The sequence below is a fragment of the Phyllobates terribilis genome, unplaced genomic scaffold, assembly GCF_046119375.1.
Source record: "Phyllobates terribilis strain yellow unplaced genomic scaffold, ASM4611937v1 Scaffold_68__1_contigs__length_7421828, whole genome shotgun sequence".
Classification (NCBI taxonomy): domain Eukaryota; kingdom Metazoa; phylum Chordata; class Amphibia; order Anura; family Dendrobatidae; genus Phyllobates; species Phyllobates terribilis.
The window spans coordinates 1,534,292-1,606,380 of NW_027362828.1; positions in this window are offsets into that span (position 1 = coordinate 1,534,292).

The window sequence follows — 72,089 nt, forward strand, 5'->3', positions numbered from 1 at the left end:
AGGGGCATTTAAACCGTCTTGTTAAGCTACTGCGACCTGCATGTCTCTACCAAGGGGCATTTAAACCAACTTGTTAAGCTACTGCGACCTGCATGTCTCTACCAAGCGGCATTTAAACCATCTTGTTAAGCTACTACGACCTACACCGCTCTTCCAAGGGGCATTTAAACCGTCTTGTTAAGCTACTGCAAACTGCACGTCTCTTCCAAGGGGCATTTAAACTGTCTTGTTAAGCTACTGCGACCTACACCGCTCTTCCAAGGGGCATTTAAACCGTCTTGTTAAGCTACTGCGACCTGCATGTCTCTTCCAAAGGGCATTTAAATTGTCTTGTTAAGCTACGGCGACCTGCACTTCTCTTCCAAGGGGCATTTAAACCGTCTTTTTAAGCTGCTGCAACCCGCACGTCTCTTCCAAGGGGCATTTAAACTGTATTGTTAAGCTACTGCGACCTGCACGTCTCTTCCAAGGGACATTTAAACCATCTTATTAAGCTCCTGTGACCTGCACGTCTCTTCCAAGGGGCATTTAAACTGTCTTGTTAAGCTTTTGAGACCTCCAACGCTATTCCAAGGGACATTTAAACCATCTTGTTAAGCTACTGCGACCTGCATGTCTCTTCCAAGGGGCATTTAAACCGTCTTGTTAAGCTACTGCGACCTGCACGTCTATTCCAAGGGGCATTTAAAACGTTTTGTTAACCTACTGCGACCTCCACCGCTCTTCCAAGGGGCATTTAAACCGTCTTGTTAAGCTACTGCGACCTGAACGTCTCTTCCAACGGGCATTTAAACAGTCTTGGTAAGCTGCTGCGACCTGCACGTCTCTTCCAAGGGGCATTTAATCCGTTTTGTTAAGCTACTACGACCTCCACCGCTCTTCCAAGGAGCATTTAAACCATCTTGTTAAGCTACTGTGACCTGTACGTCTCTTCCAAGGGGCATTTAAACAGTCTTGTTAAGCTACTGCCACCTGGACGTTTCTTCCAAGGGGCATTTAAATTGTCTTGTTAAGCTACTGCGACCTGCACGTCTCTTCCAAGCTGCATTTAAACTGTCTTATTAAGCTACTGTGACCTGCATTTCTCTACCAAGGGGCAATTAAACCGTCTTGTTAATCTACTGCGACATGCACGTCTCTTCCAAGGGGCATTTAAACCGTATTGTTAAGCTACTGCGACCAGCACGTCTCTTCCAAGCGGCATTAAAACCGTCTTGTTAAGCTACTGCGACCTCCACCGCTCTTCCAAAGGGCATTTTAACCGACTTGTTAAGCTACTGTGACCTGCACTTCTCTACCAAGGGGCATTTAAACCGTCTTGTTAAGCTAATGCGACCTCCACTGCTCTTCCAAGGGACATTTAATCCGTATTGTTAAGCTACTGCGAACTGCACGTCTCTTCCAAGGGGCATTAAAACCATCTTGTTAAGCTTCTGTGACATGCACGTCTCTTCCAAGGGGCATTTAAACTGTCTTGTTAAGCTACTGTGACCTGCACGTCTCTTCCAAGGGGCATTTAAACTGACTTGCTAATCTACTGAGACCTCCACCGCTCTTCCAAGGGGCATTTAAACCGTATATTTAAGCTACTGCGACCTGCATGTCTCTTCCAAGGGGCATTTAAACCGTCTTGTTAAGCTACTGCGACCTGCACGTCTCTTCCAAGGGGCATTTAAACCGTCTTATTAAGCTATTTAGACCTCCACCACTTTTCCAAGGGGCATTTAAACCGTATTGTTAAGCTACTGCGACCTGCACGTCTCTTCAACGGGACATTTAAACCGTCTTGTTAAGCTACTGCGACCTGCATGTCTCTACCAAGGTGCATTTAAACCGTCTTGTTAAGCTACTGCGACCTGCACGTCTCTTCCAAAGGGCATTTAAACTGTCTTTTTAAGCTAATGCGACCTCCACCGCTCTTGCAAGGGGCATTTAAACCATCTTGTTAAGCTACTGCGACCTGCACGTCTCTTCCAAATGGCATTTAAACCGTCTTGTTGAGCTAATGCGACTTCCACCGCTCTTGCAAGGGGCATTTAGACCATCTTGTTAAGATACTGCGACCTGCACGTCTCTTCAATGGGGCATTTAAACCGTCTTGTTAAACTACTGCGACCTGCATGTCTCTACCAAGGTGCATTTAAACCGTCTTGTTAAGCTACTGCGACCTGCATGTCTCTTCCAAGGGGCATTTAAACAGTCTTGTTAAGCTGCTGCGACCTGCATGTCTCTTCCAAAGGGCAGTTAAACCGTCTTTTTAAGCTACTGCGACCTGCATGTCTCTTCCAAGGGGCATTTAAACCGTCTTATTAAGCTACTGCGACCTGCACCTCTCTTCCAATGGGCATTTAAAACGTCCTGTTAAGCTAATGCGACCTCCACCGCTCTTCCAAGGGGCATTTAAACCATCTTGTTAAGCTACTGCGACCTGCACGTCTCTTCCAAGTGGCATTTAAACCGTCTTGTTAAGCTACTGTGACCTGCACGTCTCTTCCAAGGGGCATTTAAACCGTCTTATTAAGCTACTGCGACCTGCACCTCTCTTCCAATGGGCATTTAAACCATCCTATTAAGCTAATGCAACCTCCACCGCTCTTCCAAGGGGCATTTAAACCATCTTGTTAAGCTACTTTGACCTGCACGTCTCTTCCAAGGGGCATTTAAACTGCCTTGTTAAGCTACTGTGACCTGCACGTCTCTTCCAAGTTGCATTTAAACCGTCTTGTTAAGCTACTGTAGCCTCCACCACATTTCCAAGGGGCATTTAAACCGTCTTGTCAAGCTACTGCGACCTGCACGTCTCTTCCAAGGGGCATTTAAACTGTCTTGTTAAGCTACTGTGACCTGCACGTCTCTTCCAAGGGGCATTTAAACCGTCTTGTCAAGCTACTGCGACCTGCACGTCTCTTCCAAGGGGCATTTAAACCTTCTTGTTAAGCTACTGCGACCTGCATGTCTCTTCCAAGGGGCATTTAAACCGTCTTGTTAAGCTACTGTAGCCTCCACCACATTTCCAAGGGGCATTTAAACCGTCTTGTCAAGCTACTGCGACCTGCACGTCTCTTCCAAGGGGCATTTAAACCGTCTTCTTAAGCTACTGCGACATGCACGTCTCTTCCAAGGGGCATTTAAACAGTCTTGTTAAGCTGCTGCTACCTGAATGTGTCTTCCAAGGGGCATTTAAACTGTCTTGTTAAGCTACTGAGACCTTCACCGCTTTTCCAAGGGGCATTTAAACTGTCTTGTTAAGCTACTGTGACCTGCATGTCTCTTCCAAGGGGCATTTAAACCATCTTGTTAAGCTACTGAGACCTGCTCGTCTCTTCCAAGGGGCATTTAAATCGTCTTGTTAAGCTACTGCGACCTGCACGTCTCTTACAAGGCGCATTTAAACCGACTTTTTAAGCTACTGCGACTTGCACGTCTCTTCCAAGGGACATTTAAACCGTCTTGTTAAGCTACTGCGACCTGCACGTCTCCTCCGTGGGGCATTTAAACCGTCTTGTTAAGCTACTGTGACCTGCATGTCTCTACCAAGGGACATTTAAACCGTCTTGTTAAGCTACTGCGACCTGCACGTCTCTTCCAAGGGGCATTTAAACTGTCTTGTTAAGCTACTGCGACATCCACCGCTCTTTCAAGGGGCATTTAAACTATCTTGATAAGCTACTGTGACCTGCACGTCTCCTCCAAGGGGCATTTAAACCGTCTTGTTAAGCTACTGTGACCTGCATGTCTATTCCAAGGGGCATTTAAACCGTCTTGTTAAGCTACTGCGACCTCCACTGCTCTTCCAAGGGGCATTTAAACCGTCTTGTTAAGCTACTGCGACCTGCACGTCTCTTCCAAGGGCCATTTAAACCGTCTTGGTAAGCTACTGCGAACTGCACGTCTCTTCCAAGGGCCATTTAAATCGTCTTTTTAAGCTGCTGCAACCTGCATGTCTCTTCCAAGGGGCATTTAAACCATCGTGTTAAGCTTCTGCGACCTCCACTGCTCTTCCAAGGGGCATTTAAACCATCTTGTCAAGCTACTGCGACCTGCACATCTCTTCCAAGGGGCATTTAATCCGTCTTGTTAAGCTACTGTAACTTGCAAGTCTCTGCCAAGGTGCATTTAAACCATCTTGTTAAGCTACTGTAACCTCCACCACTTTTCCACGGGGCATTTAAACCGTCTTGTTAAGCTACTGCGACCTGCATGTCTCTTCCAATGGGCATTTAAACCGTCTTGTTAAGCTACTGCGACCTGCATGTCTCTTCCAAGGGGCATTTAAACCGTCTTGTTAAGCCTCTGCGACCTGCACGTCTTTTCCTAGGGACATTTAAACAGTCTTATTAAGCTGCTTCGACCTGCATGTTTCTTCCAAGTGGCATTTAAACTGTCTTGATAAGCTACTGCGACCTTCACCGCTCTTCAAAGGAGCATTTAAACTGTCTTGTTAAGCTACTGCGGCCTGCACGTCTCTTCCAAGGGGCATTTATAACCTCTTGTTAAGTTCCTGCGACCTGCACGTCTCTTGAAAGGGGCATTTAAACCCTCTTGTTAAGCTACTGCGACCTGCACGTCTCTTCCAAGGGGCTTTTAAACCGTCTTGTTAAGCTACTGCGACCTCCAAGTCTCTTCCAAGGGTCATTTAAACCCTCTTGTTAAACTCCTGCGACATGCACGTCTCTTGAAAGGGGCATTTATACCTTCTTGTTGAGCTACTGTGACCTGCACGTCTCTTCCAAGGGGCATTTAAACTGTCTCATCAAGCTACTGCGACCTCCACCTCTCTTCCAAGGGGCATTTAAACCGTCTTATTAAGCTACTGCGACCTGCACATCTCTTCCAAGGCGCATTTAAATCGTCTTTTTAAGCTACTGCGACCTGCACGTCTCTTCCAAGGGGCATCTCAACAGTCTTGTTAAGCTACTGCTACCTGCACGTCTCTTCCAAGGGGCATTTAAACAGTCTTGTTAAGCTACTGCGACCTGCATGTCTCTTCCAAGGGGCATTTAAACCGTCTTGTTAAGCTACTGCGACCTCCACCGCTCTTCCAAGGGGCATTTAAACCATCTTGTTATGCTACTGCGACCTGCAGTTCTCTTCCATGGCGCATTTAAACCTTCTTTTTAAGCTCCTGCGACTTGATCGTCTCTTCCAAGGGGCATTTAAACCATCTTGTTAAGCTACTGTAACCTCCACCACTTTTCCAAGGGGCATTTAAACCGTCTTGTTAAGCCTCGGCGACCTGCACGTCTCTTCCAAGTTGCATTTAAACCGTCTTTTTAAGCTGCTGCAACCTGCATGTCTCTTCCAAGGGGCATTTAAACCATCATGTTAAGCTTCTGCGACCTCCACCGCTCTTCCAATGGGCATTTAAACCATCTTGTTAAGCTACTGCGACCTGCACATCTCTTCCAAGGGGCATTTAATCCGACTTGTTAAGCTACTGTAACTTGCAAGTCTCTGCCAAGGGGCATTTAAACCATCTTGTTAAGCTACTGTAACCTCCACCACTTTTCCACGGGGCATTTAAACCGTCTTGTTAAGCTACTGCGACCTGCACGTCTCTTCCAAGGGGCATTTAAACCGTCTTGTTAAGCTACTGCGACCTGCATGTCTCTTCCAAGGGGCATTTAAACCATCTTGTTAAGCCTCTGCGACCTGCACGTCTTTTCCTAGGGGAATTTAAACAGTCTTATTAAGCTGCTTCGACCTGCATGTTTCTTCCAAGTGGCATTTAAACTGTCTTGTTAAGCTACTGCGACCTTCACCGCTCTTCCAAGGAGCATTTAAACTGTCTTGTTAAGCTACTGCGACCTGCACGTCTCTTCCAAGGTGCATTTATAACCTCTTGTTAAGTTCCTGCGACCTGCACGTCTCTTGAAAGGGGCATTTAAGCCCTCTTGTTAAGCTACTGCGACCTGCACGTCTCTTCCAAGGGGCTTTTAAACCGTCTTGTTAAGCTACTGCGACCTGTATGTCTCTTTCAAGGGGCATTTAAACCGTCTTGTTAAGCCTCGGCGACCTGCACGTCTCTTCCAAGTGTCATTTAAACCGTCTTTTTAAGCTGCTGCAAAATGCATGTCTCTTCCAAGGGGCATTTAAACCATCGTGTTAAGCTTCTGCGACCTCCACCGCTCTTCCAAGGGGCATTTAAACCATCTTGTTAAACTTCTGCGACCTGCACGTCTCTTCCAAGGGGTATTTAAACCATCTTATTAAGCTCCTGCGACCTGCTCTTCTCTTTAAAGGGGCATTTAAACCCTCTTGTTAAGCTACTGCGACCTGCACGTCTCTTCCAAGGGGCATTTAAACTGTCTTGTTAAGCTACTGCGACCTCCACCTCTCTTCCAAGGGGCATTTAAACTGTCTTATTAAGCTACTGCGACCTGCACATTTCTTCCAAGGCGCATTTAAACCGTCTTTTTAAGCTACTGTGACTTGAACGTCTCTTCCAAGGGGCATTTAAACCGTCTTGTTAAGTTAATGTAACCTCCACCACTTTTCCAAGGGGCATCTCAACAGTCTTGTTAAGCTACTGCGACCTGCACGTCTCTTCAGAGGGGCATTTAAACAGTCTTGATAAGCTACTGCGACCTGCATGTCTCTTCCAAGGGGCATTTAAACAGTCTTGTTAAGCTACTGCGACCTCCACCGCTCTTCCAAGGGGCATTTAAACCATCTTGTTAAGCTAATGCGACCTGCACGTCTCTTCCAAGGGGCATTTAAACCCTCTTGTTAAGCTTCTGCGACCTGCACGTCTTTTGAAAGGGGCATTTAAACCCTCTTGTTAAGCTACTGCGACCTGCACGTCTCTTCCAAGGGGCATTTAAACTGTCTTGTGAAGCTACTGCGACCTCCGTCTCTCTTCCAAGGGGCATTTAAACCATCTTATTAAGCTACTGCGACCTGCACATCTCTTTGAAGGGGCATTTAAACCGTCTTATTAAGCTACTGCGACCTGCACGTCTCTTCCAAAGGGCATTTAAACTGTCTTGTTAAGCTACTGCGAACTGCACGTCTCTTCCAAGGGGCATTTAAACTGTCTTGTTAAGCCACTGCGACCTCCACCGCTCTTCCTAGGGGCATTTAAACCATCTTGTAAAGCTACTGCGACCTGCAAGCCTATTCCAAGGGGCATTTAAACACTCTTGTTAAGCTACTGGGACCTGCACGTCTCTTCCAAGGGGGATTTAAACCATCTTGTTAAGCTACTACGACCTGCATGTCTCTTCCAAGGTGCATTTAAACCATCTTGTTAAGCTACTGTGACATACTCGTCTCTTCCAAGGGGCATCTAAACCGTCTTGTTAAGCTACTGTAACCTCCACCACTTTTCCAAGGGGCATTTAAACCGTCTTGTTAAGCTACTGCGACCTGCACGTCTCTTCCAAGGGGCATTTAAACCGTCTTGGTAAGCTACTGCGACCAGCAAACCTATTCCAAGGGGCATTTAAACCCTCTTGTTAAGCTACTGCGACCTGCACGTCTCTTCCAAGGTGCATTTAAACCGTCTTTTTAAGCTACTGCGACCTGCACGTCTCTTCCAAGGTGCATTTAACCGTCTTTTTAATCTACTGTAACCTCCACCACCTTTCCATGGGGCATTTAAACCGTCTTGTTAAGCTACTGCGACCTGCACGTCTCTTCCAAGGGGCATTTAGCCGTCTTGTTAAGCTACTGCGACCTGCATGTCTCTTCCAACAGGCATTTAAACCGGCTTGTTAAGCTACTGCGACCTGCTCGTCTCTTCCAAGGGGCATTTAAACCGTCTTGTTATGCTACTGCGACCTGCACTTCTCTTCCAAGGCGCATTTAAGCCTTCTTATTAAGCTCCTGATACTTGGTCGTCTCTTCCAAGGGGCATTTGAACCATCTTGTTAAGCTACTGTAACCTCCACCACTTTTCCAAGGGGCATTTAAAACGTCTTAGTAAGCTACTGCGACCTGCACGTCTCTTCCAAGGGGCATTTAAACCGTCTTGTTAAGCTGCTGCGACCTGCATGTCTCTTCCAAGGGGCAATTAAACCATCTTGTTAAGCTACTGCGACCTCCACCGCACTTCCAAGGGGCATTTAAACCATCTTGTTAAGCTACTGCGACCTCCACCGCTCTTCCAAGGGGCATTTAAACGGTCTTATTAATCTACTGCGACCTGCACGTCTCTTCCACGGGGCATTTAAACTGTATTGTTAAGCTACTGCGACCTGCAAGCCTATTCTAAGGGGCATTTAAACCCTCTTGTTAAGACACTGCGACTTGCATGTCTCTTCCAAGGGGGATGTAAACCGTCTTGTCAAGCTACTGCTACCTGCACGTCTCTTCCAAGGGGCATTTAAACCGTCTTGTTAAGCTACTGCGACTTGCACGTCTCTTCCATGGGGCATTTAAACCGTCTTCTTAAGCTACTGTAACCTCCAACACTTTTCCAAGGGGCATTTAAACCGTCTTGTTAAGCTACTGCGACCTCCACAGCACTTCCAAGGGGCATTTAAAATGCTTTGTTAAGCTACTGCGACCTGCATGTCTCTTCCAAGGGGCATTTAAACCGTCTTGTTAAGCTACTGCGACCTCCACGTCTCTTCCAAGGGGCATTTAAACCGTCTTTTTAAGGTGCTGTGACCTGCATGTCTCTTCCAAGGGGCATTTAAACCGTCTTGTTAATCTACTGCGATCTCCACCGCACTTCCAAGGGGCATTTAAACCGTCTTGTTAAGCTACTGCGACCTGCACGTCTCTTTCAAGGGGCATTTAAACTGTCTTGTTAAGCTACTGCGACCTGCACGTCTCTTCCAAGGTGCATTTAAACCGTCTTTTTAAGCTACTGCGACCTGCACGTCTCTTCCAAGGTGCATTTAAACCGTCTTGTTAATCTACTGCGACCTGCACGTCTCTTCCAAGGGGCATTTAAACCCTCATGTTAAGCCACTGCGACCTGCACGTCTCTTCCAAGGGGCATTTAAACCGTCTTGTTAAGCTGCTGCGACCTGCATGTCTCTTCCAAGGGGCAATTAAACCATCTTGTTAAGCTACTGCGACCTCCACCGCACTTCCAAGGGGCATTTAAACATCTTGTTAAGCTACTGCGACCTCCACAGCACTTCCAAGGGGCATTTAAAACGCTTTGTTAAGCTACTGCGACCTGCATGTCTCTTCCAAAGGGCATTTAAACCGTCTTGTTAAGCTACTGCGACCTCCACGTCTCTTCCAAGGGGCATTTAAACCGTCTTGTTAAGGTGCTGTGACCTGCATGTCTCTTCCAAGGGGCATTTAAACCGTCTTGTTAAGCTACTGCGATCTCCACCGCACTTCCAAGGGGTATTTAAACCGTCTTGTTTAGCTACTGCGACCTGCTCGTCTCTTCAAAGGGGCATTTAAACCTTCTTTTTAAGCTACTTCGACCTGCACGTCTCTTCCAAGGGGCATTTAAACCATCTTGTTAAGCTACTGTAACCTCCACCACTTTTCCAAGGGGCATTTAAACCGTTTTTTAAGCTACTGCGACTTGCACTTCTCTTCCAAGGGGCTTTTAAACCGTCTTGTTAAGCTACTGCGACCTGCATGCCTCTTCCAAGGGGCATTTAAACCGTCTTGTTAAGCCTCTGCGACCTGCACGTCTCTTCCAAGGGGCATTTAAACCGGCTTGTTAAGCTACTGCGACCTGCTCGTCTCTTCCAAGGGGCATTTAAACCGTCTTGTTATGCTACTGCGACCTGCACTTCTCTTCCAAGGCGCATTTAAGCCTTCTTTTTAAGCTCCTGATACTTGGTCGTCTCTTCCAAGGGGCATTTGAACCATCTTGTTAAGCTACTGTAACCTCCACCACTTTTCCAAGGGGCATTTAAAACGTCTTAGTAAGCTACTGCGACCTGCACGTCTCTTCCAAGGGGCATTTAAACCGTCTTGTTAAGCTGCTGCGACCTGCATGTCTCTTCCAAGGGGCAATTAAACCATCTTGTTAAGCTACTGCGACCTCCACCGCACTTCCAAGGGGCATTTAAACCATCTTGTTAAGCTACTGCGACCTCCACCGCTCTTCCAAGGGGCATTTAAACGGTCTTATTAATCTACTGCGACCTGCACGTCTCTTCCACGGGGCATTTAAACTGTATTGTTAAGCTACTGCGACCTGCAAGCCTATTCTAAGGGGCATTTAAACCCTCTTGTTAAGACACTGCGACTTGCATGTCTCTTCCAAGGGGGATGTAAACCGTCTTGTCAAGCTACTGCTACCTGCACGTCTCTTCCAAGGGGCATTTAAACCGTCTTGTTAAGCTACTGCGACTTGCACGTCTCTTCCATGGGGCATTTAAACCGTCTTCTTAAGCTACTGTAACCTCCAACACTTTTCCAAGGGGCATTTAAACCGTCTTGTTAAGCTACTGCGACCTCCACAGCACTTCCAAGGGGCATTTAAAATGCTTTGTTAAGCTACTGCGACCTGCATGTCTCTTCCAAGGGGCATTTAAACCGTCTTGTTAAGCTACTGCGACCTCCACGTCTCTTCCAAGGGGCATTTAAACCGTCTTTTTAAGGTGCTGTGACCTGCATGTCTCTTCCAAGGGGCATTTAAACCGTCTTGTTAATCTACTGCGATCTCCACCGCACTTCCAAGGGGCATTTAAACCGTCTTGTTAAGCTACTGCGACCTGCACGTCTCTTTCAAGGGGCATTTAAACTGTCTTGTTAAGCTACTGCGACCTGCACGTCTCTTCCAAGGTGCATTTAAACCGTCTTTTTAAGCTACTGCGACCTGCACGTCTCTTCCAAGGTGCATTTAAACCGTCTTGTTAATCTACTGCGACCTGCACGTCTCTTCCAAGGGGCATTTAAACCCTCATGTTAAGCCACTGCGACCTGCACGTCTCTTCCAAGGGGCATTTAAACCGTCTTGTTAAGCTGCTGCGACCTGCATGTCTCTTCCAAGGGGCAATTAAACCATCTTGTTAAGCTACTGCGACCTCCACCGCACTTCCAAGGGGCATTTAAACATCTTGTTAAGCTACTGCGACCTCCACAGCACTTCCAAGGGGCATTTAAAACGCTTTGTTAAGCTACTGCGACCTGCATGTCTCTTCCAAAGGGCATTTAAACCGTCTTGTTAAGCTACTGCGACCTCCACGTCTCTTCCAAGGGGCATTTAAACCGTCTTGTTAAGGTGCTGTGACCTGCATGTCTCTTCCAAGGGGCATTTAAACCGTCTTGTTAAGCTACTGCGATCTCCACCGCACTTCCAAGGGGTATTTAAACCGTCTTGTTTAGCTACTGCGACCTGCTCGTCTCTTCAAAGGGGCATTTAAACCTTCTTTTTAAGCTACTTCGACCTGCACGTCTCTTCCAAGGGGCATTTAAACCATCTTGTTAAGCTACTGTAACCTCCACCACTTTTCCAAGGGGCATTTAAACCGTTTTTTAAGCTACTGCGACTTGCACTTCTCTTCCAAGGGGCTTTTAAACCGTCTTGTTAAGCTACTGCGACCTGCATGCCTCTTCCAAGGGGCATTTAAACCGTCTTGTTAAGCCTCTGCGACCTGCACGTCTCTTCCAAGGGGCATTTAAACCGTCTTTTTAAGCTGCTGCGACCTGCATGTCTCTTCCACGGGACATTTAAACCATCGTGATAAGCTACTGCGACCTCCACCGCTCTTCCAAGGGGCATTTAAACCGTCTTGTTAAGCTACTGTGACCTGCACGTCTCTTCCAAGGACCATTTAAAGCCTCTTGTTAAGCTACTGCGACCTGCTCGTCTCTTCCAAGTGGCATTTAAACAGTCTTGTTAAGCTACTGCGACCTGCACGTCTCTTCCAAGGCGCATTTAAACCATCTTTTTAAGCTACTGCGACTTGCACGTCTCTTCCAAGGGGCATTTAAACCGTCTTGTTAAGCTACTGCTACCTGCACGTCTCTTCCGAGGGGAATTTAAACCGTCTTGTTAAGCTACTGCGACCTGCATGTCTCTTCCAAGGGGGATTTAAACCGCCTTGTTAAGCTACTGCTACCTGCACGTCTCTTCCAAGGGGCATTTAAACCGTCTTGTTAAGCTAATGCGACCTGCACGTCTCTTCCAAGGGGCATTTAAACCCTCTTGTTAAGCTTCTGCGACCTGCACATCTCTTCCAAGAGGGATTTAAACTGTCTTGTTAAGCTACTGCGACCTGCACGTCTCTTCCAAGGGGCATTTCAACCCTCTTGTTAAGCTACTGCGACCTGCACATCTCTTCCAAGAGGGATTTAAACCGTCTTGTTATGCTACTGCGACCTGCACTTCTCTTCGAAGGCGCATTTAAACCTTCTTTTTAAGCTCCTGATACTTGATCGTCTCTTCCAAGGGGCATTTAAACCATCATGTTAAGCTACTGTAACCTCCACCACTTTTCCAAGGGGCATTTAAAACGTCTTGTTAAGCTACTGCGACCTGAATGTCTCTTACAAGGGGCATTTAAACCGTCTTGTTAAACTACTGCGACCTGCACGTCTCTTCCAAGGGGCATTTAAACCATCTTGTTAAGTTACTGTAACCTCCACCACTTTTCCAAGGGGCATTTAAACCGTCTTTTAAGCTACTGCGACTTGCACTTCTCTTCCAAGGGGCTTTTAAACCTTCTTGTTAAGCTACTGCGACCTGCATGCCTCTTCCAAGGGGCATTTAAATCGTTTTGTTAAGCCTCTGCGACCTGCACGTCTCTTCCAAGGGGCATTTAAACCGTCTTTTTAAGCTGCTGCAACCTGCCTGTCTCTTCCAAGGGGCATTTAAACCATCGTGTTAAGCTACTGCGACCTTCACCGCTCTTCCAAGGGGCATTTAAACCATCTTGTTAAGCTACTGCGACCTGCACGTCTCTTCCAAGGGGGATTTAAACTGTCTTGTTAAGCTACTGTGATCAGCACGTCTCTTCCAAGGTCCATTTAAACCGTCTTGTTAAGCTACTGCGACCTGCACGTCTCTTCCAAGGCGCATTTAAACCGTCTTTTTAAGCTACTGCGACTTGCACGTCTCTTCCAAGGGGCATTAAAACTGTCTTGTTAAGCTACTGCGAACTGCAAGCCTATTCTAAGGGGCATTTAAACTCTCTTGTTAAGATCCTGCGACATGGATGTCTCTTCCAAGGGGCATTTAAACCGTCTTGTTAAGCTACTGCTACCTGCACGTCTCTTCCAAGGGGAATTTAAACCCTCTTGGTAAGCTACTGCGACCTGCACGTCTCTTCCAAGCGGCATTTAAACCGTCTTATTAAGCTACTGCGACCTGCACGTCTCTTCCACGGGGCATTTAAACTGTATTGTTAAGCTACTGCGACCTGCAAGCCTATTCTAAGGGGCATTTAAACCCTCTTTTTAAGCTCCTGCGACTTGATCGTCTCTTCCAAGGGGCATTTAAACTGTCTTGTTAAGCTACTGTAACCTCCACCACTTTTCCAAGGGTCATTTAAACCGTCTTGTTAAGCTACTGCGACTTGCACGTCTCTTCCAAGGGGCTTTTAAACCGTCTTGTTAAGCTACTGCGACCTGCATGTCTCTTCCAAGGGGCATTTAAACCGTCTTGTTAAGCCTCTGCGACCTGCACGTCTCTTCCAAGGGTCATTTAAACCGTCTTTTTAAGCTGCTGCGACCTGCATGTCTCTTCCAAGGGGCATTTAAACCATCGTGATAAGCTACTGCGACCTCCACCGCTCTTCCAAGGGGCATTTAAACCATCTTGCTAAGCTACTGCGACCTGCACATCTCTTCCAAGGGGCATTTAAACCGTCTTGTTAAGCTACTGTAACTTGCACTTCTCTTCCAAGTGGCATTTAAACCGTCTTGTTAAGCTACTGTAACCTCCACCACTTATCCACGGGGCATTTAAACCGTCTTGATAAGCTACTGCGACCTACATGTCTCTTCCAAGGGGCATTTAAACTGTCTTGTTAAGCTACTGTGACCTGCAAGCCTATTCTAAGGGGCATTTAAACCCTCTTGTTAAGATCCTCTGACCTGCATGTCTCTTCCAAGGGGGATTTAAACCGTCTTGTTAAGCTACTGCTACCTGCACGTCTCTTCCAAGGGGCATTTAAACCGTCTTGTTAAGCTACTGCGACCTGCATGTCTCTTCCAAGGGGCATTTAAACAAGTCTTGTTAAGCTACTGCGACCTGCACGTCTCTTCCAAGGGGCATTTAAACCATCGTGTTAAGCTACTGTAACCTCCACCACTTTTCCAAGGGGCATTTAAACCGTCTTTTAAGCTACTGCGACTTGCACTTCTCTTCCAAGGGGCTTTTAAACCGTCTTGTTAAGCTAATGCGACCTGCATGCCTCTTCCAAGGGGCATTTAAAACGTTTTGTTAAGCCTCTACGACCTGCATGTCTCTTCCAAGGGGCATTTAAACAGTCTTTTTAAGCTGCTGCGACCTGCATGTCTCTTCCAAGGGGCATTTAAACCATCGTGTTAAGCTACTGCGACCTCCACCGCTCTTCCAAGGGGCATTTAAACCATCTTGTTAAGCTACTGCGACCTGCACGTCTCTTCCAAGGGGGATTTAAACCGTCTTGTTAAGCTACTGTGATCTGCACGTCTCTTCCAACGGCCATTTAAACTGTCTTGTTAAGCTACTGCGACCTGCTCGTCTCTTCCAAGGTGCATTTAAACCGTCTTGTTAAGCTACTGCGACCTGCATGTCTCTTCCAAGGCGCATTTAAACCGTCTTTTTAAGCTACTGCGACTTGCACGTCTCTTCCAAGGGGCATTAAAACTGTCTTGTTAAGCTACTGCGACCTGCAAGCCTATTCTAAGGGGCATTTAAACTCTCTTGTTAAGATCCTGCGACCTGCATGTCTCTTCCAAGGGGCATTTCAACCGTCTTGTTAAGCTACTGCTACCTGCACGTCTCTTCCAAGGGGAATTTAAACCGTCTTGTTAAGCTACTGCGACCTGCATGTTTCTTCCAAGGGGAATTTAAACCGCCTTGTTAAGCTACTGCTACCTGCACGTCTCTTCCAAGGGGCATTTAAACCGTCTTGTTAAGCTACTGCGACCTGCACGTCTCTTCCAAGGGGCATTTAAACCATCTTGTTAAGCTGCTGCGACCAGCAAGCCTATTCCAAGGGGCATTTAAACACTCTTGTTAAGCTACTGCGACCTGCACATCTCTTCCAAGAGGGATTTAAACCGTCTTGTTAAGCTACTGCGACCTGAACGTCTCTTCCAAGGGGCATTTAAACCATCTTGTTAAGCTACTGCGACCTGCACGTCTCTTCCAAGGTGCATTAAAACTGTCTTTTTAAGCTACTGCGACCTGCACGTCTCTTCCAAGGTGCATTTAAACCGTCTTGGTAATCTACTGAAACCTCCACCACTTTTGCAAGGGGCATTTAAACAGTCTTGTTAAGCTACTGCGACCTGCACGTCTCTTCCAAGGGGCATATAGCCGTCTTGTTAAGCTACTGCGACCTGCATGTCTCTTCCAAGGGGCATTTAAACCGTCTTGTTAAGCCACTGCGACCTGCACGTCTCTTCCAAGGGGCATTTAAACCGTCTTGTTAAGCTGCTGCGACCAGCATGTCTCTTCCAAGCGGCATTTAAACCATCTTGTTAAGATAATGCGACCTCCACCGCACTTCCAAGGGGCATTTAAACCGTGTTGTTAAGCTACTGCGACCTGCACATCTCTGTCAAGGGGCATTTAACCTGTCTTGTTAAGCTACTGCGACCTCCACCGCTCTTCCAAGGGGCATTTAAACCGTCTTGTTAACCTACTGCGACCTGCACGTCTCTTCCAAGTGGCATTTAAACTGTCTTGTTAAGCTACTGCGTCCTGCACGTCTCTTCCAAGGGGCATTTAAACTGTCTTGTTAAGCTACTGCGACCTCCACCTCTCTTCCATGGGGCATTTAAACTGTATTGTTAAGCTACTGCGACCTGCAAGCCTATTCTAAGGGGCATTTAAACCCTCTTGTTAAGATCCTGCGACCTGCATGTCTCTTCCAAGGGGGATTTAAACCGTCTTGTTAAGCTACTGCTACCTGCACGTCTCTTCCAAGGGGCTTTTAAACCGTCTTGTTAAGCTACTGCGACCGGCATGTCTCTTCCAAGGTGCATTTAAACCTTCTTGTTAAGATCCTGCGACCTGCATGTCTCTTCCAAGGGGGATTTAAACCGTCTTGTTAAGCTACTGCTACCTGCACGTCACTTCCAAGGGGCATTTAAACCGTCTTGTTAAGCTACTGCGACTTGCTCGTCTCTTCCAAGGGGCATTTAAACTGTCTTATTAAGCTACTGAGACCTGCACGTCTCTTCCACGGGGCATTTAAACTGTATTGTTAAGCTACTGCGACCTGCAAGCCTATTCTAAGGTGCATTTAAACCCTCTTTTTAAGCTCCTGCGACTTGATCGTCTCTTCCAAGGGGCATTTAAACCATCTTTTTAAGCTACTGTAACCTCCACCACTTTTCCAAGGGGCATTTAAACCGTTTTGTTAAGCTACTGCGACCTGCATGTCTCTTCCAAGGGGCATTTAAACCGTCTTGTTAAGCCTCTGCAACCTGCATGTCTCTTCCAAGCGGCATTTAAACCCTCTTGTTAAGCTACTGCGACCTGCACGTCTCTTCCAAGTGGCATTTAAACCGTCTTTTTAAGCTGCTGCAACCTGCATGTCTCTTCCAAGGGGCATTTAAACCATCGTGTTAAGCTTCTGCGAAATCCACCGCTCTTCCAAGGGGCATTTAAACCATCTTGTTAAGCTACTGCGACCTGCACATCTCTTCCAAGGGGCATTTAATCCGTCTTGTTAAGCTACTGTAACTTGCAAGTCTCTGCCAAGGGGCATTTAAACCATCTTGTTAAGCTACTGTAACCTTCACCACTTTTCCACGGGGCATTTAATCCGTCTTGTTAAGCTACTGCGACCTGCACGTCTCTTCCAAGGGGCATTTAAACCGTCTTGTTAAGCTACTGCGACCTGCATGTCTCTTCCAAGGGGCATTTAAACCGTCTTGTTAAGTCTCTGCGACCTGCATGTCTTTTCCTAGGGGCATTTAAACAGTCTTGTTAAGCTGCTTCGACCTACATGTTTCTTCCAAGGGGCATTTAAACTGTCTTGTTAAGCTACTGCGACCTCCACCGCTCTTCCAAGGAGCATTTAAACTGTCTTGTTAAGCTACTGCGACCTGCACGTCTCTTCCAAGGGGCATTTAAAACCTCTTGTTAAGCTCCTGCGACCTGCACGTCTCTTGAAAGGGGCATTTAAACCCTCTTGTTAAGCTACTGTGACCTGCACGTCTCTTCCAAGGGGCATTTAAATTGTCTTGTTAAGCTACTGCGACCTCCACCTCTCTTCCAAGGGGCATTTAAAGCGTCTTGTTAAGCTTCTGCGACCTACACGTCTCTTCCAAGGCGCATTAAAACAGTCTTTTTACGCTACTGTGACTTGAACGTCTCTTCCAAGGGGCATTTAAACCATCTTGTTAAGCTACTGCGACCTGCACGTCTCTTCCAAGGGGCATTTAAACCGTCTTATTAAGCTACTGCGACCTCCACCGCTCTTCCAAGGGGCATTTAAACCATCTTGTTAAGCTACTGCGAGCTCCACCGCTCTTCCAAGGGGCATTTAAACCATCTTGTTAAGCTACTGCGACCTGCACGTCTCTTCCAAGCGGCATTTAAACCGTCTTATTAAGCTACTGCGACCTGCAGGTCTCTTCCACGGGGCATTTAAACTGTATTGTTAAGCTACTGCGACCTGCAAGCCTATTCTAAGGGGCATTTAAACCCTCTTTTTATGCTCCTGCGACTTGATCGTCTCTTCCAAGGGGCATTTAAACTGTCTTGTTAAGCTACTGTAACCTCCACCACTTTTCCAAGGGGCATTTAAACTGTCTTGTTAAGCTACTGCGACTTGCACGTCTCTTCCAAGGGGCTTTTAAACCGTCTTGTTAAGCTACTGCGACCTGCATGTCTCTTCCAAGGGGCATTTAAACCGTCTTGTTAAGCCTCTGCGACCTGCACGTCTCTTCCAAGGGTCATTTAAACCGTCTTTTTAAGCTGCTGCGACCTGCATGTCTCTTCCAAGGGGCATTTAAACCATCGTGATAAACTACTGCGACCTCCACCGCTCTTCCAAGGGGCATTTAAACCATCTTGCTAAGCTACTGCGACCTGCACATCTCTTCCAAGGGGCATTTAAACCGTCTTGTTAAGCTACTGTAACTTGCACTTCTCTTCCAAGTGGCATTTAAACCGTCTTGTTAAGCTACTGTAACCTCCACCACTTATCCACGGGGCATTTAAACCGTCTTGATAAGCTACTGCGGCCTACACGTCTCTTCCAAGGGGCATTTAAACTGTCTTGTTAAGCTACTGCGACCTGCAAGCCTATTCTAAGGGGCATTTAAACCCTCTTGTTAAGATCCTGTGACCTGCATGTCTCTTCCAAGGGGGATTTAAACCGTCTTGTTAAGCTACTGCTACCTGCACGTCTCTTCCAAGGGGCATTTAAACCGTCTTGTTAAGCTACTGCGACCTGCTCGTCTCTTCCAAGGGGCATTTAAACCGTCTTGTTATGCTACTGCGACCTGCACTTCTCTTCCAAGGCGCATTTAAACCTTCTTTTTAAGCTCCTGATACTTGATCGTCTCTTCCAAGGGGCATTTAAAACATCGTGTTAAGCTACTGTAACCTCCACCACTTTTCCAAGGGGCATTTAAACCGTCTTTTAAGCTACTGCGACTTGCACTTCTCTTCCAAGGGGCTTTTAAACCGTCTTGTTAAGCTAATGCGACCTGCATGCCTCTTCCAAGGGGCATTTAAAATGTTTTGTTAAGCCTCTACGACCTGCACGTCTCTTCCAAGGGGCATTTAAACCGTCTTTTTAAGCTGCTGCGACCTGCATGTCTCTTCCAAGGGGCATTTAAACCCTCGTGTTAAGCTACTGCGACCTCCACCGCTCTTCCAAGGGGCATTTAAACCATCTTGTTAAGCTACTGCGACCTGCACGTCTCTTCCAAGGGGGATTTAAACCGTCTTGTTAAGCTACTGTGATCTGCACGTCTCTTCTAAGGGGCATTTAAACTCTCTTGTTAAGATCCTGCGACCTGCATGTCTCTTCCAAGGGGCATTTCAACCGTCTTGTTAAGCTACTGCTACCTGCACGTCTCTTCCAAGGGGAATTTAAACCGTCTTGTTAAGCTACTGCGACCTGCATGTTTCTTCCAAGGGGAATTTAAACCGCCTTGTTAAGCTACTGCTACCTGCACGTCTCTTCCAAGGGGCATTTAAACCGTCTTGATAAGCTACTGCGACCTGCACGTCTCTTCCAAGGGGCATTTAAACCATCTTGTTAAGCTGCTGCGACCAGCAAGCCTATTCCAAGGGGCATTTAAACCCTCTTGTTAAGCTACTGCGACCTGCACATCTCTTCCAAGAGGGATTTAAACCGTCTTGTTAAGCTACTGCGACCTGCACGTCTCTTCCAAGGGGCATTTAAACCATCTTGTTAAGCTACTGCGACCTGCACGTCTCTTCCAAGGTGCATTAAAACTGTCTTTTTAAGCTACTGCGACCTGCACGTCTCTTCCAAGGTGCATTTAAACCGTCTTGGTAATCTACTGAAACCTCCACCACTTTTGCAAGGGGCATTTAAACAGTCTTGTTAAGCTACTGCGACCTGCACGTCTCTTCCAAGGGGCATATAGCCGTCTTGTTAAGCTACTGCGACCTGCATGTCTCTTCCAAGGGGCATTTAAACCGTCTTGTTAAGCCACTGCGACCTGCACGTCTCTTCCAAGGGGCATTTAAACCGTCTTGTTAAGCTGCTGCGACCAGCATGTCTCTTCCAAGCGGCATTTAAACCATCTTGTTAAGCTAATGCGACCTCCACCGCACTTCCAAGGGGCATTTAAACCGTGTTGTTAAGCTACTGCGACCTGCACATCTCTGTCAAGGGGCATTTAACCTGTCTTGTTAAGCTACTGCGACCTCCACCGCTCTACCAAGGGGCATTTAAACCGTCTTGTTAACCTACTGCGACCTGCACGTCTCTTCCAAGTGGCATTTAAACTGTCTTGTTAAGCTACTGCGTCCTGCACGTCTCTTCCAAGGGGCATTTAAACTGTCTTGTTAAGCTACTGCGACCTCCACCTCTCTTCCATGGGGCATTTAAACTGTATTGTTAAGCTACTGCGACCTGCAAGCCTATTCTAAGGGGCATTTAAACCCTCTTGTTAAGATCCTGCGACCTGCATGTCTCTTCCAAGGGGGATTTAAACCGTCTTGTTAAGCTACTGCTACCTGCACGTCACTTCCAAGGGGCATTTAAACCGTCTTATTAAGCTACTGCGACCTGCACGTCTCTTCCACGGGGCATTTAAACTGTACTGTTAAGCTACTGCGACCTGCAAGCCTATTCTAAGGGGCATTTAAACCCTCTTGTTAAGATCCTGCGACCTGCATGTCTCTTCCAAGGGGGATTTAAACCGTCTTGTTAAGCTACTGCTACCTGCACGTCTCTTCCAAGGGGCTTTTAAACCGTCTTGTTAAGCTACTGCGACCGGCATGTCTCTTCCAAGGTGCATTTAAACCTTCTTGTTAAGATCCTGCGACCTGCATGTCTCTTCCAAGGGGGATTTAAACCGTCTTGTTAAGCTACTGCTACCTGCACGTCACTTCCAAGGGGCATTTAAACCGTCTTGTTAAGCTACTGCGACTTGCTCGTCTCTTCCAAGGGGCATTTAAACCGTCTTATTAAGCTACTGAGACCTGCACGTCTCTTCCACGGGGCATTTAAACTGTATTGTTAAGCTACTGCGACCTGCAAGCCTATTCTAAGGTGCATTTAAACCCTCTTTTTAAGCTCCTGCGACTTGATCGTCTCTTCCAAGGGGCATTTAAACCATCTTTTTAAGCTACTGTAACCTCCACCACTTTTCCAAGGGGCATTTAAACCGTTTTGTTAAGCTACTGCGACCTGCATGTCTCTTCCAAGGGGCATTTAAACCGTCTTGTTAAGCCTCTGCAACCTGCATGTCTCTTCCAAGCGGCATTTAAACCCTCTTGTTAAGCTACTGCGAACTGCACGTCTCTTCCAAGTGGCATTTAAACCGTCTTTTTAAGCTGCTGCAACCTGCATGTCTCTTCCAAGGGGCATTTAAACCATCGTGTTAAGCTTCTGCGAAATCCACCGCTCTTCCAAGGGGCATTTAAACCATCTTGTTAAGCTACTGCGACCTGCACATCTCTTCCAAGGGGCATTTAATCCGTCTTGTTAAGCTACTGTAACTTGCAAGTCTCTGCCAAGGGGCATTTAAACCATCTTGTTAAGCTACTGTAACCTTCACCACTTTTCCACGGGGCATTTAATCCGTCTTGTTAAGCTACTGCGACCTGCACGTCTCTTCCAAGGGGCATTTAAACCGTCTTGTTAAGCTACTGCGACCTGCATGTCTCTTCCAAGGGGCATTTAAACCGTCTTGTTAAGTCTCTGCGACCTGCATGTCTTTTCCTAGGGGCATTTAAACAGTCTTGTTAAGCTGCTTCGACCTACATGTTTCTTCCAAGGGGCATTTAAACTGTCTTGTTAAGCTACTGCGACCTCCACCGCTCTTCCAAGGAGCATTTAAACTGTCTTGTTAAGCTACTGCGACCTGCACGTCTCTTCCAAGGGGCATTTAAAACCTCTTGTTAAGCTCCTGCGACCTGCACGTCTCTTGAAAGGGGCATTTAAACCCTCTTGTTAAGCTACTGTGACCTGCACGTCTCTTCCAAGGGGCATTTAAATTGTCTTGTTAAGCTACTGCGACCTCCACCTCTCTTCCAAGGGGCATTTAAAGCGTCTTGTTAAGCTTCTGCGACCTACACGTCTCTTCCAAGGCGCATTAAAACAGTCTTTTTACGCTACTGTGACTTGAACGTCTCTTCCAAGGGGCATTTAAACCATCTTGTTAAGCTACTGCGACCTGCACGTCTCTTCCAAGGGGCATTTAAACCGTCTTATTAAGCTACTGCGACCTCCACCGCTCTTCCAAGGGGCATTTAAACCATCTTGTTAAGCTACTGCGAGCTCCACCGCTCTTCCAAGGGGCATTTAAACCATCTTGTTAAGCTACTGCGACCTGCACGTCTCTTCCAAGCGGCATTTAAACCGTCTTATTAAGCTACTGCGACCTGCAGGTCTCTTCCACGGGGCATTTAAACTGTATTGTTAAGCTACTGCGACCTGCAAGCCTATTCTAAGGGGCATTTAAACCCTCTTTTTATGCTCCTGCGACTTGATCGTCTCTTCCAAGGGGCATTTAAACTGTCTTGTTAAGCTACTGTAACCTCCACCACTTTTCCAAGGGGCATTTAAACTGTCTTGTTAAGCTACTGCGACTTGCACGTCTCTTCCAAGGGGCTTTTAAACCGTCTTGTTAAGCTACTGCGACCTGCATGTCTCTTCCAAGGGGCATTTAAACCGTCTTGTTAAGCCTCTGCGACCTGCACGTCTCTTCCAAGGGTCATTTAAACCGTCTTTTTAAGCTGCTGCGACCTGCATGTCTCTTCCAAGGGGCATTTAAACCATCGTGATAAACTACTGCGACCTCCACCGCTCTTCCAAGGGGCATTTAAACCATCTTGCTAAGCTACTGCGACCTGCACATCTCTTCCAAGGGGCATTTAAACCGTCTTGTTAAGCTACTGTAACTTGCACTTCTCTTCCAAGTGGCATTTAAACCGTCTTGTTAAGCTACTGTAACCTCCACCACTTATCCACGGGGCATTTAAACCGTCTTGATAAGCTACTGCGGCCTACACGTCTCTTCCAAGGGGCATTTAAACTGTCTTGTTAAGCTACTGCGACCTGCAAGCCTATTCTAAGGGGCATTTAAACCCTCTTGTTAAGATCCTGTGACCTGCATGTCTCTTCCAAGGGGGATTTAAACCGTCTTGTTAAGCTACTGCTACCTGCACGTCTCTTCCAAGGGGCATTTAAACCGTCTTGTTAAGCTACTGCGACCTGCTCGTCTCTTCCAAGGGGCATTTAAACCGTCTTGTTATGCTACTGCGACCTGCACTTCTCTTCCAAGGCGCATTTAAACCTTCTTTTGAAGCTCCTGATACTTGATCGTCTCTTCCAAGGGGCATTTAAAACATCGTGTTAAGCTACTGTAACCTCCACCACTTTTCCAAGGGGCATTTAAACCGTCTTTTAAGCTACTGCGACTTGCACTTCTCTTCCAAGGGGCTTTTAAACCGTCTTGTTAAGCTAATGCGACCTGCATGCCTCTTCCAAGGGGCATTTAAAATGTTTTGTTAAGCCTCTACGACCTGCACGTCTCTTCCAAGGGGCATTTAAACCGTCTTTTTAAGCTGCTGCGACCTGCATGTCTCTTCCAAGGGGCATTTAAACCCTCGTGTTAAGCTACTGCGACCTCCACCGCTCTTCCAAGGGGCATTTAAACCATCTTGTTAAGCTACTGCGACCTGCACGTCTCTTCCAAGGGGGATTTAAACCGTCTTGTTAAGCTACTGTGATCTGCACGTCTCTTCCAAGGGCCATTTAAACTGTCTTGTTAAGCTACTGCGACCTGCTCGTCTCTTCCAAGGGGCATTTAAACCGTCTTGTTAAGCTACTGCGACCTGCACGTCTCTTCCAGGGCGCATTTAAACCGTCTTTTTAAGCTACTGCGACTTGCACGTGTCTTCCAAGGGGCATTTAAACTGTCTTGTTAAGCTACTGCGACCTGCAAGCCTATTCTAAGGGGCATTTAAACCCTCTTGTTAAGATCCTGTGACCTGCACTTCTCTTCCAAGGGGGATTTAAACCGTCTTGTTAAGCAACTGCGACCTGCTCTTCTCTTCCAAGGGGCATTTAAACCGTCTTGTTAAGCAACGGTGACCTGCATGTCTCTTCCAAGGCCAATTTAAACCGTCTTGTTAAGCTACTGCGACCTGCTCGTCTCTTCCAAGGGGCATTTAAACCTTCTTTTTAAGCTACTGCGACCTGCATGTTTCTTCCAAGGGGGATTTAAACCGTCTTGTTAAGCTACTGCTACCTGCACGTCTCTTCCAAGGGGCATTTATACCATCTTGTTAAGCTACTGTTACCTGCAGGTCTCTTCCAAGGGGCATTTAATCCGTCTTGTTAAGCTACTGCTACCTGCACGTCTCTTCCAAGGGGCATTTAAACCGTCTTGTTAAGCTACTGCGACCTGCATGTCTCTTCCAAGGGGAATTTAAACCGTCTTGTTATGCTACTGCGACCTGCAGTTCTCTTCCATGGCGCATTTAAACCTTCTTTTTAAGCTCCTGCGACTTGATCGTCTCTTCCAAGGGGCATTTAAACCATCTTGTTAAGCTACTGTAACCTCCACCACTTTTCCAAGGGGCATTTAAACCGTCTTGTTAAGCAACTGCGACCTGCACATCTCTTCCAAGGGGCATTTAAACCGTCTTGTTAAGCTACTGTAACTTGCACTTCTCTTCCAAGTGGCATTTAAACCGTCTTGTTAAGCTACTGTAACCTCCACCACTTTTCCACGGGGCATTTAAACCGTCTTGATAAGCTACTGCGACCTACACGTCTCTTCCAAGGGGCATTTAAACTGTCTTGTTAAGCTACTGCGACCTGCTAGCCTATTCTAAGGGGCATTTAAACCCTCTTGTTAAGATCCTGTGACCTGCATGTCTCTTCCAAGGGGGATTTAAACCGTCTTCTTAAGCTACTGCTACCTGCACGTCTCTTCCAAGGGGCATTTAAACCGTCTTGTTAAGCTACTTCGACCTGCTCGTCTCTTCCAAGGGGCATTTAAACCGTCTTGTTATGCTACTGCGACCTGCACTTCTCTTCCAAGGCGCATTTAAACCTTCTTTTTAAGCTCCTGATACTTGATCGTCTCTTCCAAGGGGCATTTAAACCATCTTGTTAAGCTACTGCGACCTGCATGTCTCTTCCAAGTGGCATTTAAACCATCGTGTTAAGCTACTGTAACCTCCACCACTTTTCCAAGGGGCATTTAAACTGTCTTTTAAGCTACTGCGACTTGCACTTCTCTTCCAAGGGGCTTTTAAACCGTCTTGTTAAGCTACTGCGACCTGTATGCCTCTTCCAAGGGGCATTTAAATCTTTTTGTTAAGCCTCTACGACCTGCACGTCTCTTCCAAGGGGCATTTAAACCGTCTTTTTAAGCTGCGGCGACCTGCATGTCTCTTCCAAGGGGCATTTAAACCATCGTGTTAAGCTACTGCGACCTCCACCGCTCTTCCAAGGGGCATTTAAACCATCTTGTTAAGCTACTGCGACCTGCACGTCTCTTCCAAGGGGGATTTAAACCGTCTTGTTAAGCTACTGCGACCTGCAAGCCTATTCTAAGGGGCATTTAAACCCTCTTGTTAAGATCCTGCGACCTGCACTTCTCTTCCAAGGGGCATTTAAACCGTCTTGTTAAGCTACTGTGATCTGCACGTCTCTTCCAAGGGGCATTTAAACTGTCTTGTTAAGCTACTGCGACCTGCAAGCCTATTCTAAGGGGCATTTAAACCCTCTTGTTAAGATCCTGCGACCTGCACTTCTCTTCCAAGGGGCATTTGAACCGTCTTGTTAAGCAACTGTGACCTGCATGTCTCTTCCAAGGCCAATTTAAACCGTCTTGTTAAGCTACTGCGAACTGCTTGTCTCTTCCAAGGGGCATTTAAACCTTCTTTTTAAGCTACTGCTACCTGCACGTCTCTTCCAAGGGGCATTTAAACCGTCTTGTTAAGCTACTGCTACCTGCAGGTCTATTCCAAGGGGCATTTAAACCGTCTTGTTAAGCTACTGCTACCTGCACATCTCTTCCAAGGGGCATTTAAACCGTCTTGTTAAGCTACTGCGACCTGCATGTCTCTTCCAAGGGGAATTTAAACCGTCTTGTTATGCTACTGCGACCTGAAGTTCTCTTCCATGGCGCATTTAAACCTTCTTTTTAAGCTCCTGCGACTTGATCGTCTCTTCCAAGGGGCATTTAAACCATCTTGTTAAGCTACTGTAACCTCCACCACTTTTCCAAGGGGCATTTAAACCACCTTGTTAAGCTATTGCGACTTGCACGTCTCTTCCAAGGGGCATTTAATCCGTCTTGTTAAGCTACTGTAATTTGCAAGTCTCTGCCAAGGGGCATTTAAACCATCTTGTTAAGCTACTGTAACCTCCACCACTTTTCCACGGGGCATTTAAACCGTCTTGTTAAGCTACTGCGACCTGCACGTCTCTTCCAAGTGGCATTTAAACCGTCTTTTTAAGCTGCTGCAACCTGCATGTCTCTTCCAAGGGGTATTTAAACCATCGTGTTAAGCTTCTGCGACCTCCACCGCTCTTCCAAGGAGCACTTAAACCATCTTGTTAAGCTACTGCGACCTGCACATCTCTTCCAAGGGGCATTTAATCCGTCTTGTTAAGCTACTGTAACCTCCACCACTTTTCCATGGGGCATTTAATCTGTCTTGTTAAGCTACTGCGACCTGCACGTCTCTTCCAAGGGGCATTTAAACCATCTTGTTAAGCTACTGCGACCTGCATGTCTCTTCCAAAGGGCATTTAAACCGTCTTGTTAAGCCTCTGCGACCTGCACGTCTTTTCCTAGGGGCATTTAAACTGTCTTGTTAAGCTACTGCGACCTCCACCGCTCTTCCAAGGAGCATTTAAACTGTCTTGTTAAGCTACTGCGACCTGCACGTCTCTTCCAAGGGGCATTTAAAACCTCTTGTTAAGCTCCTGCGACCTGCACGTCTCTTGAAAGGGGCATTTAAACCCTCTTGTTAAGCTACTGTGACCTGCACGTCTCTTCCAAGGGGCATTTAAATTGTCTTGTTAAGCTACTGCGACCTCCACCTCTCTTCCAAGGGGCATTTAAAGCGTCTTGTTAAGCTTCTGCGACCTGCACGTCTCTTCCAAGGCGCATTAAAACAGTCTTTTTACGCTACTGTGACTTGAACGTCTCTTCCAAGGGGCATTTAAACCATCTTGTTAAGCTACTGCGACCTGCACGTCTCTTCCAAGGGGCATTTAAACCGTCTTATTAAGCTACTGCGACCTCCACCGCTCTTCCAAGGGGCATTTAAACCATCTTGTTAAGCTACTGCGAGCTCCACCGCTCTTCCAAGGGGCATTTAAACCATCTTGTTAAGCTACTGCGACCTGCACGTCTCTTCCAAGCGGCATTTAAACCGTCTTATTAAGCTACTGCGACCTGCACGTCTCTTCCACGGGGCATTTAAACTGTATTGTTAAGCTACTGCGACCTGCAAGCCTATTCTAAGGGGCATTTAAACCCTCTTTTTATGCTCCTGCGACTTGATCGTCTCTTCCAAGGGGCATTTAAACTGTCTTGTTAAGCTACTGTAACCTCCACCACTTTTCCAAGGGGCATTTAAACTGTCTTGTTAAGCTACTGCGACTTGCACGTCTCTTCCAAGGGGCTTTTAAACCGTCTTGTTAAGCTACTGCGACCTGCATGTCTCTTCCAAGGGGCATTTAAACCGTCTTGTTAAGCCTCTGCGACCTGCACGTCTCTTCCAAGGGTCATTTAAACCGTCTTTTTAAGCTGCTGCGACCTGCATGTCTCTTCCAAGGGGCATTTAAACCATCGTGATAAACTACTGCGACCTCCACCGCTCTTCCAAGGGGCATTTAAACCATCTTGCTAAGCTACTGCGACCTGCACATCTCTTCCAAGGGGCATTTAAACCGTCTTGTTAAGCTACTGTAACTTGCACTTCTCTTCCAAGTGGCATTTAAACCGTCTTGTTAAGCTACTGTAACCTCCACCACTTTTCCACGGGGCATTTAAACCGTCTTGATAAGCTACTGCGGCCTACACGTCTCTTCCAAGGGGCATTTAAACTGTCTTGTTAAGCTACTGCGACCTGCAAGCCTATTCTAAGGGGCATTTAAACCCTCTTGTTAAGATCCTGTGACCTGCATGTCTCTTCCAAGGGGGATTTAAACCGTCTTGTTAAGCTACTGCTACCTGCACGTCTCTTCCAAGGGGCATTTAAACCGTCTTGTTAAGCTACTGTAACCTCCACCACTTTTTCAAGGGGCATTTAAACCATCTTGTTAAGCTATTGCGACTTGCACGTCTCTTCCAAGGGGCATTTAATCCGTCTTGTTAAGCTACTGTAATTTGCAAGTCTCTGCCAAGGGGCATTTAAACCATCTTGTTAAGCTACTGTAACCTCCACCACTTTTCCACGGGGCATTTAAACCGTCTTGTTAAGCTACTGCGACCTGCACGTCTCTTCCAAGTGGCATTTAAACCGTCTTTTTAAGCTGCTGCAACCTGCATGTCTCTTCCAAGGGGTATTTAAACCATCGTGTTAAGCTTCTGCGACCTCCACCGCTCTTCCAAGGAGCACTTAAACCATCTTGTTAAGCTACTGCGACCTGCACATCTCTTCCAAGGGGCATTTAATCCGTCTTGTTAAGCTACTGTAACCTCCACCACTTTTCCATGGGGCATTTAATCTGTCTTGTTAAGCTACTGCGACCTGCACGTCTCTTCCAAGGGGCATTTAAACCATCTTGTTAAGCTACTGCGACCTGCATGTCTCTTCCAAAGGGCATTTAAACCGTCTTGTTAAGCCTCTGCGACCTGCACGTCTTTTCCTAGGGGCATTTAAACTGTCTTGTTAAGCTACTGCGACCTCCACCGCTCTTCCAAGGAGCATTTAAACTGTCTTGTTAAGCTACTGCGACCTGCACGTCTCTTCCAAGGGGCATTTAAAACCTCTTGTTAAGCTCCTGCGACCTGCACGTCTCTTGAAAGGGGCATTTAAACCCTCTTGTTAAGCTACTGTGACCTGCACGTCTCTTCCAAGGGGCATTTAAATTGTCTTGTTAAGCTACTGCGACCTCCACCTCTCTTCCAAGGGGCATTTAAAGCGTCTTGTTAAGCTTCTGCGACCTGCACGTCTCTTCCAAGGCGCATTAAAACAGTCTTTTTACGCTACTGTGACTTGAACGTCTCTTCCAAGGGGCATTTAAACCATCTTGTTAAGCTACTGCGACCTGCACGTCTCTTCCAAGGGGCATTTAAACCGTCTTATTAAGCTACTGCGACCTCCACCGCTCTTCCAAGGGGCATTTAAACCATCTTGTTAAGCTACTGCGAGCTCCACCGCTCTTCCAAGGGGCATTTAAACCATCTTGTTAAGCTACTGCGACCTGCACGTCTCTTCCAAGCGGCATTTAAACCGTCTTATTAAGCTACTGCGACCTGCACGTCTCTTCCACGGGGCATTTAAACTGTATTGTTAAGCTACTGCGACCTGCAAGCCTATTCTAAGGGGCATTTAAACCCTCTTTTTATGCTCCTGCGACTTGATCGTCTCTTCCAAGGGGCATTTAAACTGTCTTGTTAAGCTACTGTAACCTCCACCACTTTTCCAAGGGGCATTTAAACTGTCTTGTTAAGCTACTGCGACTTGCACGTCTCTTCCAAGGGGCTTTTAAACCGTCTTGTTAAGCTACTGCGACCTGCATGTCTCTTCCAAGGGGCATTTAAACCGTCTTGTTAAGCCTCTGCGACCTGCACGTCTCTTCCAAGGGTCATTTAAACCGTCTTTTTAAGCTGCTGCGACCTGCATGTCTCTTCCAAGGGGCATTTAAACCATCGTGATAAACTACTGCGACCTCCACCGCTCTTCCAAGGGGCATTTAAACCATCTTGCTAAGCTACTGCGACCTGCACATCTCTTCCAAGGGGCATTTAAACCGTCTTGTTAAGCTACTGTAACTTGCACTTCTCTTCCAAGTGGCATTTAAACCGTCTTGTTAAGCTACTGTAACCTCCACCACTTATCCACGGGGCATTTAAACCGTCTTGATAAGCTACTGCGGCCTACACGTCTCTTCCAAGGGGCATTTAAACTGTCTTGTTAAGCTACTGCGACCTGCAAGCCTATTCTAAGGGGCATTTAAACCCTCTTGTTAAGATCCTGTGACCTGCATGTCTCTTCCAAGGGGGATTTAAACCGTCTTGTTAAGCTACTGCTACCTGCACGTCTCTTCCAAGGGGCATTTAAACCGTCTTGTTAAGCTACTGCGACCTGCTCGTCTCTTCCAAGGGGCATTTAAACCGTCTTGTTATGCTACTGCGACCTGCACTTCTCTTCCAAGGCGCATTTAAACCTTCTTTTGAAGCTCCTGATACTTGATCGTCTCTTCCAAGGGGCATTTAAAACATCGTGTTAAGCTACTGTAACCTCCACCACTTTTCCAAGGGGCATTTAAACCGTCTTTTAAGCTACTGCGACTTGCACTTCTCTTCCAAGGGGCTTTTAAACCGTCTTGTTAAGCTAATGCGACCTGCATGCCTCTTCCAAGGGGCATTTAAAATGTTTTGTTAAGCCTCTACGACCTGCACGTCTCTTCCAAGGGGCATTTAAACCGTCTTTTTAAGCTGCTGCGACCTGCATGTCTCTTCCAAGGGGCATTTAAACCCTCGTGTTAAGCTACTGCGACCTCCACCGCTCTTCCAAGGGGCATTTAAACCATCTTGTTAAGCTACTGCGACCTGCACGTCTCTTCCAAGGGGGATTTAAACCGTCTTGTTAAGCTACTGTGATCTGCACGTCTCTTCCAAGGGCCATTTAAACTGTCTTGTTAAGCTACTGCGACCTGCTCGTCTCTTCCAAGGGGCATTTAAACCGTCTTGTTAAGCTACTGCGACCTGCACGTCTCTTCCAGGGCGCATTTAAACCGTCTTTTTAAGCTACTGCGACTTGCACGTGTCTTCCAAGGGGCATTTAAACTGTCTTGTTAAGCTACTGCGACCTGCAAGCCTATTCTAAGGGGCATTTAAACCCTCTTGTTAAGATCCTGTGACCTGCACTTCTCTTCCAAGGGGGATTTAAACCGTCTTGTTAAGCAACTGCGACCTGCTCTTCTCTTCCAAGGGGCATTTAAACCGTCTTGTTAAGCAACGGTGACCTGCATGTCTCTTCCAAGGCCAATTTAAACCGTCTTGTTAAGCTACTGCGACCTGCTCGTCTCTTCCAAGGGGCATTTAAACCTTCTTTTTAAGCTACTGCGACCTGCATGTTTCTTCCAAGGGGGATTTAAACCGTCTTGTTAAGCTACTGCTACCTGCACGTCTCTTCCAAGGGGCATTTATACCATCTTGTTAAGCTACTGTTACCTGCAGGTCTCTTCCAAGGGGCATTTAATCCGTCTTGTTAAGCTACTGCTACCTGCACGTCTCTTCCAAGGGGCATTTAAACCGTCTTGTTAAGCTACTGCGACCTGCATGTCTCTTCCAAGGGGAATTTAAACCGTCTTGTTATGCTACTGCGACCTGCAGTTCTCTTCCATGGCGCATTTAAACCTTCTTTTTAAGCTCCTGCGACTTGATCGTCTCTTCCAAGGGGCATTTAAACCATCTTGTTAAGCTACTGTAACCTCCACCACTTTTCCAAGGGGCATTTAAACCGTCTTGTTAAGCAACTGCGACCTGCACATCTCTTCCAAGGGGCATTTAAACCGTCTTGTTAAGCTACTGTAACTTGCACTTCTCTTCCAAGTGGCATTTAAACCGTCTTGTTAAGCTACTGTAACCTCCACCACTTTTCCACGGGGCATTTAAACCGTCTTGATAAGCTACTGCGACCTACACGTCTCTTCCAAGGGGCATTTAAACTGTCTTGTTAAGCTACTGCGACCTGCTAGCCTATTCTAAGGGGCATTTAAACCCTCTTGTTAAGATCCTGTGACCTGCATGTCTCTTCCAAGGGGGATTTAAACCGTCTTCTTAAGCTACTGCTACCTGCACGTCTCTTCCAAGGGGCATTTAAACCGTCTTGTTAAGCTACTTCGACCTGCTCGTCTCTTCCAAGGGGCATTTAAACCGTCTTGTTATGCTACTGCGACCTGCACTTCTCTTCCAAGGCGCATTTAAACCTTCTTTTTAAGCTCCTGATACTTGATCGTCTCTTCCAAGGGGCATTTAAACCATCTTGTTAAGCTACTGCGACCTGCATGTCTCTTCCAAGTGGCATTTAAACCATCGTGTTAAGCTACTGTAACCTCCACCACTTTTCCAAGGGGCATTTAAACTGTCTTTTAAGCTACTGCGACTTGCACTTCTCTTCCAAGGGGCTTTTAAACCGTCTTGTTAAGCTACTGCGACCTGTATGCCTCTTCCAAGGGGCATTTAAATCTTTTTGTTAAGCCTCTACGACCTGCACGTCTCTTCCAAGGGGCATTTAAACCGTCTTTTTAAGCTGCGGCGACCTGCATGTCTCTTCCAAGGGGCATTTAAACCATCGTGTTAAGCTACTGCGACCTCCACCGCTCTTCCAAGGGGCATTTAAACCATCTTGTTAAGCTACTGCGACCTGCACGTCTCTTCCAAGGGGGATTTAAACCGTCTTGTTAAGCTACTGCGACCTGCAAGCCTATTCTAAGGGGCATTTAAACCCTCTTGTTAAGATCCTGCGACCTGCACTTCTCTTCCAAGGGGCATTTAAACCGTCTTGTTAAGCTACTGTGATCTGCACGTCTCTTCCAAGGGGCATTTAAACTGTCTTGTTAAGCTACTGCGACCTGCACGTCTCTTCCAAGGGGCATTTGAACCGTCTTGTTAAGCAACTGTGACCTGCATGTCTCTTCCAAGGCCAATTTAAACCGTCTTGTTAAGCTACTGCGAACTGCTTGTCTCTTCCAAGGGGCATTTAAACCTTCTTTTTAAGCTACTGCTACCTGCACGTCTCTTCCAAGGGGCATTTAAACCGTCTTGTTAAGCTACTGCTACCTGCAGGTCTATTCCAAGGGGCATTTAAACCGTCTTGTTAAGCTACTGCTACCTGCACATCTCTTCCAAGGGGCATTTAAACCGTCTTGTTAAGCTACTGCGACCTGCATGTCTCTTCCAAGGGGAATTTAAACCGTCTTGTTATGCTACTGCGACCTGAAGTTCTCTTCCATGGCGCATTTAAACCTTCTTTTTAAGCTCCTGCGACTTGATCGTCTCTTCCAAGGGGCATTTAAACCATCTTGTTAAGCTACTGTAACCTCCACCACTTTTCCAAGGGGCATTTAAACCATCTTGTTAAGCTATTGCGACTTGCACGTCTCTTCCAAGGGGCATTTAATCCGTCTTGTTAAGCTACTGTAATTTGCAAGTCTCTGCCAAGGGGCATTTAAACCATCTTGTTAAGCTACTGTAACCTCCACCACTTTTCCACGGGGCATTTAAACCGTCTTGTTAAGCTACTGCGACCTGCACGTCTCTTCCAAGTGGCATTTAAACCGTCTTTTTAAGCTGCTGCAACCTGCATGTCTCTTCCAAGGGGTATTTAAACCATCGTGTTAAGCTTCTGCGACCTCCACCGCTCTTCCAAGGAGCACTTAAACCATCTTGTTAAGCTACTGCGACCTGCACATCTCTTCCAAGGGGCATTTAATCCGTCTTGTTAAGCTACTGTAACCTCCACCACTTTTCCATGGGGCATTTAATCTGTCTTGTTAAGCTACTGCGACCTGCACGTCTCTTCCAAGGGGCATTTAAACCATCTTGTTAAGCTACTGCGACCTGCATGTCTCTTCCAAAGGGCATTTAAACCGTCTTGTTAAGCCTCTGCGACCTGCACGTCTTTTCCTAGGGGCATTTAAACAGTCTTGTTAAGCTGCTTCGACCTGCATGTTTCTTCCAAGTGGCATTTAAACTGTCTTGTTAAGCCTCTACGACATGCACGTCTCTTCAAAGGGGCATTTAAACCGTCTTTTTAAGCTGCTGCGACCTGCATGTCTCTTCCAAGGGGCATTTAAACTGTCTTGTTAAGCTACTGCGACCTGCACGTCTCTTCCAAGGGGCATTTAAACCATCTTGTTAAGCTACTGTAACCTGCACCACTTTTCCAAGGGGCATTTAAACCGTCTTTTAAGCTACTGCGACTTGCACTTCTCTTCCAAGGGGCTTTTAAACATTCTTGTTAAGCTACTGCGACCTGCATGCCTCTTCCAAGGGGCATTTAAATCGTTTTGTTAAGCCTTTGCGACCTGCACGTCTCTTCCAAGGGGCATTTAAACCGTCTTTTTAAGCTGCTGCGACCTGCATGTCTCTTCCAAGGGGCATTTAAACCATCGTGTTAAGCTACTGCGACCTTCACCGCTCTTCCAAGGGGCATTTAAACCATCTTGTTAAGCTACTGCGACCTGCACGTCTCTTCCAAGGGGGATTTAAACCGTCTTGTTAAGCTACTGTGATCAGCACGTCTCTTCCAAGGTGCATTTAAACCGTCTTGTTAAGCTACTGCGACCTGCACGTCTCTTCCAAGGCGCATTCAAACCGTCTTTTTAAGCTACTGCAACTTGCACGTCTCTTCCAAGGGGCATTAAAACTGTCTTGTTAAGCTACTGCGACCTGCAAGCCTATTCTAAGGTGCATTTAAACTCTCTTGTTAAGATCCTGCGACCTGCATGTCTCTTCCAAGGGGCATTTAAACCGTCTTGTTAAGCTACTGCTACCTGCACGTCTCTTCCAAGGGGAATTTAAACCGTCTTGTTAAGCTACTGCGACCTACATGTCTCTTCCAAGGGGAATTTAAACCGCCTTGTTAAGCTACTGCTACCTGCACGTCTCTTCCAAGGGGCATTTAAACCGTCTTGGTAATCTACTGAAACCTCCACCACTTTTCCAAGGGGCATTTAAACAGTCTTGTTAAGCTACTGCGACCTGCACGTCTCTTCCAAGGGGCATATAGCCGTCTTGTTAAGCTACTGCGACCTGCATGTCTCTTCCAAGGGGCATTTAAACCGTCTTGTTAAGCCACTGCGACCTGCACGTCTCTTCCAAGGGGCATTTAAACCGTCTTGTTAATCTGCTGCGACCAGCATGTCTCTTTCAAGGGGCATTTAAACCATCTTGTTAAGCTACTGCGACCTCCACCGCACTTCCAAGGGGCATTTAAACCGTCTTCTTAAGCTACTGCGACCTGCACGTCTCTTCCAAGTGGCATTTAAACTGTCTTGTTAAGCTACTGCGACCTGCACGTCTCTTCCAAGGGGCATTTAAACTGTCTTGTTAAGCTACTGCGACCTCCACCTCTCTTCCATGGGGCATTTAAACTGTATTGTTAAGCTACTGCGACCTGCAAGCCTATTCTAAGGGGCATTTAAACCCTCTTGTTAAGATCCTGCGACCTGCATGTCTCTTCCAAGGGGGATTTAAACCGTCTTGTTAAGCTACTGCTACCTGCACGTCACTTCCAAGGGGCATTTAAACCGTCTTATTAAGCTACTGTGACCTGCATGTCTCTTCCAAGGGGAATTTAAACCGTCTTGTTATGCTACTGCGACCTGCAGTTCTCTTCCATGGCGCATTTAAACCTTCTTTTTAAGCTCCTGCGACTTGATCGTCTCTTCCAAGTGGCATTTAAACCATCTTGTTAAGCTTCTGTAACCTCCACCACTTTTCCAAGCGGCATTTAAACCGTCTTGTTAAGCTACTGCGACCTGCACGTCTCTTCCAAGTGGCATTTAAACCGTCTTTTTAAGCTGCTGCAACCTGCATGTCTCTTCCAAGGGGCATTTAAACCATCGTGTTAAGCTTCTGCGAACTCCACCGCTCTTCCAAGGGACATTTAAACCATCTTGTTAAGCTACTGCGACCTGCACATCTCTTCCAAGGGGCATTTAATCCGTCTTGTTAAGCTACTGTAACTTGCAAGTCTCTGCCAAGGGGCATTTAAACCATCTTGTTAAGCTACTGTAACCTCCACCACTTTTCCACGGGGCATTTAATCCGTCTTGTTAAGCTACTGCGACCTGCACGTCTCTTCCAAGGGGCATTTAAACTGTCTTGTTAAGCTACTGCGACCTGCACGTCTCTTCCAAGGGGCATTTAAAACCTCTTGTTAAGCTCCTGCGACCTGCACGTCTCTTGAAAGGGGCATTTAAACCCTCTTGTTAAGCTACTGCGACCTGCACGTCTCTTCCAAGGGGCATTTAGATTGTCTTGTTAAGCTACTGCGACCTCCACCTCTCTTCCAAGGGGCATTTAAAGCGTCTTGTTAAGCTTCTGCGACCTTCACGTCTCTTCCAAGGCGCATTTAAACAGTCTTTTTACGCTACTGTGACTTGAACGTCTCTTCCAAGGGGCATTTAAACCATCTTGTTAAGCTACTGCGACCTGCACGTCTCTTCCAAGGGGCATTTAAACCGTCTTATTAAGCTACTGCGACCTCCACCGCTCTTCCAAGGGGCATTTAAACCATCTTGTTAAGCTACTGCGACCTCCACCGCTCTTCCAAGGGGCATTTAAACCATCTTGTTAAGCTACTGCGACCTGCACGTCTCTTCCAAGCAGCATTTAAACCGTCTTATTAAGCTACTGCGACCTGCACGTCTCTTCCCCGGGGCATTTAAACTGTATTGTTAAGCTACTGCGACCTGCAAGCCTATTCTAAGGGGCATTTAAACCCTCTTTTTAAGCTCCTGCGACTTGATCGTCTCTTCCAAGGGGCATTTAAACTGTCTTGTTAAGCTACTGTAACCTCCACCACTTTTCCAAGGGGCATTTAAACCGTCTTGTTAAGCTACTGCGACTTGCACGTCTCTTCCAAGGGGCTTTTAAACTGTCTTGTTAAGCTACTGCGACCTGCATGTCTCTTCCAAGGGGCATTTAAACCGTCTTGTTAAGCTACTGCGACCTGCACGTCTCTTCCAAGGGTCATTTAAACCGTCTTTTTAAGCTGCTGCGACCTGCATGTCTCTTCCAAGGGGCATTTAAACCATCGTGATAAGCTACTGCGACCTCCACCGCTCTTCCAAGGGGCATTTAAACCATCTTGCTAAGCTACTGCGACCTGCACATCTCTTCCAAGGTGCATTTAAACCGTCTTGTTAAGCTACTGTAACTTGCACTTCTCTTCCAAGTGGCATTTAAACCGTCTTGTTAAGCTACTGTAACCTCCACCACTTATCCACGGGGCATTTAAACCGTCTTGATAAGCTACTGCGACCTACACGTCTCTTCCAAGGGGCATTTAAACTGTCTTGTTAAGCTACTGCGACCTGCAAGCCTATTCTAAGGGGCATTTAAACCCTCTTGTTAAGATCCTCTGACCTGCACGTCTCTTCCAAGGGGCATTTAAACCGTCTTTTTAAGCTGCTGCGACCTGCATGTCTCTTCCAAGGGGCATTTAAACCATCGTGTTAAGCTACTGCGACCTTCACCGCTCTTCCAAGGGGCATTTAAACCATCTTGTTAAGCTACTGCGACCTGCACGTCTCTTCCAAGGGGGATTTAAACCGTCTTGTTAAGCTACTGTGATCAGCACGTCTCTTCCAAGGTGCATTTAAACCGTCTTGTTAAGCTACTGCGACCTGCACGTCTCTTCCAAGGCGCATTCAAACCGTCTTTTTAAGCTACTGCGACTTGCACGTCTCTTCCAAGGGGCATTAAAACTGTCTTGTTAAGCTACTGCGACCTGCAAGCCTATTCTAAGGTGCATTTAAACTCTCTTGTTAAGATCCTGCGACCTGCATGTCTCTTCCAAGGGGCATTTAAACCGTCTTGTTAAGCTACTGCTACCTGCACGTCTCTTCCAAGGGGTATTTAAACCGTCTTGTTAAGCTACTGCGACCTGCATGTCTCTTCCAAGGGGAATTTAAACCGCCTTGTTAAGCTACTGCTACCTGCACGTCTCTTCCAAGGGGCATTTAAACCGTCTTGGTAATCTACTGAAACCTCCACCACTTTTCCAAGGGGCATTTAAACAGTCTTGTTAAGCTACTGCGACCTGCACGTCTCTTCCAAGGGGCATATAGCCGTCTTGTTAAGCTACTGCGACCTGCATGTCTCTTCCAAGGGGCATTTAAACCGTCTTGTTAAGCCACTGCGACCTGCACGTCTCTTCCAAGGGGCATTTAAACCGTCTTGTTAAGCTGCTGCGACCAGCATGTCTCTTTCAAGGGGCATTTAAACCATCTTGTTAAGCTACTGCGACCTCCACCGCACTTCCAAGGGGCATTTAAACCGTCTTCTTAAGCTACTGCGACCTGCACGTCTCTTCCAAGTGGCATTTAAACTGTCTTGTTAAGCTACTGCGACCTGCACGTCTCTTCCAAGGGGCATTTAAACTGTCTTGTTAAGCTACTGCGACCTCCACCTCTCTTCCATGGGGCATTTAAACTGTATTGTTAAGCTACTGCGACCTGCAAGCCTATTCTAAGGGGCATTTAAACCCTCTTGTTAAGATCCTGCGACCTGCATGTCTCTTCCAAGGGGGATTTAAACCGTCTTGTTAAGCTACTGCTACCTGCACGTCACTTCCAAGGGGCATTTAAACCGTCTTATTAAGCTACTGTGACCTGCATGTCTCTTCCAAGGGGAATTTAAACCGTCTTGTTATGCTACTGCGACCTGCAGTTCTCTTCCATGGCGCATTTAAACCTTCTTTTTAAGCTCCTGCGACTTGATCGTCTCTTCCAAGTGGCATTTAAACCATCTTGTTAAGCTTCTGTAACCTCCACCACTTTTCCAAGCGGCATTTAAACCGTCTTGTTAAGCTACTGCGACCTGCACGTCTCTTCCAAGTGGCATTTAAACCGTCTTTTTAAGCTGCTGCAACCTGCATGTCTCTTCCAAGGGGCATTTAAACCATCGTGTTAAGCTTCTGCGAACTCCACCGCTCTTCCAAGGGACATTTAAACCATCTTGTTAAGCTACTGCGACCTGCACATCTCTTCCAAGGGGCATTTAATCCGTCTTGTTAAGCTACTGTAACTTGCAAGTCTCTGCCAAGGGGCATTTAAACCATCTTGTTAAGCTACTGTAACCTCCACCACTTTTCCACGGGGCATTTAATCCGTCTTGTTAAGCTACTGCGACCTGCACGTCTCTTCCAAGGGGCATTTAAACTGTCTTGTTAAGCTACTGCGACCTGCACGTCTCTTCCAAGGGGCATTTAAAACCTCTTGTTAAGCTCCTGCGACCTGCACGTCTCTTGAAAGGGGCATTTAAACCCTCTTGTTAAGCTACTGCGACCTGCACGTCTCTTCCAAGGGGCATTTAGATTGTCTTGTTAAGCTACTGCGACCTCCACCTCTCTTCCAAGGGGCATTTAAAGCGTCTTGTTAAGCTTCTGCGACCTTCACGTCTCTTCCAAGGCGCATTTAAACAGTCTTTTTACGCTACTGTGACTTGAACGTCTCTTCCAAGGGGCATTTAAACCATCTTGTTAAGCTACTGCGACCTGCACGTCTCTTCCAAGGGGCATTTAAACCGTCTTATTAAGCTACTGCGACCTCCACCGCTCTTCCAAGGGGCATTTAAACCATCTTGTTAAGCTACTGCGACCTCCACCGCTCTTCCAAGGGGCATTTAAACCATCTTGTTAAGTTACTGCGACCTGCACGTCTCTTCCAAGCAGCATTTAAACCGTCTTATTAAGCTACTGCGACCTGCACGTCTCTTCCCCGGGGCATTTAAACTGTATTGTTAAGCTACTGCGACCTGCAAGCCTATTCTAAGGGGCATTTAAACCCTCTTTTTAAGCTCCTGCGACTTGATCGTCTCTTCCAAGGGGCATTTAAACTGTCTTGTTAAGCTACTGTAACCTCCACCACTTTTCCAAGGGGCATTTAAACCGTCTTGTTAAGCTACTGCGACTTGCACGTCTCTTCCAAGGGGCTTTTAAACTGTCTTGTTAAGCTACTGCGACCTGCATGTCTCTTCCAAGGGGCATTTAAACCGTCTTGTTAAGCCTCTGCGACCTGCACGTCTCTTCCAAGGGTCATTTAAACCGTCTTTTTAAGCTGCTGCGACCTGCATGTCTCTTCCAAGGGGCATTTAAACCATCGTGATAAGCTACTGCGACCTCCACCGCTCTTCCAAGGGGCATTTAAACCATCTTGCTAAGCTACTGCGACCTGCACATCTCTTCCAAGGTGCATTTAAACCGTCTTGTTAAGCTACTGTAACTTGCACTTCTCTTCCAAGTGGCATTTAAACCGTCTTGTTAAGCTACTGTAACCTCCACCACTTATCCACGGGGCATTTAAACCGTCTTGATAAGCTACTGCGACCTACACGTCTCTTCCAAGGGGCATTTAAACTGTCTTGTTAAGCTACTGCGACCTGCAAGCCTATTCTAAGGGGCATTTAAACCCTCTTGTTAAGATCCTCTGACCTGCATGTCTCTTCCAAGGGGGATTTAAACCGTCTTGTTAAGCTACTGCTACCTGCACGTCTCTTCCAAGGGGCATTTAAACCGTCTTGTTAAGCTACTGCGACCTGCTCGTCTCTTCCAAGGGGCATTTAAACCGTCTTGTTATGCTACTGCGACCTGCACTTCTCTTCCAAGGCGCATTTAAACCTTCTTTTTAAGCTCCTGATACTTGATCGTCTCTTCCAAGGGGCATTTAAACCATCTTGTTAAGCTACTGCGACCTGCAAGTCTCTTCCAAGGGGCATTTAAACAAGTCTTGTTAAGCTACTGCGACCTGCAAGTCTCTTCCAAGGGGCATTTAAAAAATCGTGTTAAGCTACTGTAACCTCCACCACTTTTCCAAGGGGCATTTAAACCGTCTTTTAAGCTACTGCGACTTGCACTTCTCTACCAAGGGGCTTTTAAACCGTCTTGTTAAGCTAATGCGACCTGCATGCCTCTTCCAAGGGGCATTTAAATCGTTTTGTTAAGCCTCTACGACCTGCACGTCTCTTCCAAGGGGCATTTAAACCGTCTTTTTAAGCTGCTGCGACCTGCATGTCTCTTCCAAGGGGCATTTAAACCATCGTGTTAAGCTACTGCGACCTCCACCGCTCTTCCAAGGGGCATATAAACCATCTTGTTAAGCTACTGCGACATGCTCGTCTCTTCCAAGGGGCATTTAAACCGTCTTGTTAAGCTACTGCGACCTGCACGTCTCTTCCAAGGCGAATTTAAACCGTCTTTTTAAGCTACTGCGACTTGCACGTGTCTTCCAAGGGGCATTTAAACTGTCTTGTTAAGCTACTGCGACCTGCAAGCCTATTCTAAGGGGCATTTAAACCCTCTTGTTAAGATCCTGCGACCTGCACTTCTCTTCCAAGGGGGATTTAAACCGTCTTGTTAAGCAACTGCGACCTGCTCTTCTCTTCCAAGGGGCATTTAAACCGTCTTGTTAAGCAACGGTGACCTGCATGTCTCTTCCAAGGCCAATTTAAACCGTCTTGTTAAGCTACTGCGACCTGCTCGTCTCTTCCAAGGGGCATTTAAACCTTCTTTTTAAGCTACTGCGACCTGCATGTTTCTTTTAAGGGGGATTTAAACCGTCTTGTTAAGCTACTGCTACCTGCACGTCTCTTCCAAGGGGCATTTAAACCATCTTCTTAAGCTACTGCTACCTGCAGGTCTCTTCCAAGGGGCATTTAAACCGTCTTGTTAAGCTACTGCTACCTGCACGTCTCTTCCAAGGGGCATTTAAACCATCTTGTTAAGCTACTGCGACCTGCATGTCTCTTCAAAGGGGAATTTAAACCGTCTTGTTATGCTACTGCGACCTGCAGTTCTCTTCCATGGCGCATTTAAACCTTCTTTTTAAGCTCCTGCGACTTGATCGTCTCTTCCAAGGGGCATTTAAACCATCTTGTTAAGCTACTGTAACCTCCACCACTTTTCCAAGGGGCATTTAAACCGTCTTGTTAAACTACTGCGACCTGCACATCTCTTCCAAGGGGCATTTAAACCGTCTTGTTAAGCTACTGTAACTTGCACTTCTCTTCCAAGTGGCATTTAAACCGTCTTGTTAAGCTACTGTAACCTCCACCACTTTTCCACGGGGCATTTAAACCGTCTTGATAAGCTACTGCGACCTACACGTCTCTTCCAAGGGGCATTTAAACTGTCTTGTTAAGCTACTGCGACCTGCAAGCCTATTCTAAGGGGCATTTAAACCCTCTTGTTAAGATCCTGTGACCTGCATGTCTCTTCCAAGGGGGATTTAAACCGTCTTGTTAAGCTACTGCTACCTGCACGTCTCTTCCAAGGGGCATTTAAACCGTCTTGTTAAGCTACTGCGACCTGCTCGTCTCTTCCAAGGGGCATTTAAACCGTCTTGTTATGGTACTGCGACCTGCACTTCTCTTCCAAGGCGCATTTAAACCTTCTTTTTAAGCTCCTGATACTTGATCGTCTCTTCCAAGGGGCATTTAAACCATCTTGTTAAGCTACTGCGACCTGCATGTCTCTTCCAAGGGGCATTTAAACCGTCTTGTTAAGCTACTGCGATCTGCACGTCTCTTCCAAGGGGCATTTAAACCATCGTGTTAAGCTACTGTAACCTCCACCACTTTTCCAAGGGGCATTTAAACTGTCTTTTAAGCTACTGCGACTTGCACTTCTCTTCCAAGGGGCTTTTAAACCGTCTTGTTAAGCTACTGCGACCTGTATGCCTCTTCCAAGGGGCATTTAAATCGTTTTGTTAAGCCTCTACGACCTGCATGTCTCTTCCAAGGGGCATTTAAACCGTCTTTTTAAGCTGCTGCGACCTGCATGTCTCTTCCAAGGGGCATTTAAACCATCGTGTTAAGCTACTGCGACCTCCACCGCTCTTCCAAGGGGCATTTAAACCATCTTGTTAAGCTACTGCGACCTGCACGTCTCTTCCAAGGGGGATTTAAACCGTCTTGTTAAGCTACTGCGACCTGCAAGCCTATTCTAAGGGGCATTTAAACCCTCTTGTTAAGATCCTGCGAACTGCACTTCTCTTCCAAGGGGCATTTAAACCGTCTTGTTAAGCTACTGTGATCTGCACGTCTCTTCCAAGGGGCATTTAAACTGTCTTGTTAAGCTACTGCGACCTGCAAGCCTATTCTAAGGGGCATTTAAACCCTCTTGTTAAGATCCTGCGACCTGCACTTCACTTCCAAGGGGCATTTAAAACGTCTTGTTAAGCAACTGTGACCTGCATGTCTCTTCCAAGGCAAATTTAAACCGTCTTGTTATGCTACTGCGAACTGCTTGTCTCTTCCAAGGGGCATTTAAACCTTCTTTTTAAGCTACTGCTACCTGCACGTCTCTTCCAAGGGGCATTTAAACCGTCTTGTTAAGCTACTGCTACCTGCAGGTCTCTTCCAAGGGGCATTTAAACCGTCTTGTTAAGCTACTGCTACCTGCACGTCTCTTCCAAGGGGCATTTAAACCGTCTTGTTAAGCTACTGCGACCTGCATGTCTCTTCCAAGGGGAATTTAAACCGTCTTGTTATGCTACTTCGACCTGCAGTTCTCTTCCATGGCGCATTTAAACCTTCTTTTTAAGCTCCTGCGACTTGATCGTCTCTTCCAAGGGGCATTTAAACCATCTTGTTAAGCTACTGCAACCTCCACCACTTTTCCAAGGGGCATTTAAACCATCTTGTTAAGCTACTGCGACTTGCACGTCTCTTCCAAGGGGCATTTAATCCGTCTTGTTAAGCTACTGTAATTTGCAAGTCTCTGCCAAGGGGCATTTAAACCATTTTGTTAAGCTACTGTAACCTCCACCACTTTTCCACGGGGCATTTAAACCGTCTTGTTAAGCTACTGCGACCTGCACGTCTCTTCCTAGTGCCATTTAAACCGTCTTTTTAAGCTGCTGCAACCTGCATGTCTCTTCCAAGGGGCATTTAAACCATCGTGTTAAGCTTCTGCGACCTCCACCGCTCTTCCAAGGGGCATTTAAACCATCTTGTTAAGCTACTGCGACCTCCACCACTTTTCCATGGGGCATTTAATCTGTCTTGTTAAGCTACTGCGACCTGCACATCTCTTCCAAGGGGCATTTAATCCGTCTTGTTAAGCTACTGCAACCTCCACCACTTTTCCATGGGGCATTTAATCCGTCTTGTTAAGCTACTGCGACCTGCACGTCTCTTCCAAGGTGCATTTAAACCGTCTTGTTAAGCTACTGCGACCTGCATGTCTCTTCCAAGGGGCATTTTAAGCGTCTTGTTAAGCCTCTACGACCTGCACGTCTTTTCCTAGGGGCATTTAAACTGTCTTGTTAGGCTGCTTCGACCTGCATGTTTCTTCCAAGTGGCATTTAAACTGTCTTGTTAAGCTACTGCAACCTCCACCGCTCTTCCAAGGTTCATTTAAACTGTCTTGTTAAGCTACTGCGACCTGCACGTCTCTTCCAAGGGGCATTTAAACCGTCTTGTTAAGCTACTGCGACCAGCAAGCCTATTCCAAGGGGCATTTAAACCCTCTTGTTAAGCTACTGCGACCTGCACATCTCTTCCAAGGGAGATTTAAACCGTCTTGTTAAGCTACTGCGACCTGCACGTTTCTTCCAAGGGGAATTTAAACCGTCTTGTTAAGCTACTGCGACCTGCTCGTCTCTTCCAAGGGCCATTTAAACCGTCTTGTTAAGCTACTGCGACCTGCATGTCTCTTCCAAGGTGCATGTAAACCGTCTTTTTTAACTACTGCGACCTGCACATCTCTTCCAAGGGAGATTTAAACCGTTTTGTTAAGCTACTGCGACCTGCACGTCTCTTCCAAGGGTCATTTAAACCGTCTTGTTAAGTTACTGCGACCTGCACATCTCTTCCAAGGGGCATTTAAACCGTCTTGTTAAGCAGCTGCGACCTGCATGTCTCTTCCAAGGGGCATTTAAACCATCTTGTTAAGCTACTGCGACCTCCACCGCACTTAAAAGGGGCATTTAAACCGTCTTGTTATGCTACTGCGACCTCCACCTCTCTTCCAAGAGGCATTTAAAACGTCTTATTAAGCTACTGCGACCTGCACGTCTCTTCCACGGGGCATTTAAACTGTATTGTTAAGCTACTGCGACCTGCAAGCCTATTCTAAGGGGCATTTAAACCCTCTTGTTAAGATACTGCGACCTGCATGTCTCTTCCAAGGGGGTTTTAAACCGTCTTGTTAAGCTACTGCTACCTGCACGTCTCTTCCAAGGGGCATTTAAACCGTCTTGTTAAGCTACTGCGACCTGCTCGTCTCTTCCAAGGGGCATTTAAACGGTCTTGTTAAGCTACTGCGACCTGCATTTCTCTTCTAAGTCGCATTTAAACCTTCTTTTTAAGCTCCTGCGACTTGATCGTCTCTTCCAAGGGGCATTTAAACCATCTTGTTAAGCTACTGTAACCTCCACCACTTTTGCAAGGGGCATTTAAAACGTCTTGTTAAGCTACTGCGACTTGCACGTCTCTTCCAAGGGGCTTTTAAACCATCTTGTTAAGCTACTGCGACCTGCATGTCTCTTCCAAGGGGCATTTAAACCGTCTTGTTAAGCCTCTGCGACCTGCACGTCTCTTCCAAGGGTCATTTAAACCATCGTGATAAGCTACTGCGACCTCCACCGCTCTTCCAAGGGACATTTAAACCATCTTGTTAAGCTACTGCGACCTGCACATCTCTTCCAAGGGGCATTTATACAGTCTTGTTAAGCTACTGTAACTTGCACTTCTCTTCCAAGGGGCATTTAAACCATCTTGTTAAGCTACTGTAACCTCCACCACTTTTCCACGGGGCATTTAAACCATCTTGTTAAGCTACTGCGACCTGCAAGCCTATTCTAAGGGGCATTTAAACCCTCTTGTTAAGATCCTGCGACTTGCTCGTCTCTACCAAGTGGGATTTAAACTGTCTTGTTAAGCTACTGCTACCTGCACGTCTCTTCCAAGGGGCATTTAAACCATCTTGTTAAGCTACTGCGACCTGCTCTTCTCTTCCAAGGGGCATTTAAACCGTCTTGTTATGCTACTGCGACCTGCACTTATCTTCCAAGGCGCATTTAAACCTTCTTATTAAGCTCCTGATACTTGATCGTCTCTTCCAAGGGGCATTCAAACCATCTTGTTAAGCTACTGTAACCTCCACCACTTTTCCAAGGGGCATTTAAAACGTCTTGTTAAGCTACTGCGACTTGCATGTCTCTTCCAAGGGGCATTTAAACCGTCTTGTTAAGCCTCTACGACATGCACGTCTCTTCCAAGGGGCATTTAAACCGTCTTTTTATGCTGCTGCGACCTGCATGTCTCTTCCAAGGGGCATTTAAACCATCGTGTTAAGCTACTGCGACCTCCACCGCTCTTCCAAGGGGCATTTAAACCATCTTGTTAAGCTACTGCGACCTGCACATCTCTTCCAAGGGGCATTTAAACCGTCTTGTTAAGCTACTGTAACCTCCACCACTTTTCCACGGGGCATTTAAACCGTCTTGTTAAGCTACTGCAACCTGTACTTCTCTTCCAAGGTGCATTTAAACTGTCTTGTTAAGCTACTGCGACCTGCATGTCTCTTCCAAGGGGCATTTAAACTGTCTTGTTAAGCCCCTGCGACCTGCACGTCTTTTACTAGGGGCATTTAAACAGTCTTGTTAAGCTGCTTCGACCTGCATGTTTCTTCCAAGTGGCATTTAAACTGTCTTGTTAAGCTACTGCGACCTCCACCGCTCTTCCAAGGGGCAGTTAAACTGTCTTGTTAAGCTACTGCGACCTGCACATCTCTTCCAAGGGTCATTTAAATCGTCTTGGTAAGCTACTGCGACCTGCAAGCCTCTTCCAAGGGGCATTTAAACCCTCTTTTTAAGCTACTGCGACCTGCATGTCTCTTCCAAGGGGCATTTAAACTGTCTTCTTTAGCTACTGCGACCTCCACCGTTCTTCCAAGGGGCATTTAAACCATCTTGTTAAGCTACTGCGACCTGCACGTCTCTTCCAAGGGGCATTTAAACTGTCTTGTTTAGCTTCTGCGATCTGCATGTCTCTTCCAAGGGGCATTTAAACCGTCTTGTTAAGCTACTGCGACCTCCACGTCTCTTCCAAGGGGCATTTAAACCGTCTTGTTAAGCTGATGTGACCTGCATGTCTCTTCCAAGGGGCATTTAAACCGTCTTGTTAGGCTGATGTGACCTGCATGTCTCTTCCAAGGTGCATTTCAACCGTCTTGTTAAGCTACTGCGACGTCCACCGCACTTACATGGGGCATTTAAACAGTCTTGTTAAGCTACTGCGACTTGCACATCTCTTCCATGGGGCATTTAAACCGTCTTCTTAAGCTACTGTAACCTCCACCACTTTTCCAAGGGGCATTTAAACCGTCTTGTTAAGCTACTGCGACCTCCACCGCACTTCCAAGGGGCATTTAAACCGTCTTGTTAAGCTACTGCGACCTGCACGTCTTTTTCAAGAGGCATTTAAACTGTCTCGTTAAGCTACTGCGACCTCCACCGCTCTTCCAATGGGCATTTAAACCGTCTTGTTAAGCTGCTGTGACCTGCATGTCTCTTTCAAGGGGCATTTAAACTGTCTTGTTAAGCTACTGCGACCTGCATGTCTCTTCCAAGGGGCATTTAAACCGTCTTGTTAAGCTACTGCGACCTCCACGTCTCTTCCAAGGGGCATTTAAACCGTCTTGTTAAGATGCTGTGACCTGCATGTCTATTCCAAGGGGCATTTAAACTATCTTGTTAAGCTACTGCGACCTCCACCGCACTTCCAAGGGGCATTTAAACCGTCTTATTAAGCTACTTCGACCTGCACGTCTCTTCCAAGTGGCATTTAAACCGTTTTGTTAAGCTACTGCGACCTGCACATCTCTTTCAAGGGGCATTTAAACTGTCTTGTTAAGCTACTGCGACCTCCACTGCTCTTCCAAGGGGCATTTAAACCGTCTTGTTAAGCTACTGCGACCTCTACGTCTCTTCCAAGGGGCATTTAAACCGTCTTGTTAAGCTGCTGTGACCTGCATGTCTATTCCAAGGGGCATTTAAACCGTCTTGTTAAGCTACTGCGACCTCCACCGCACTTCCAAGGGGCATTTAAACCGTCTTGTTAAGCTACTGCGACCTGCACGTGTCTTCCAAGGGGCAATTAAATCATCTTGTTAAGCTACTGCGACCTCCACCTCTCTTCCAAGGGGCATTTAAACCGTCTTATTAAGCTACTGCGACCTGCACATCTCTTCCAAGGGGCATTTAAACCGTCTTATTATGCTACTGCGACCTGCATGTCTCTTCCAAGGGTCATTTAAACTGTCTTGTTAAGCTACTGCGACCTCCACCACTCTTCCAAGGGGAATTTAAACCGTGTTGTTAAGCTACTGCGACCTGCAAGTCTCTTCCAAGGGGCATTTAAACCATCTTGTTAAGCTACTGCGACCTGCAAGCCTATTCCAAGGGGCATTTAAACCCTCTTGTTAAGCTGCTGCGACCTGCACGTCTCTTCCAATGGGGATTTAAACCGTCTTGTTAAGCTACTGCGACCTGCACGTCTCTTCCAAGGGGCATTTAAACCGTCTTGTTAAGCTACTGCGACCTGCTCGTCTATTCCAAGGGGCATTTAAACCGTCTTGTTAAGCTACTGCGACCTGCACGTCTCTTCCAAGGTGCATTTAAACTGTCTTGTTAAGCTAATGCGACCTCCACCGCTCTTCCAAAGGGCATTTAAACCATCTTGTTAAGCTACTGCGACATGCACCGCTCTTCCAAGGGGCATTTAAACCATCTTGTTAAGCCTCTGCGACCTGCACGTCTCTTCCAAGGGGCATTTAAACCGTCTTTTTAAGCTGCTGCGTCCTGCATGTCTCTTCCAAGGGGCATTTAAACCATCTTGATAAGCTACTGCGACCTCCACCGCTCTTCCAAGGGGCATTTAAACCATCTCGTTAAGCTACTGCGACCTGCACATCTCTTCCAAGGGGCTTTTAAACCGTCTTGTTAAGCTACTGCGACCTGCAAGCCTATTCCACGGGGCATTTAAACCATCTTATTCAGCTACTGTGACCTGCACGTAACTTCCAAGGGGCATTTAAACCCTCTTGTTAAGCTATTGCAACCTGCACATCTCTTCCAAGGGGCATTTAAACTGTCTTCTTAAGATACTGCGACCTCCACCGCTCTTCCAAGGGGCATTTAAACCATCTTGTTAAGCTACTGCGACCTGCACGTCTCTTCCAAGGGGCATTTAAACTGTCTTTTGTTTAGCTTCTGCCACCTGCGCGTCTCTTCTAAGGGGCATTTAAACAGTCTTGTTAAGCTACTGCGACTTGCACGTCTCTACCAAGGGGCATTTAAACCGTCTTCTTAAGCTACTGTAAATTCCACCACTTTTCCAAGGGGCATTTAAACCATCTTGTTAAGCTACTGCGACCTGCATGTCTCCTCCAAGGGCATTTAAACAGTCTTGTTAAGCTACTGCGACCTCCACGTCTCTTCCAAGGGGCATTTAAACCGTCTTATTAAGCTGCTGCGACCTGCACGTCTCTACTAAGGGGCATTTAAACAGTCTTGTTATGCTACTGCGACTTGCACGTCTCATCGAAGGGGCATTTAAACCGTCTTCTTAATCTACTGTAACCTCCACGACTTTTCCAAGGGGCATTTAAACCGTCTTCTTAAGCTACTTCGACCTGCATGTCTCTTCCAAGGGGCATTTAAACCGTCTTGTTAAGCTACTGCGACCTCCACGTCTATTCCAAGGGGCATTTAAACCGTCTTGTTAAGCTCCTGCGACCTGCATGTCTCTTCCAATGGGCATTTAAACCGTCTTGGTAAGCTACCGCGACCTCCACCGCACTTCGAAGGGGCATTTAAACCGTCTTGTTAAGCTACTGCGACCTGCACGTCTCTTTCAAGGGGCATTTAAACCGTCTTCTTAAGCTACTGCGACTTGCACGTCTCTTCCAAGTGGCATTGAAACCGTCTTGTTAAGCTACTGCGACTTGCACGTATCTTCCAAGGGGCATTTAAACTGTCTTGTTAAGCTACTGCGACCTCCACCTCTCTTCCAAGGGGCATTTAAACCGTCTTATTAAGCTACTGCGACCTGAACATCTCTTCCAAAGGGCATTTAAACCGTCTTATTAAGCTACTGCGAACTGCATGTCTCTTCCAAGGGGCATTTAAACTGTCTTGTTAAGCTACTGCAACCTCCACCACTCTTCCAAGGGGCATTTAAACCGTCTTGTTAAGCTACTGCGACCTGCAAGCCTTTTCCAAGGGGCATTTAAACCGTCTTGGTAAGCTACTGCGACCTGCAAGCCTATTCCAAGGGGCATTTAAACCCTCTTGTTAAGCTGCTCCGACCTGCACGTCTCTTCCAAGGGGGATTTAAACCATCTTTTTAAGCAACTGCGACCTGCATGTCTCTACCAAGGGACATTTAAAACGTCTTTTAAGCTAATGCGACCTGCACGTCTCTTCCAAGGGATATTTAAACAGTCTTGTTAAGGTGCTGCGACCTGCATGTCTCTTCCAAGGGGCATATAAACTGTCTTGTTAAGCTACTGTGAACTCCACCGCTCTTCCAAGGGGCATTTAAACTGTCTTGTTAAGCTATACTGCGAACTACACGTCTCTTCCAAGGGACATTTAAACCGTCTTGTTAAGCTACTGCGACCTGCAAGCCTCTTCCAAGGGGCATATAAACTGTCTTGTTAAGCTACTGCGACCTGCATGTCTCTTCCAAGGGGCATTTAAAAAGTCTTGGTAAGCTACTGCAACCTGCAAGCCTCTTCCAAGGGGCATTTAAACCCTCTTGTTAAGCTACTGCGACCTGCACGTCTCTTCCAAGGGGCATTTAAACTGTCTTCTTAAGCTACTGCGACCTCCACCGCTCTTCCAAGGGGTATTTAAACCATCTTGTTAAGCTACTGCGACATGCACGTCTCTTCCAAGGGGCATTTAAACTGTCTTGCTTAGCTTCTGCGACCTGCACGTCTCTTCTAAGGGGCATTTAAACAGTCTTGTTAAGCTACTGCGACTTGCATGTCTCTTCCAAGGGGCATTTAAACCGTCTTCTTAAGCTCCTGTAACCTCCACCACTTTTCCAAGGGGCATTTAAACCGTCTTCTTAAGCTACTGCGACCTGCACGTCTCTTTCAAGGGGAATTTAAAACGTCTTGTTAAGTTGCTGCGACCTGCATGTCTCTTCTAAGGGGCATTTAAACCGTCTTGTTAAGCTACTGCGACCTCCACCACACTTCCAATGGGCATTTAAACCGTCTTGTTAAGCTACTGCGACCTGCATGTCTCTTCCAAGGGGCATTTAAACTGTCTTGTTAAGCTACTGCGACCTCCACGTCTGTTCCAAGGGTTATTTAAACCGTCTTGTTAAGCTGCTGCGACCTGCATGTCTCTTCTAAGGGGCATTTAAACCGTCTTGTTAAGCTACTGCGACCTCCACCACACTTCCAATGGGCATTTAAACCGTCTTGTTAAGCTTCTGCGACCTGCACGTCTCTTCTAATGGGCATTTAAACAGTCTTCTTAAGCTACTGCGACCTCCTCCGCTCTTCTAAGGGACATTTAAACCGTCTTGTTAAGCTGCTGTGACCTGCACGTCTCTTCCAAGTGGCATTTAAACCGTCTTGTTAAGCGTCTGCGACTTGCACGTCTCTTCCAAGGGCATTTAAACTGTCTTGTTAAGCTACTGCGACCTCCACCTCTCTTCCAATGGGCATTTAAACCGTCTTGTTAAGCTACTGCGACCTGCACGTCTCTTCCAAGGGGCATTTAAACCGTCTGGTTAAGCTACTGCGACCTGCAAGCCTATTCCAAGGGGCATTTAAACCCTTTTGTTAAGCTGCTGCGACCTGCACGTCTCTTCCAAGGGGGATTTAAACTGTCTTGTTAAGCTGCTGCGTACTGCATGTCTCTTCCAAGGGGCATTTAAACAATCTTTTTAAGCTACTGCGACCTCCACCGCTCTTCCAAGGGGCATTTAAACCATCTTGTTAAGCTACTGCGACTTGCACGTCTCTTCCAAGGGGCATTTAAACAATCTTGTTAAGCTACTGCGACCTCCAACGCTCTTCCAAGGGGCATTTAAACCATCTTGTTAAGCTACTGCGACTTGCACGTCTCTTCCATGGGGGATTTAAACTGTCTTGTTAAGCTACTGCGACTTGCACGTCTCTTCCATGGGGGATTTAAACCGTCTTGTTAAGCTACTGCGACCTGCTCGTCTTTCCCAAGGGGCATTTAAACTGTCTTGTTAAGCTACTGCGACTTGCATGCCTCTTCCATGGCGCATTTAAACCGTTTTTTAAGCTACTGCGACTGGCACGTCTCTTCCAAGGGACATTTAAACCGTCTTGTTAAGCTACTGCGACCTGCATGTCTCTACCAAGGGACATTTAAACCGTCTTGTTAAACTATTGCGACCTGCACGTCTCTTCCAAGGGGCATTTAAACAATCTTGTTAAGATGCTGTGACCTGCATGTCTCTTCCAAGGGGCATTTAAACTGTCTTATTAAGCTACTACGATCTCCAACGCTCTTCCAAGGGGCATTTCATCTGTCTTGTAAAGCTACTGTGACCTCCACCGCACTTCGAAGGGGCATTTAAACCGTCTTGTTAAGCTACTGCGACCTGCACGTCTCTTTCAAGGGGCATTTAAACCGTCTTGTTAAGCTACTGCGACCTCCACCGCTCTTCCAAGGGGCATTTAAACCATCTTGTTAAGCTACTGCGACCTGCACGTCTCTTCCAAGTGGCATTTAAACCGTCTTGTTAAGCTACTGCGACCTGCATGTCTCTTCCAAGGGGCATTGAAACTGTCTTGTTAAGCTACTGCGACCTCCACCACTCTTCCACGGGCATTTAAACCGTCTTGTTAAGCTACTGCGACCTGCAAGCCTCTTCCAAGGGGCATTTAAACCATCTTGGTAAGCTACTGCGACCTGCAAGCCTATTCCAAGGGGCATTTAAACCCTCTTGTTAAGCTGCTGCGACCTGCACGTCTCTTCCAAGGGGGATTTAAACCATCTTGTTAAGCTACTGCGACCTGCATGTCTCTACCAAGGGACATTTAAAACGTCTTTTCAGCTACTGGGACCTGCACGTCTCTTCCAAGGGATATTTAAACAGTCTTGTTAAGGTGCTGCGACCTGCATGTGTCTTCCAAGGGGCATTTAAACTGTCTTGTTAAGCTACTGCGACCTCCACCGCTCTTCCAAGGGGCATTTAAACTGTCTTGTTAAGCTGCTGCGAGCTGCACGTCTCTTCCAAGGGACATTTAAATCGTCTTGGTAAGCTACTGCGACCTGCAAGCCTCTTCCAAGGGGCATTTAAACCATCTTGTTAATCTACTGCGACCTACAAGCCTCTTCCAAGGGGCATTTAAACTGTCTTGTTAAGCTACTGCGACCTGCACGTCTCTTCCAAGGGGCATTTAAGTCGTCTTGGTAAGCTACTGCGACCTGCAAGCCTCTTCCAAGGGGCATTTAAACCCTCTTGTTAAGCTACTGCGACCTGCACGTCTCTTCCAAGGGGCATTTAAACTGTCTTTTTAAGCTACTGCGACCTCCTCCGCTCTTCCAAGGGGCATTTAAACCATCTTGTTAAGCTACTGCGACCTGCACGTCTCTTCCAAGGGGCATTTAAAAAGTCTTGGTAAGCTACTGCGACCTGCAAGCCTCTTCCAAGGGGCATTTAAACCGTCTTTATAAGCTGCTGCGAACTGCATGTCTCTTCCAAGGGGCATTTAAACCATCTTGTTAAGCTACTGCGACCTCCACCGCTCTTCCAAGGGGCATTTAAACCATCTTGTTAAGCTACTGCGACCTGCACGTCTCTTTCAAGGGGCATTTAAACCGTCTTGTTAAGCTACTGCGACCTGCACGTCTCTTATAAGGGGCATTTAAACTGTCTTGTTAAGCTACTGCGACCTGCACGTCTCTTCCAAGGGGCATTTAAACCGTCTTGTTAAGCTACTGCGACCTGCACGTCTCTTCCAAGGAGCATTTAAACTGTCTTGTTAAGCTACTGCGACTTGCACGTCTCTTCCAAGGCGCATTTAAACCGTCTTTTTAAGCTTCTGCGATTTGCACGTCTCTTCCAAGGGTCATTTAAACCGTCTTGTTAAGCTACTGCGACCTGCACGTCTCTTCCATGGGGCATTTAAACCGTCTTGTTAAGCTACTGCGACCTGCATGTCTCTAGCAAGGGACATTTAAACCGTCTTGTTAAGCGACTGCGACCTGCACGTCTCTTCCAAGGGGCATTTAAACAATCTTGTTAAGATGCTGTGACCTTCATATCTCTTCCAAGGGGCATTTAAACTGTCTTATTAAGCTACTGCGACCTCCAGCGCTCTTCCAAGGGGCATTTCAACTGTCTTATTAAGCTACTGCGACCTGCATGTCTCTTCCAAGGGGCATTTAAATCATCTTGTTAAGCTACTGCGACCTGCATGTCTCTTCCAAGGGGCATTTAAACCATCTTGTTAAGCTACTGCGGCCTGCACGTCTTTTCCAAGGGGCATTTACGCCGTCTTGTTAAGCTACTGCGACCTGCACGTCTTTTCCAAGGGGCATTTACATCGTCTTGTTAAGCTACTGCGACTTGCACGTCTCTTCCAAGGGGCATTTAAACGGTCTTGTTAAGCTACTGTAACCGCCACCACTTTTCCGAGGGGTATTTAAACCGTCTTGTTAAGCTACTGCGACCTGCACGTCTCTTCCATGGGGCATTTAAACCGTCTTGTTAAGCTACTGCGACCTCCACCGCTCTTCCAAGGGGCATTTAAACCGTCTTGTTAAGCTACTGCGACTTGCACTCTCTTCCAAGGGGCATTTAAACGGTCTTGTTAAGCTACTGTAACCTCCACCACTTTTCCAAGGGGTATTTAAACCGTCTTGTTAAGCTACTGCGACCTGCACGTCTCTTCCATGGGGCATTTAAATCGTCTTGTTAAGCTACTGCGACCTACACCGCTCTTCCATGGGGCATTTAAACCGTCTTGTTAAGCTACTGCTACCTGCATGTCTCTACCATGGGACATTTAAAACGTCTTTTAAGCTACTGCGACCTGCACGTCTCTTCCAAGGGGCATTTAAACAGTCTTGTTAAGGTGCTGCAACCTGCATGTCCTTCCAAGGGGCATTTAAACTGTCTTTTTAAGCTACTGCGACCTCCACCGCTCTTCCAAGGGGCATTTAAACTGTCTTGTTAAGCTACTGCGACCTGCAGGTCTCTTCCAAGGGACATTTAAATCGTCTTGGTAAGCTACTGCGGCCTGTAAGCCTCTTCCAAGGGGCATTTAAACAGTCTTGTTAAGCTACTGCGACCTGCACGTCTCTTCCAAGGGGCATTTAACCTGTCTTGTTAAGCTACTGCGACCTCCACCGCTCTTCCAAGGGGCATTTAAACCATCTTGTTAAGCTACTGCAACCTGCACGCCTCTTCCAAGGGGCATTTAAGCTGTCTTATTAAGCTACTGCGACCAGCACGTCTCTTCTAAGGGGCATTTAAACCGTCTTGTTATGCTACTGCGACTTTCACGTCTCTTCCAAGGGGCATTTAAATCATCTTGTTAAGCTACTGTAACCTCCACCACTTTTCCAAGGGGCATTTAAACCGTCTTGTTAAGCTACTGCGACCAGCACGTCTCTTCCAAAGGGCATTTAAAATGCTTTGTTAAGCTACTGCGACCTGCATGTCTTTTCCAAGGTGCATTTAAACCGTCTTGTTAAGCTACTGCGACCTGCACGTCTCTTTCAAGGGGCATTTATACGGTCTTGTTAAGCTGCTGCGGCCTGCATGTCTCTTCCAAGGGGCATTTAAACCGTCTTGTTAAGCTACTGCGACCTGCATGTTTTTTTTAAAGGGGCATTTTAACGGTCTTGTTAAGCTGCTGCGACCTGCATGTTTCTTCCAGGGGGCATTTAAACCGTCTTGTTAAGCTACTGCGACCTCCACCGCACTTCCAAGGGGCATTTAAACCGTCTTGATAAGCTACTGTGACCTGCACGTCTCTTTCAAGGGGCATTTAAACTGTCTTGTTAAGCTTCTGTGACCTGCACGTCTCTTCTAAGGGGCATTTAAACTGTCTTGTTAAGCTACTGCGACTTGCACGTCTCTTCCAAGGGGCATTTAAACCGTCTTGTTAAGATACTGTAACCTCCACCAATTTTCCAAGGGGCATATAAACCGTCTTGTTAAGCTACTGTGTCCTGCACGTCTCTTCCAAGGGGCATTTAAACTGTCTTGTTAAGCTACTGCGACCTGCACGTCTCTTCCAAGGGGCATTTAAACCGTCTTGATAATCTACTGTGACCTGCACGTCTCTTTCAAGGGGCATTGAAACCGTCTTGTTAAGCTACTGCGACCTCCTCCGCACTTCCAAGGGGCATTTAAACAGTCTTTTTAAGCTACTGCGACCTGCACGTCTCTTCCAAGTGGCATTTAAGCCATCTTGTTAAGCTACTGCGACCTGCACTTCTCTTCCTAGGGGCATTTAAACAGTCTTGTTAAGCTACTGCGACCTGCACGTCTCTTCCAAGGGGCATTTAAACAGTCTTGTTAAGCTACTGCGACCTGCTAGTCTATTCAAAGGGGCATTTAAACCGTCTTGTTAAGCTTCTGCGACCTCCACCGCTCTTCGAATGAACATTTAAAGCGTCTTGTTAAGCTATTGCGACCTGCACGGCTCTTCCAAGGGGCATTTAAACCGTATTGGTAAGCTACTGCGACCTGCAAGCCTATTCCAAGGGGCATTTAAACCCTCTTGTTAAGCTACTGCGACCTGCACGTCTCTTCCTAGGGGGATTTAAACCGACTTTTTAAGCTACTGCGACCTGCACGTTTCTTCCAACGGGCATTTAAACTGTCTTGTTAAGCTACTGCGACCTGCTAGTCTATTCAAATGGGCATTTAAACTGTCTTGTTAAGATACTGTAACCTCCACCAATTTTCCAAGGGGCATTTAAACCGTCTTGGTAAGCTAATGCGGCCTGCAAGCCTATTCCACGGGGCATTTAAACCGTCTTGTTAAGCTACTGCGACCTGCACGTCTCTTCCAAGGGGGATTTAAACCGTCTTGTTAAGCTACTGCGACCTGCACGTCTCTTCCAAGTGGCATTTAAACCGTCTTGTTAAGCTACTGCGACCTGCTCGTCTCTTCCAAGGGGCATTTAAACCGTCTTGTTTAGCTACTGCGACCTGCACGTCTCTTCCAAGGGGCATTTAAACCGTCTTTTTAAGCTACTGCGACTTGCACGTCTCTTCCTTGGGGCATTTAAACCGTCTTGTTAAGCTACTGCGACCTGCACGTCTCTTCCAAGGGGCATTTAAACTGTCTTGTTAAGCTACTGCGACCTGCACGTCTCTTCCAAGGGGCATTTAAACCATCTTGTTAAGCTACTGCGACCTGCATGTCTCTTCCAAGGGGCATTTAAACCGTCTTGTTAAGCTACTGCGACCTCCACGTCTGTTCCAAGGGTTATTTAAACCGTCTTGTTAAGCTGCTGCGACCTGCATGTCTCATCCAAGGGGCATTTAAACCGTCTTGTTAAGCTACTGCGACCTCCACCACACTTCCAATGGGCATTTAAACCGTCTTGTTAAGCTTCTGCCACCTGCACGTTTCTTCTAAGGGGCATTTAAACAGTCTTGTTAAGCTTCTGCGCCTTGTACGTCTCTTTCAAGGGGCATTTAAACTGTCTTGTTAAGCTACTGCGACCTCCTCCGCTCTTCCAAGGGACATTTAAACCGCCTTGTTAAGCTACTGTGACCTGCACGTCTCTTCCAAGTGGCATTTAAACCGTCTTGTTAAGCGTCTGCAACTTGCACGTCTCTTACAAGGGGCATTTAAACTGTCTTGTTAAGCTACTGCGACCTCCACCTCTCTTCCAAGGGGCATTTAAACCGTCTTATTAAGCTACTGCGACCTGCACGTCTCTTCCAATGGGCATTTAAACCGTCTTGTTAAGCTAATGCGACCTCCACCGCTCTTTTAAGGTGCATTTAAACCATCTTGTTAAGCTACTGCGACCTGCACATCTCTTCCAAGGGGCATTTAAACCGTCTTATTAAGCTACTGCGACCTGCACCACTCTTCCAATGGGCATTTAAACCGTCTTTTTAAGCTACTGCGACCTGCACGTCTCTTCCATGGGGCAATTAAACCGTCTTGGTAAGCTACTGCGACCTGCAAGCCTATTCCAAGGGGCATTTAAACCCTCTTGTTAAGCTGCTGCGACCTGCACGCCTCTTCCAAGGGGGATTTAAACCGTCTTGTTAAGCTACTGCGACCTGCACGTCTCTTCCAAGGGGCATTTAAACCGTCTTGTTAAGCTACTGCGACCTGCACGTCTCTTCTAAGGCGCATTTAAACCGTCTTTTTAAGCTACTGCGACTTGCATGTCTCTTCCAAGGGGCATTTAAACTGTCTTGTTAAGCTACTGTAACCTCCACCACTTTTCCAAGGGGCATTTAAACTGTCTTGTTAAGCTACTGCGACCTGCATGTCTCTTTCAAGGGGCATTTAAACCATCTTGTTAAGCCACTGCTACCTGCACGTCTCTTCCAAGGGGCATTTAAACCATCTTGTTAAGCTGCTGCGACCTGCATGTCTCTTCCAAGGGGCATTTAAACCGTTTTGTTAAGCTACTGCGACATCCACCACCCTTCCAAGGGGCAATTAAACGGTCTGGTTAAGCTACTTCGACCTGCACGTCTCTTTCAAGGGGCATTTAAACTGTCTTCTTAAGCTACTGCGACCTACACCGCTCCTCCAAGGGGAATTTAAACCGTCTTTTTAAGCTACTACGACTTGCACGTCTCTTCAAAGGGGCATTTAAACCGTCTTGTTAAGCTACTGTAACCTCCACCACTTTTACAAGGGGCATTTAAACAGTCTTGTTAAGCTACTGCTACCTGCACGTCTCTTCCAAGGGGCATTTAAACCATCTTGTTAGCTACTGCGACCTGCATGTCTCTTCCGAGGGGCATTTAAACTGTCTTGTTAAGCCACTGCAACCTGCATGTCTCTTCCAAGGGGCATTTAAACCGTCTTGTTAAGCTACTGCAACCTCCACCGCTCTTCCAAGGGGCATTTAAACTGTCTTATTAAGCTACTGCGACCTCCAACGCTCTTCCAAGGGGCATTTCATCTGTCTTGTAAAGCTACTGTGACCTCCACCGTACTTCGAAGGGGCATTTAAACCATCTTGTTAAGCTACTGCGACCTGCACGTCTCTTTCAAGGGGCATTTAAAGCGTCTTGTTAAGCTACTGCGACCTCCACCGCTCTTCCAAGGGGCATTTAAACCATCTTGTTAAGCTACTGCGACCTGCATGTCTCTTCCAAGGGGCATTTAAACCATCTTGTTAAGCTACTGCGACCTGCATGTCTCTTCCAAGGGGCATTTAAACCATCTTGTTAAGCTACTGCGGCCTGCACGTCTTTTCCAAGGGGCATTTACGCCGTCTTGTTAAGCTACTGCGACCTGCACGTCTTTTCCAAGGGGCATTTACATCGTCTTGTTAAGCTACTGCGACTTGCACGTCTCTTCCAAGGGGCATTTAAACGGTCTTGTTAAGCTACTGTAACCGCCACCACTTTTCCGAGGGGTATTTAAACCGTCTTGTTAAGCTACTGCGACCTGCACGTCTCTTCCATGGGGCATTTAAACCGTCTTGTTAAGCTACTGCGACCTCCACCGCTCTTCCAAGGGGCATTTAAACCGTCTTGTTAAGCTACTGCGACTTGCACTCTCTTCCAAGGGGCATTTAAACGGTCTTGTTAAGCTACTGTAACCTCCACCACTTTTCCAAGGGGTATTTAAACCGTCTTGTTAAGCTACTGCGACCTGCACGTCTCTTCCATGGGGCATTTAAATCGTCTTGTTAAGCTACTGCGACCTACACCGCTCTTCCATGGGGCATTTAAACCGTCTTGTTAAGCTACTGCTACCTGCATGTCTCTACCAAGGGACATTTAAAACGTCTTTTAAGCTACTGCGACCTGCACGTCTCTTCCAAGGGGCATTTAAACAGTCTTGTTAAGGTGCTGCAACCTGCATGTCCATCCAAGGGGCATTTAAACTGTCTTTTTAAGCTACTGCGACCTCCACCGCTCTTCCAAGGGGCATTTAAACTGTCTTGTTAAGCTACTGCGACCTGCAGGTCTCTTCCAAGGGACATTTAAATCGTCTTGGTAAGCTACTGCGGCCTGTAAGCCTCTTCCAAGGGGCATTTAAACAGTCTTGTTAAGCTACTGCGACCTGCACGTCTCTTCCAAGGGGCATTTAACCTGTCTTGTTAAGCTACTGCGACCTCCACCGCTCTTCCAAGGGGCATTTAAACCATCTTGTTAAGCTACTGCAACCTGCACGCCTCTTCCAAGGGGCATTTAAGCTGTCTTATTAAGCTACTGCGACCAGCACGTCTCTTCTAAGGGGCATTTAAACCGTCTTGTTATGCTACTGCGACTTTCACGTCTCTTCCAAGGGGCATTTAAATCGTCTTGTTAAGCTACTGTAACCTCCACCACTTTTCCAAGGGGCATTTAAACCGTCTTGTTAAGCTACTGCGACCAGCACGTCTCTTCCAAAGGGCATTTAAAATGCTTTGTTAAGCTACTGCGACCTGCATGTCTTTTCCAAGGTGCATTTAAACCGTCTTGTTAAGCTACTGCGACCTGCACGTCTCTTTCAAGGGGCATTTATACGGTCTTGTTAAGCTGCTGCGGCCTGCATGTCTCTTCCAAGGGGCATTTAAACCGTCTTGTTAAGCTACTGCGACCTGCATGTTTTTTTTAAAGGGGCATTTTAACGGTCTTGTTAAGCTGCTGCGACCTGCATGTTTCTTCCAGGGGGCATTTAAACCGTCTTGTTAAGCTACTGCGACCTCCACCGCACTTCCAAGGGGCATTTAAACCGTCTTGATAAGCTACTGTGACCTGCACGTCTCTTTCAAGGGGCATTTAAACTGTCTTGTTAAGCTTCTGTGACCTGCACGTCTCTTCTAAGGGGCATTTAAACTGTCTTGTTAAGCTACTGCGACTTGCACGTCTCTTCCAAGGGGCATTTAAACCGTCTTGTTAAGATACTGTAACCTCCACCAATTTTCCAAGGGGCATATAAACCGTCTTGTTAAGCTACTGTGTCCTGCACGTCTCTTCCAAGGGGCATTTAAACTGTCTTGTTAAGCTACTGCGACCTGCACGTCTCTTCCAAGGGGCATTTAAACCGTCTTGATAATCTACTGTGACCTGCACGTCTCTTTCAAGGGGCATTGAAACCGTCTTGTTAAGCTACTGCGACCTCCTCCGCACTTCCAAGGGGCATTTAAACAGTCTTTTTAAGCTACTGCGACCTGCACGTCTCTTCCAAGTGGCATTTAAGCCATCTTGTTAAGCTACTGCGACCTGCACTTCTCTTCCTAGGGGCATTTAAACAGTCTTGTTAAGCTACTGCGACCTGCACGTCTCTTCCAAGGGGCATTTAAACAGTCTTGTTAAGCTACTGCGACCTGCTAGTCTATTCAAAGGGGCATTTAAACCGTCTTGTTAAGCTTCTGCGACCTCCACCGCTCTTCGAATGGACATTTAAAGCGTCTTGTTAAGCTATTGCGACCTGCACGGCTCTTCCAAGGGGCATTTAAACCGTATTGGTAAGCTACTGCGACCTGCAAGCCTATTCCAAGGGGCATTTAAACCCTCTTGTTAAGCTACTGCGACCTGCACGTCTCTTCCTAGGGGGATTTAAACCGACTTTTTAAGCTACTGCGACCTGCACGTTTCTTCCAACGGGCATTTAAACTGTCTTGTTAAGCTACTGCGACCTGCTAGTCTATTCAAATGGGCATTTAAACTGTCTTGTTAAGATACTGTAACCTCCACCAATTTTCCAAGGGGCATTTAAACCGTCTTGGTAAGCTAATGCGGCCTGCAAGCCTATTCCACGGGGCATTTAAACCGTCTTGTTAAGCTACTGCGACCTGCACGTCTCTTCCAAGGGGGATTTAAACCGTCTTGTTAAGCTACTGCGACCTGCACGTCTCTTCCAAGTGGCATTTAAACCGTCTTGTTAAGCTACTGCGACCTGCTCGTCTCTTCCAAGGGGCATTTAAACCGTCTTGTTTAGCTACTGCGACCTGCACGTCTCTTCCAAGGGGCATTTAAACCGTCTTTTTAAGCTACTGCGACTTGCACGTCTCTTCCTTGGGGCATTTAAACCGTCTTGTTAAGCTACTGCGACCTGCACGTCTCTTCCAAGGGGCATTTAAACTGTCTTGTTAAGCTACTGCGACCTGCACGTCTCTTCCAAGGGGCATTTAAACCATCTTGTTAAGCTACTGCGACCTGCATGTCTCTTCCAAGGGGCATTTAAACCGTCTTGTTAAGCTACTGCGACCTCCACGTCTGTTCCAAGGGTTATTTAAACCGTCTTGTTAAGCTGCTGCGACCTGCATGTCTCATCCAAGGGGCATTTAAACCGTCTTGTTAAGCTACTGCGACCTCCAACACACTTCCAATGGGCATTTAAACCGTCTTGTTAAGCTTCTGCCACCTGCACGTTTCTTCTAAGGGGCATTTAAACAGTCTTGTTAAGCTTCTGCGCCTTGTACGTCTCTTTCAAGGGGCATTTAAACTGTCTTGTTAAGCTACTGCGACCTCCTCCGCTCTTCCAAGGGACATTTAAACCGCCTTGTTAAGCTACTGTGACCTGCACGTCTCTTCCAAGTGGCATTTAAACCGTCTTGTTAAGCGTCTGCAACTTGCACGTCTCTTACAAGGGGCATTTAAACTGTCTTGTTAAGCTACTGCGACCTCCACCTCTCTTCCAAGGGGCATTTAAACCGTCTTATTAAGCTACTGCGACCTGCACGTCTCTTCCAATGGGCATTTAAACCGTCTTGTTAAGCTAATGCGACCTCCACCGCTCTTTTAAGGTGCATTTAAACCATCTTGTTAAGCTACTGCGACCTGCACATCTCTTCCAAGGGGCATTTAAACCGTCTTATTAAGCTACTGCGACCTGCACCACTCTTCCAATGGGCATTTAAACCGTCTTTTTAAGCTACTGCGACCTGCACGTCTCTTCCATGGGGCAATTAAACCGTCTTGGTAAGCTACTGCGACCTGCAAGCCTATTCCAAGGGGCATTTAAACCCTCTTGTTAAGCTGCTGCGACCTGCACGCCTCTTCCAAGGGGGATTTAAACCGTCTTGTTAAGCTACTGCGACCTGCACGTCTCTTCCAAGGGGCATTTAAACCGTCTTGTTAAGCTACTGCGACCTGCACGTCTCTTCCAAGGCGCATTTAAACCGTCTTTTTAAGCTACTGCGACTTGCATGTCTCTTCCAAGGGGCATTTAAACTGTCTTGTTAAGCTACTGTAACCTCCACCACTTTTCCAAGGGGCATTTAAACTGTCTTGTTAAGCTACTGCGACCTGCATGTCTCTTTCAAGGGGCATTTAAACCATCTTGTTAAGCCACTGCTACCTGCACGTCTCTTCCAAGGGGCATTTAAACCATCTTCTTAAGCTGCTGCGACCTGCATGTCTCTTCCAAGGGGCATTTAAACCGTTTTGTTAAGCTACTGCGACATCCACCACCCTTCCAAGGGGCAATTAAACGGTCTGGTTAAGCTACTTCGACCTGCACGTCTCTTTCAAGGGGCATTTAAACTGTCTTCTTAAGCTACTGCGACCTACACCGCTCCTCCAAGGGGAATTTAAACCGTCTTTTTAAGCTACTACGACTTGCACGTCTCTTCAAAGGGGCATTTAAACCGTCTTGTTAAGCTACTGTAACCTCCACCACTTTTACAAGGGGCATTTAAACAGTCTTGTTAAGCTACTGCTACCTGCACGTCTCTTCCAAGGGGCATTTAAACCATCTTGTTAGCTACTGCGACCTGCATGTCTCTTCCGAGGGGCATTTAAACTGTCTTGTTAAGCCACTGCAACCTGCATGTCTCTTCCAAGGGGCATTTAAACCGTCTTGTTAAGCTACTGCAACCTCCACCGCTCTTCCAAGGGGCATTTAAACTGTCTTATTAAGCTACTGCGACCTCCAACGCTCTTCCAAGGGGCATTTCATCTGTCTTGTAAAGCTACTGTGACCTCCACCGTACTTCGAAGGGGCATTTAAACCATCTTGTTAAGCTACTGCGACCTGCACGTCTCTTTCAAGGGGCATTTAAAGCGTCTTGTTAAGCTACTGCGACCTCCACCGCTCTTCCAAGGGGCATTTAAACCATCTTGTTAAGCTACTGCGACCTGCACGTCTCTTTCAAGTGGCATTTAAACCGTCTTGTTAAGCTACTGCGACCTGCACGTCTCTTCCAATGGGCATTTAAACCGTCTTGTTAAGCTAATGCGACCTCCACCGCTCTTTTAAGGTGCATTTAAACCATCTTGTTAAGCTACTGCGACCTGCACATCTCTTCCAAGGGGCATTTAAACCGTCTTATTAAGCTACTGCGACCTGCACCACTCTTCCAATGGGCATTTAAACCGTCTTTTTAAGCTACTGCGACCTGCACGTCTCTTCCATGGGGCAATTAAACCGTCTTGGTAAGCTACTGCGACCTGCAAGCCTTTTCCAAGGGGCATTTAAACCCTCTTGTTAAGCTGCTGCGACCTGCACGCCTCTTCCAAGGGGGATTTAAACCGTCTTGTTAAGCTACTGCGACTTGCATGTCTCTTCCAAGGGGCATTTAAACTGTCTTGTTAAGCTACTGTAACCTCCACCACTTTTCCAAGGGGCATTTAAACTGTCTTGTTAAGCTACTGCGACCTGCATGTCTCTTCCAAGGGGCATTTAAACCATCTTGTTAAGCCACTGCTACCTGCACGTCTCTTCCAAGGGGCATTTAAACCATCTTGTTAAGCTGCTGCGACCTGCATGTCTCTTCCAAGGGGCATTTAAACCGTTTTGTTAAGCTACTGCGACATCCACCACCCTTCCAAGGGGCAATTAAACGGTCTTGTTAAGCTACTGCGACCTGCACGTCTCTTTCAAGGGGCATTTAAACTGTCTTCTTAAGCTACTGCGACCTACACCGCTCCTCCAAGGGGAATTTAAACCGTATTTTTAAGCTACTACGACTTGCACGTCTCTTCAAAGGGGCATTTAAACCGTCTTGTTAAGCTACTGTAACCTCCACCACTTTTACAAGGGGCATTTAAACAGTCTTGTTAAGCTACTGCTACCTGCACGTCTCTTCCAAGGGGCATTTAAACCATCTTGTTAGCTACTGCGACCTGCATGTCTCTTCCGAGGGGCATTTAAACCGTCTTGTTAAGCCACTGCAACCTGCATGTCTCTTCCAAGGGACATTAAAACCGTCTTGTTAAGCTACTGCAACCTCCACCGCTCTTCCAAGGGGCATTTAAACTGTCTTATTAAGCTACTGCGACCTCCAACGCTCTTCCAAGGGGCATTTCATCTGTCTTGTAAAGCTACTGTGACCTCCACCGTACTTCGAAGGGGCATTTAAACCATCTTGTTAAGCTACTGCGACCTGCACGTCTCTTTCAAGGGGCATTTAAAGCGTCTTGTTAAGCTACTGCGACCTCCACCGCTCTTCCAAGGGGCATTTAAACCATCTTGTTAAGCTACTGCGACCTGCACGTCTCTTCCAAGTGGCATTTAAACCGTCTTGTTAAGCTACTGCGACCTGCACGTCTCTTCCAAGGGGCATTTAAACTGTCTTGTTAAGCTACTGCGACCTCCACCTCTCTTCCAAGGGGCATTTAAACCGTCTTATTAAGCTACTGCGAACTGCATGTCTCTTCCAAGGGGCATTTAAACCGTCTTGTTAAGCTACTGCGACCTGCAAGCCTCTTCCAATGGGCATTTAAACCGTCTTGGTAAGCTACTGCGACCTGCAAGCCTATTCCAAGGGGCATTTAAACCCTCTTGTTAAGCTGCTGCGACCTGCACGTCTCTTCCAAGGGGGATGTAAGCCATCTTGTTAAGCTGCTGCGACCTGCATGTCTCTACCAAGGGACATTTAACACGTCTTTTAAGCTACTGCGACCTGCACGTTTCTTCCAAGGGATATTTAAACAGTCTTGTTAAGGTGCTGTGACCTGCATGTCTCTTCCAAGGGGCATTTAAACTGTCTTGTTAAGCTACTGCGACCTCCACCGCTCTTCCAAGGGGCATATAAACTGTCTTGTTAAGCTACTGCAAGCTGCACTTCTCTTCCAAGGGACATTTAAATCGTCTTGGTAAGCTACTGCGACCTGCAAGCCTCTTCCAATGGGCATTTAAACCCTCTTGTTAAGCTACTGCGAACTGCATGTCTCTTCCAAGGGGCATTTAAACTGTCATGTTAAGCTACTGCGACCTCCACCTCTCTTCCAAGGGGCATTTAAACCGTCTTATTAAGCTACTGCGACCTACTCGTCTCTTCCAATGGGCATTTAAACCGTCTTGTTAAGCTAATGCGACCTCCACCGCTCTTCCAAGGGGCATTTAAACCATCTTGTTAAGCTACTGCGACCTGCACATCTCTTCCAAGGGGGATTTAAACCATCTTGTTAAGGTTCTGCGACCTGCATGTCTCTTCCAAGGGGCATTTAAACTGTCTTGTTAAGCTACTGTGACCTCCACCGCTCTTCCAAGGGGCATTTAAACTGTCTTGTTAAGCTACTGCGACCTGCAGGTCTCTTCCAAGGGACATTTAAATCGTCTTGGTAAGCTACTGCGGCCTGCTAGCCTCTTCCAAGGGGCATTTAAACAGTCTTGTTAAGCTACTGCAACCTGCACGTCTCCTCCAAGGGGCATTTAACATGTCTTGTTAAGCTACTGCGACTTCCACCGCTCTTCCAAGGGGCATTTATACCTTCTTGTTAAGCTACTGCAACCTGCACGTCTCTTCCAAGGGGCATTTAAGCTGTCTTATTAAGCTACTGCGACCTGCACTACTCTTCTAAGGGGCATTTAAACCGTCTTGTTAAGCTATTGCGACCTCCACCGCACTTCCAAGTGGCATTTAAACCATCTTGTTAAGCTACTGCGACCTGCACGTCTCTTCCAAGGGGCATTTAAACCATCTTGTTAAGCTTCTGCGACCTGCACGTCTCTTCTAAGGGGCATTTAAACAGTCTTGTTAAGCTTCTGCGACTTTCACTTCACTTCCAAGGGGCATTTAAACCGTCTTGTTAATCTACTGCAACCTCCACCACTTTTCCAAGGGGCATTTAAACCATCTTGTTAAGCTACTGCGACCTGCACATCTCTTCCAAGGGGCATTTTAACGGTCTTGTTAAGCTGCTGCGACCTGCATGTTTCTTCCAAGTGGCATTTAAACCGTCTTGTGAAGCTACTGCGACCTCCACCACACTTCCAAGGGGCATTTAAACCGTCTTGTTAAGCTACTGCGACCATTACGTCGCTTCCAAGGGGCATTTAAAGCGTCTTGTTAAGCTAATGCGACCTCCACCGCACTTCTAAGGGGCATTTAAACCGTCTTGATAAGCAACTTCGACCTCCACCTCTCTTCCAAGGGGCATTTAAACCATCTTGTTAAGCTACTGCGACCTGCACGTCTCTTCCAAGGCGCATTTAAACCGTCTTTTTAAGCTACTGCGACCTGTACGTCTCTTCCAAGGGGCATTTAAACCGTCTTGTTAAGCTACTGCGACCTCCACCGCACTTCCAAGGGGCATTTAAACCGTCTTGTTAAGCTACTTCCACCTCCACCTCTCTTCCAAGGGGCATTTAAACCATCTTGTTAAGCTACTGCGACGTGCACGTCTCTTCCAAGGGGCATTTAAACTGTCTTGTTAAGCTACTGCGACTTGCACGTCTCTTCCAACGGGCAATTAAAGCGTCTTGTTAAGCCACTGTAACCTCCACCACTTTTCCAAGGGGCATATAAACCATCTTGTTAAGCTACTGCGACCTGCACGTCTCTTCCAAGGGGCATTTAAACTGTCTTGTTAAGCTTCTGTGAACTGCACGTCTCTTCCAAGGGGCATTTAAACTGTCTTGTTAAGCTTTTGTGACCTGCACGTCTCTTCCAAGGGGCATTTAAACTGTCTTGTTAAGCTACTGTGACCTGCATGTCTCTTTCAAGGGATATTTAAACTGTCTTGTTAAGCTTCTGTGACCTGCACGTCTCTTCTAAGGGGCATTTAAACTGTCTTGATAAGCTACAGCGACTTGTACGTCTCTTCCAAGGGGCAATTAAACCGTCTTGTTAAGCTACTGTAACCTCCACCACTCTTCCAAGGGGCATATAAACCGTCTTGTTAAGCTACTGTGACCTGCACGTCTCTTCCAAGGGGCTTTTAATACGCTTTGTTAAGCTACTGCGACGTGCATGTCTCTTGCAAAGGGCATTTAAACCGTCTTGTTAAGCTACTGCGACCTGCACGTCTCTTCCAAGGGACATATAAACCATCTTGTTAAGCTGCTGCGACTTGCGTGTCTCTTCCAACGGGCATTTAAACCGTCTTGTTAAGCTACTGCGACCTCCTCCGCACTTCCAAGGGGCATTTAAACTGTCTTTTTAAGCTACTGCGACCTGCACGTCTCTTCCAAGGGGCATTTAAACTGTCTTGTTTATCTACTGCGTCCTCCACATATCTTCCAAGGGGCATTTAAACCGTCTTATTAAGCTACTGCGACCTGCACGTCTCTTCCAAGGGGCATTTAAACCGTCTTGTTAAGCTTCTGCGACCTCCACCGCTCTTCCAATGGACATTTAAACCGTCTTGTTAAGCTACTGCGACCTGCACGGCTCTTCCAAGGTGCATTTAAACCGTATTGGTAAGCTACTGCGAGCTGCAAGCCTATTCCAAGGGGCATTTAAACCCTCTTGTTAAGCTACTGCGACCTGCACGTCTCTTCCTAGGGGGAGTTTAACCGACTTGTTAAGCTTCTGCGTCCTGCACGTCTCTTCCAAGGGGCATTTAAACTGTCTTTTTAAGATACTGTAACCTCCACCACTTTTCCAAAGGGCATTTAAACCGTCTTGGTAAGCTAATTCGGCCTGCAAGCCTATTCCAAGGGGCATTTAAACACTATTGTTAACTACTGCGACCTGCACGTCTCTTCCAAGGGGGATTAAAACCGTCTTGTTAAGCTACTGCGACCTGCACGTCTCTTCCGAGGGGCATTTAAACCGTCTTGTTAAGCTACTGCGACCTGCTCGTATCTTCAAAGGGGCATTTAATCCGTCTTGTTAAGCTACTGCGACCTGCACGTCTCTTCCAAGGGGCATTTAAACCGTCTTGCTAAGCTACTGCGACCTGCATGTTTCTTCCAAGTGGCATTTAAACTGTCTTGTTAAGCTACTGCGACCTCCACCGCTCTTCCAAGGGGCATTTAAACTGTCTTGTTTAGCTACTGCCACCTGCATGTCTCTTCCAAGGGGTATTTAAACAGTCTTGTTATGCTACTGCGACTTGCACGCCTCTTCCAAGGAGCATTTAAACCGTCTTCTTAAGCTACTGTAAATTCCACCACTTTTCCAAGGGGCATTTAAACCATCTTATTAAGCTACTGCGACCTGCATGTCTCTTCCAAGGGGCATTTAAACAGTCTTGTTAAGCTACTGCGACCTCCACGTCTCTTCCAAGGGGCATTTAAACCATCTTGTTAAGCTACTGCGACCTGCACATCTCTTCCAAGGGGCATTTAAACCGTCTTATTAAGCTACTGCGACCTGCACCACTCTTCCAATGGGCATTTAAACCGTCTTGTTAAGCTACTGCGACCTGCACGTCTCTTCCAAGGGGCAATTAAACCGTCTTGGTAAGCTACTGCGACCTGCAAGCCTATTCCAAGGTGCATTTAAACCCTCTTGTTAAGCTGCTGTGACCTGCACGTCTCTTCCAAGGGGGATTTAAACCGTCTTGTTAAGCTACTGCGACCTGCACGTTTCTTCCAAGGGGCATTTAAACCGTCTTGTTAAGCTACGGCGACCTGCTCTTCTATTCCAAGGGGCATTTAAACGGTCTTGTTATGCTACTGCGACCTGCACGTGTCTTCCAAGGCGCATTTAAACCGTCTTTTTAAGCTACTGCGACTTGCATGTCTGTTCCAAGGGGCATTTAAACTGTCTTGTTAAGCTACTGTAACCTCCACCACTTTTCCAAGGGGCATTTAAACTGTCTTGTTAAGCTACTGCGACCTGCATGTCTCTTCCAAGGGGCATTTAAACCATCTTCTTAAGCCACTGCTACCTGCACGTCTCTTCCAAGGGGCATTTAAACCATCTTGTTAAGCTGCTGCGACCTGCATGTCTCTTCCAAGGGGCATTGAAACCATCTTGTTAAGCTACTGCGACATCCACCGCACTTCCAAGGGGCATTTAAATGGTCTTGTTAAGCCACTCCGACCTGCACGTCTCTTTCAAGGGGCATTTAAACTGTCTTTTTAAGCTACTGCGACCTCCACCGCTCTTCCAAGGGGCATTTAAACCGTCTTGTTAAGCTACTACGACTTGCACGTCACTTCCAAGGGGCATTTAAACCGTCTTGTTAAGCTACTGTAACCTCCACCACTTTTACAAGGGGCATTTAAACAGTCTTGTTAAGCTACTGCTACCTGCACGTCTCTTCCAAGGGGCATTTAAATCAACTTGTTAAGCTACTGCGACCTGCACGTCTCTTCCAAGGGGCATTTAAACCGTCTTTTTAAGCTGCTGCGAACTGCATGTCTCTTCCAAGGGGCATTTAAACCATCTTGTTAAGCTACTGCGACCTCCACCGCTCTTCCAAGGGGCATTTAAACCATCTTGTTAAGCTACTGCGACCTGCACGTCTCTTCCAAGGGACACTTAAACCGTCTTGGTAAGCTACTGCGACCTGCAAGCCTCTTCCAAGGGGCATTTAAACCGTCTTTTTAAGCTGCTGCGAACTGCATGTCTCTTCCAAGGGGCATTTAAACCATCTTTTTAAGCTACTGCGACCTCCACCGCTCTTACAAGGAGCATTTAAACCATCTCGTTATGCTACTGCGACCTGCACTTCTCTTCCAAGGGGCATTTAAACCATCTTGTTAAGCTACTGCGACCTGCACGTCTTTTCCAAGGGGCATTTAAACTGTCTTGTTAAGCTACTGCAACCTGCACGTCTCTTCCAAGGGGCATTTAAACCGTCTTGTTAAGCTAATGCGACCTGCTCGTCTTTCCCAAGGGTCATTTAAACCGTTTTTAAGCTACTGCGACTGGCACGTCTCTTCCAAGGGACATTTAAAACGTCTTGTTAAGCTACTGCGACCTGCACGTCTCTTCCATGGGGCATTTAAACCGTCTTGTTAAGCTACTGCGACCTGCATGTCTCTACCAAGGGACATTTAAACAGTCTTGTTAAGCTATTGCGACCTGCACGTCTCTTCCAAGGGGCATTTAAACAATCTTGTTAAGATGCAGTGACCTGCATGTCTCTTCCAAGGGGCATTTAAACTGTCTTATTAAGCTACTGCGACCTCCAACGCTCTTCCAAGGGGCATTTCATCTGTTTTGTAAAGCTACTGCGACCTCCACCGCACTTCGAAGGGGCATTTAAACCGTCTTGTTAAGCTACTGCGACCTGCACGTCTCTTTCAAGGGGCATTTAAACCGTCTTGTTAAGCTACTGCGACCTCCACCGCTCATCGAAGGAGCATTGAAACCGTCTTGTTAAGCTACTGCGCCCTGCACGTCTCTTCCAAGTGGCATTTTAACCGTCTTGTTAAGCTACTGCGATCTGCACGTCTCTTCCAAGGGGCATTTAAACCGTCTTGCTAAGCTACTGCGACCTGCTCTTCTATTCCAAGGGGCATTTAAACCGTCTTGTTAAGCTATTGCGACCTGCACGTCTCTTGCAAGGCGCATTTAAACTGTCTTTTTAAGCTACTGCGACTTGCATGTCTGTTCCAAGGGGCATTTAAATTGTCTTGTTAAGCTACTGTAACCTCCACCACTTTTCCAAGGGGCATTTAAACTGTCTTGTTAAGCTACTGCGACCTGCATGTCTCTTCCAAGGAGCATTTAAACCATCTTGTTAAGCCACTGCTACCTGCACGTCTCTTCCAAGGGGCATTTAAACCATCTTGTTAAGTTGCTGCGACCTGCATGTCTCTTCCAAGGAGCATTTAATCCGTCTTGTTAAGCTACTGTGACATCCACCGCACTTCCAAGGGGCATTTAAACGGTCTTGTTAAGCTACTGCGACCTGCACCTCTCTTTCAAGGGGCATTTAAACTGTCTTATTAAGCTACTGCGACCTGCACCTCTGTTCCAAGGGGCATTTAAACCATCTTGTTAAGCTACTGCGACCTGCACGTCTCTTCCAAGGGGCATTTAAACCGTTTTGTTAAGCTACTGCGACCTGCACGTCTCTTCCAAGTGGCATTTAAACCGTCTTGTTCAGCTACTGCGACCTGCACGTCTCTTCCAAGGGGCATTTAAACTGTCTTGTTAAGCTACTGCGACCTCCACCTCTCT